The sequence below is a fragment of the Carica papaya genome, chromosome 8 (genome assembly GCF_054855325.1).
Source record: "Carica papaya isolate Zhongbai chromosome 8, ASM5485532v1, whole genome shotgun sequence".
In the NCBI taxonomy this organism is placed as follows: domain Eukaryota; kingdom Viridiplantae; phylum Streptophyta; class Magnoliopsida; order Brassicales; family Caricaceae; genus Carica; species Carica papaya.
The window spans coordinates 27,005,587-27,072,174 of NC_142316.1; the positions used below are offsets into that span (position 1 = coordinate 27,005,587).

Below are 66,588 nucleotides of genomic sequence, written 5' to 3' on the forward strand. Positions count from 1 at the left end.
TTAGACATAATTTAACTATCTTAACTTTCTTCACTAAAAAAATATACATAAATTAAATGTTTAAAAGAAATAAAATTTATTAGAGATCAAATTATAATCAAACATTATTAAATATCAAACTGCAATAAATGTCAAACATTATAAACTAATCTAATAGTTTTTTTTTTTCTAAATAATTGTCAATAATACAAAAGTTAGAATAAATTTAATATTTTTTTAAAAAAATTATTTATAAATTTATAATTAATTCAATTCAATTAGAAGATGTCGAAAGCTCGCTTAAACACATTGTCTGCATTAAATATGAACATCCGTTATGAAATAATCTTTTATTATCTTAATATAATTAATAAATGTTATAATCAAATTAAATATAAATTTATAAGTAAATTCTATAAATATTTTAAATTTGATTTTGAGCACATTTTAAATGTGCAATAAATTCTGTCTGGAATGATTCATTTTGGAGCTATTTTATATGGGATCAAAATATTTAATTGGTCTCTTTATGTGACCCCCTGAACGCTTTCTAATATAAGATTATATATTATTCATTCTTCCACCTTTAAAGAAAATATTTATAATTCTCCAATCAAATCACACATATCCATTAGTTCAAAAAGAATTCTATTCTCGTATAATGAATAACACTATAATCAAAGAAATTATTCAACTATCACCATACAAATAGAAGTTCCAACACTATTCCAATACTGTAAGAGTACTACTATGTTGCATCGTGATTGATAACATCTTGCAACTTTGAAACCCGGTGCTCCATTGCTAAGCTCCCCATTTTCGGTTCCCGCCTCAAAACATCTGAAATGAGAGTGATGAGTATGCATAACCCAATAAGATGAAATTTGAAACTAAAGCTAATGAATGACAATTAAATGACCTCTCTCCTTACTATCATTTCCCTTATTTCTATCATTTGGTTTTCCTCCCTTGATAATTATTAAATAACAACGCTACTCCCTCTTAATCTCACCTAACTCCTTACCGTTAGCTCTTCATTCTCCCAACCACATAACGGACCCGCACCCTACCCTTTTTGTTTTAACCAAAGCACCTTACCAACTCGACACCATTCCGATAGGTCCCAATACCATTCCCATACACCCTCTTAACAAACATCGGTCCACCAAGACCACACACGCACACCCTTGCTGCCTTCTGGGGCCCCGCTCCAACAGCAAACACAATCCTCATATCGACTGTTACATGGCCCCGTGCACTATCACACCACAACGTTAAATACACAGCGCTATTCCCACGGCAACTACCACTGAATGGCCCCACCGAACTCCACCAACGTTGGCCAAATGGCCTCCCACACACTTGACCGGGGAGTGCCTCATCGACCACTAAGTGGCCATAAATATAATATGCCACTACTCATCATATCAGAACATCCATGTTTGTAAGCATCAGCCAAAGGCCTTACACACAACTCACACACACGCACACACAGCGTGCCACTAATTTCCACACTAGTATACCAGAATCCACAAACACCGACCAAGAGGCCTCCCACACCTAAATACCTATACATACACACACCACTGAGTGCCCAATGTCCCCACTGTATCATGTAAACCTCACTCCACCTACAGCTTCACACATACGACCCACGAGCCACCATCCCTGCACAACAAAAGGTGTCGCCCTCGACAAATAGCCCAACACACCTACCACTAAACCTACACCCGCTAAATACTTATACCTATTCAATAATGCATCCCACTCTCACAGTTACCTCCCCCTCAGTTACATACAACTCATCATCCATGAGCTCCGTTCTCGTCCTCACAACATCTCCCGTTCACTCTTCTCCCTCATACAACTGACTGCCCACACGTACACTCCTCTCTACAGCTTCCTCCCTTTGTTTTCTCAGACTTCGGCTACTCTTGGACTTATTCATCTAATATCGAGCCTCGACTTCCATCTCTTTAACGAGGAGCACCTCCATTAATCCGCACACGCAATCCCATAGAGGTTTGCCCTAAATTAGTTTAGAAATTCTAAATTTCTCTTACCTCTTGTTTCCTTCCTTCTCTATCTCCCAAAGCTACCGTGACCTCACCTTCTTTCAAAACTTTGGAGCAGTTCTCCTTCCGCACTCGCCTCTAATTATTGCCTCTCTCGCAATTGTCTCCCTCTATCACTCTCGCACTCTCTGTTTTCCCTTTTTTTTTCTCTCTTCTCCTCCCTCCCTCTCTTTGCCCCACTCCCCCTTTTTATACCTATCTTAACTCCACATCACAAACATTGATTTCGCCCACCTCATCCTAACCATTCATCTCACCATCCCTCACAGATATAGACTATTACAATATCCCCTCCTTTTAACAGAAATTTGGTCTCTCAAATTTCGCTATATCACCTCAAAGAGTTGTGGATAGTTGTTCCTTATCTCGCCCTCTCGCTCCCAGGTTACTTCATCACTTATGTGATATCCCCACTGTGCCTTCACCATAGGTATTATTCTACTTCTCAGTTTCATTTCCTGTTATTCAAGGACACAAATCAGTTCTTCTTCATAAGTCGAATCTTTCTCTTGCGGTAACGATTCATACTGCAAAATATGCTTCAAATCATGTTAATATTTTCGTAGCATAGAGATATGAGATACATCGTGAACCATACTCTACTGCGAAGGGAGTGTTATCCTATACACAACCATACCCACCTTCTCAAGAATCTCTAAAGGCCCTATAAAATGGGGACTCAGCTTCCCCTTCTTCCTAATTTTTAACAAACTCTCTATTGGAGACACTTTTAGGAATACAGGATCCCCTACTTCAAAATTCAAATCTCTCCTGCAATTCTCTACTTTGTGTCGCCTGTATACTTTTCAGTATCATTGACACCTTTGCTGTAGCTTCTTTCATTGATCTTGGTCTGATCAACTATCCTTCCCCAACTTCATCCTCGCAAATCGGCGACTTGTATGGCCTACCATAAAGAGCCTCATAAGGGGCCATGCCAGTGCTAGCATGGTAACTATTATTATAGGCAAATTCCTCTAAGGCTAACTCCCTTATGTGTTTCATAACCCACACTTCATACTCAAACTCTCTACTCATGAATCCGTCTAAAACTAAATGTTCTCTGTGCATTTCCAATCATTAAGTTTATCTACCGCGATTTTTACAACTCGTTTTATAATTCAATCATGTCAAGGTAGCAAATGAAAAAGAACCAAGAAAAATTTCTATTTACTACAGAGATATAAAATAAATGAACATCCGATATTTTTCACCATGTATCCATCTTCCTATTGATTCGTTTCCCCTAGGTATAGTAACACTGGTTAGGGTTTTGGTTCCGTCTTCTATCTTACTACATTCATAAATGATATACAATGAGCACACTCTAGCCCAGTAAAATAAATTCTAAAACTCAAATGAGGTATGGAAATACATTGAACCTCTAGCTTGGGGTTATATCCACACCTATATCCTAATGTCTCTCTTGCCCTTTCACCTCTCTGTAACCCTACCCTACCACTCTTTGGTTTAATCTACAATTTGCTCATGCCCTTGTCAATATTACCACCTGTCCACCCGCTCCTCCATACACTGACTTCTTCATTCTTCCACACACTAAGAGAACCCTTATTACCTCATTTCACCTAAAACTCTCATACCACAAGGGACATTCCTATAATAGCATGACCAAAATAGAACCCTAATACCTTTCTTGCACACTTAACGACCTTTGCTTGGCCACTCATACACCTACTCTAGTCCTAACTCATCCCTAAAGCTACCCCCACACACATATCTCTAATAACTACACTGCCACCAACTATTAAACACTCCTCCGGCACTAGTTCGACCATACACACCCTCTCATCAGCCTTAATTCCCCCCTCACTACCATTGATTCACTCAACCATAAGAACGCACACAGACCAGCAGTATACAGCCATGCACACCAGCCTTCCCTTAGCCACACAGACACCAATAGTACACTGCCCCCCATCGACCTTCACTTAGCCACAGACATACACTGGCTATACACAGGCACATATACACCGGCCTTCACTTGGCCACACACACACCAACAATACCCCGCCATACAAACATAACAACCTTCCCTTGGCCACATACACTGATAGTACACTGCCACATACACACACCGGCCTTTCCTTAGCCAAATATACTGGCAGTACACAACCATGCACATACATCGACCTTCCCTTGGCCATACCAACACTGGCAACACACTGTCATACACACACACACAACGACCTTCCCTTGGCCACACACACACCAGCACTACACCGTCGCACCCCCACCAACCTTCACTTGGCCATACACACACAGATTATACACAGCCACGCACACACTGGCCTTCACTTGGCCACACACACACCGGTAGTACCTTGTCATACACACACCCCGGCTTTTTCTTGACCACATACACCAGCAGTACACTGCCACACAAGTACACCGGCCTTTCCTTGGCCACACACACGATAGTACACAACCACGTACACACACTGGCCTTCCTTTGGCCACCCCAACACCGATAACACACTGTCATATATACACACACAATGACCTTTCCTTGGCCACATACACCAACAGTACACAGCCACGCACACACACCGGCCTTCTCTTGGCCACACTAACACCGGCAATACACTGCCATACACACACGCACTGACCTACTCCTGGCAACACAAATGCACAATAACTATATACACACACTACGCCACTCAACCCGAACGTCACCACCAGATACGCCCTACACGCACGCCCCTTCCCCGGCATTATTTCCAAATGTGCCATGTTAAGTATTTAGTATATAATTTTTAATCTAAGTTACGAGAAGCAGATTGAACTTACCCACACTTTTCCAAATATAGAAATTTAGATGCTCCTATTTAAGGTTCGGGTTTTAGTGATCAAATTGCTCTGATACTAATTGTGACATCCCTAAACGATTTCTACTATAGGATTATACATTATTGATTCTTCCACCCTTAAACAAGATATTTATAATTCTTCAACCAAATCACACATATCCATTAGTTCAAAAAGAATTCTATTCTCGTATAACGAATAACTCTATAATCAAAGAAATTATTCAACTATCACCCTATACATAGAAGTTCCAACACTATTCTAATACTGTAAGTGTCCTACTATGTCACATCGTGATTGATAACATCTTACTACTTTGAAACCCAATGCTTCGTTACTAAGCTCCCCATTTTTGGTTCCCCCCCTCAAAGTATTTAAAATAAGAATAAGGAGTATGCATAACCCAATAAGATTAAATTTGGAACTAGAACTAATGAATGGCAATTAAATGACCTCCTTCCTTACTATCATTTCCCTTATTTCTATCATTTGGTTTTTCTCCATTGAAAACTATTAAATAACAACGCTACTCCCTCCTAATCCCATTTAACTCTTTATCGTTAGCTCTTCGCTCTCCCAACCACATAACGGACCTGCACTCTACCCCTTTTGTTTTAACCACAGCACTTTACCAACTCGACACCATTCTGATAGGTCCCAATACCATTCCCATACACCCTCTCAACAAACACCACTCCACCAAGACCACACACGCACACTCCCGCTGCCTCCTGGAGCCCTGCCTCAACAGCAAACATAATCCTCATATCGATCGTTACATGGCCCCGTGCATTACCGCACCACAATGTCAAATACACATCGTTATTCCTGCGACAACTACCACTGAATGGCCCCATCAAACTCCACCAGCGTCAGCCAAACGGTCTCCTAGACACCTGACCATGGGAGTGCCTCATCGATCATTGAGTGGCCATAAATACAACATGCCACTACTCATCATATCGGAACATCTATGTTTGCAAGCATCGGCCAAAGGCCTTACACACAACTCACACACATGCACACACAGCGTGTCGTTGATTTCCACACCAGTATACAAGAATCCACAAATACTGGCCAAGAGGCCTCCCACACCTAAATACTTATACATACACACACCACTGAGTGCCCAATGTCCCCACTATATCACATAAATCTCATTCCACCTATAGCTTCACACATACGGCCCACGAGCCACCATCCCTGCACAACAGAAGATGTCACCCTCGGCAAGTAGCCCTACATACTTATCACTGAACCTACATTTACCACCAATCACCGTATACTTATACCTATATTATAACACCCCGTTTTTTTTTTCTTTTCACATTGGGTGTAATTAATAAAGCAACCAATTCCATAGTCAATTAGTTAAGCACAAGGAAACACTATCACAATCCCTTATTCAATGATCAAGGTAAATCTACAATCATGCACAAGGCTTCACACACAATACAACCGTACTCAATGGCTATGCTATCATCAATACACATTATATTCGGTCAAAAGAAACGAAAATATTTATCCTTTTATCCTACACACTAGGTTCGGATGCTAATAACTTCGATCCGGACTCCGTCCCTACATCATCTGTAAAGAGAAAAGAGTGAGTCCATTTAACTCAGTACGGTGCAAATCAAAATACAGGTGTGAGATGCAATAATATAAACCCCAAGTTCCTACCAACAGTTCACTACCGCACCCCAGTCCCCCCCTGTATCCCATAATCCCCCTACCCAGGGTTTCCGTCCCCCAACGACACCCCAGGCATGCCAGTGATACCACCCATCACCAAGATCGGCGACCATTAACCACCTATCGATCTCTACTGGGCCATGCACGCACATTATTTTCCTTCGTCTTCGTCACCAACATCGTCGACCATCGTCGACCATCGTCTACCTACCGACCCTTATCGGGCCACACACACACACTCTAATCATTCTCTCCCATCACCAACATCGGCGACCATTCGCCACCTCTCGACCTATACCAGGCCACATACACACACCCTGATCATCCTCTCCCGTCACCAACATCGGGGACCATTAGCCACCTCTCGACCTATACCAGGCCACACACACACACTCTCTTATCATTCTCTCCCGTCACCAGTATCGGCGACCATTAACCACCTCTCGACCTATATCAGGCCACGCACGCACACTCTGATCATTCTCTCCCATCACCAGCATCGGCAACTATTAACCACCTCTCGACCTATACCAGGCCACGCACACACACTCCGATCATTCTTTCTCGTCACCAGCATCGGCGACCATTAACCACCTCTCGACCTATACCAGGCCACGCACACACACATTGATCATTCTCTCCCGTCACCAGCATCGGCGACCATTAACCACCTCTCGACCTATACCAGGCCACACACACACACTCTGATCATTATCTCCCGTCACCAGCATCGGCGACCATTAATCACCTCTCGACCTATATCAGGCCACACACACACACTCTGATCATTTTCTCTCGTCACCAGCATCGACGACCATTAACCACCTCTCGACCTATACCAAGCCACGCACACACACTCTGATCATTCTCTCCCGTCACCGACATCGGCGACCATTAGCCACCTATCGACTTATACCAGGCCACGCATGCACACCACTTCTATTCACTTTCGTCACCAACATCGGCGACCCTTGTTCACCTATCGACCCCTATCGGCCACACACACACACACTACTCATTCTCTCCCACTGCCCCTCTTTGCCCACTACCTGCGACATACTCTAAGTGTCCCTACTCACACCGACTTTCCCCCGCCGCCACGAACTCCACTCATGCTGCCTACGCTTGCTCTCTCTTTTTTTTTTCCCGGTCGCGCTCTCTCCCAAAGCTCCAGCAACCCCACTCTACTCCCTCAAGCACCTCACTCACCCCGTGGATCCTTCCCTTCCCCGGTGTTCACTCACTTCATTTCCCTATCTCTCCCTCGGACCACATCATCACCGCCACAACATCTTTCTCTCTCCTCCCCCGTTGCTCACACAACCCGTCCCCTCTCACACCGCTTACTAACCTCACACATCTTCCTCTCTCCTCCCGCGTTTCTCACACAACCCGCTCCCTCTCACACAGTTCACACACATCTTCCTCTCTCCCGGCCTCCACTCACTCCACACCCCCTATCTCTCTCTCGGTCTCCGCTCGCACTGCCCACCTCACTCACTCATCCAACCTCCACTCACTCCACACTCCGTACTTCACTCTTGGAGTCCACTCACTCTGCCAACCGCTTTCTCTTTCTCGGCCTCCACTCACTCCGCTAATCGCTTGCTCTTTCTCGGCCTCCACTCACTCTGCCAATCACTTTCTCTCTTTCGACCTCCACTCACTCTACCAATCGCTTTCCCTCTCTCGGCCTCCACTCACTCCACCTCTTGGCCTCCACTCACTCCGCCAATTGCTTCCTCTCTCCCAGCCTCCACTCACTCCACACTCTTATCTCTCTCTCGACCTTCGTCCGTACTGTCACCTTCTCTCTCTCTCCTCCCGCGATTCTCACACGGCCAACTTCCTTCCACCTGCCTTATTGCACACACTCACCCTACACGACCTCCTCCATACACCGCTACTTCCGTAAGCCGTCACCACGCACGCCACACATCCAAACATTTCAAACTCAAATCCACACATATATTTGAAAATTATTACTGTACCTCCCATTTTCATCTTCCTTCTTTCGGCCGAGCGCACTATCACTATCCGCGGCCTCCTCTTCTCTTTGCTCCGCTTCCTTTCTCTCTCCTTCTAGAACCTTCCATCTTTTCCTCTTTCTCTTTCCCGCTCCCCTTTTTCCTCCGTTCTTTTCTTTTTTTTTTCTCCTCTTTCTTTCTCCTTTCCTTCCTTCCCCTGCCCCCTATTTATATCACCCCAGTTTTTCCTCAAAACGGCGTCGTTTTCTCCCTTGCAGAACGATGTCGTTGTTCCCTTTTCAAAACGACGTCGTTTTCTCCCCTCAATAAAATGACGTCGTTTTTCCTTCTTTAAAACGACGTCGTTTCCCTCCCCTCTCTTTTTTTTTCCCCCAGTTATTACATATATAACAATGCATCCCACTCTCACAGTTACCTCCTTCTCGGTTACACACAACTCATCATCCACAAGCTCCGTTTCCATCCTCACGACACCTCCTGTTCACTCCTCTCTCTTATAGAACCAACTACCCACATGTACACTCTTCTCTACAACTTCCTCTCTTTTTTCAAACCTTGGCTACTCTTGCACTTCCTCAACTAATATCGCGCCTCGACTTCTATCTCCTTAACGAGGAACACCTCTATTAATCCACACACACAATCTCAGAGAGGTTTGCCCTAAATTAGTGTAGAAATTCCAAATTTCTCTTACCTCTTGCTTCCCTCATTCTCTATCTCCCAAAGCTACCGTGACCTCACTTTCTTCCCAAACTTTCGAGCAATTCTCCTTCCGTACTCGCCTCCGATTATCGCCTTTCTCGTAATTGTCTCCCTCTCTTACTCCCCCAATATCTGTTTTCCCTTTCTTTTCTTTCTTCTCCTCCCTCCCTCTCTCTGCTCGACTCTCCCTTTTTATACCTATCCCAACTCCACATCACAACTGTTGATTTCGCCCACCTCATCCTAATCGTTCATCTCACCATCCCTCACAGATCTAGGCTATTACACTTTATTATTTTAATATATTTAAATTGGCTTTTGTATATTTACAATTTTGTTTCTTATATTTTTAGACATTTTATGATATTGCCAATGTAGATTAATACTATTAGTAAAAGTTTCACGTGATAATAAGTTAGACACGTGTCTCTTTTTAATTGAATGAATTTTCACGTCAAATGTCACGTGAAATCTTATATGTAAAAATATTTTTATTTTTAACATAAAAAATTAAAAATTTAGAACATAAAATTAAAACAAATTCCTAAATCCACCAATGGGGGAATTGTGGTTTCTATCGTTGAATCCTCTTATTGTCACATGAGACTCTAGAGAGTTTAAAGGAGTTTCTACATAGAGTAGGGAGAAATTTATTATGTTATTATGGTAACCTAAAATAATTGAAGATGAAAAATAAGGAAGAGATGCAAACGAAAAGAAAAACCTTCCTTTTGCTATGATAAAGAAAATAAAAGCAAGAGATAATATAAAATAAAGACAAGATAAGAAGATGTAAAAAGATAGATGTAGTGGAAGGTTAAGAAAGTTGGTGGGTATTGATTGACTCGAGGTGGTAATGGTTTTTTAGAAGAAGAATAGAGAAAATCAAACCGGCTGAGTTTTGAAAAGGGCAATAAGAGGTCAACAAGGGAGAGAAATATAAAGAGAGCTAAAATATATATGATTTAGGGTTTTGGTAAAAAATTTCAATAATGAGTGGCAAGAGGATTATAAGGTCTTAATGCATATGCACAGTGGTCTTCTCAACCATGTCTTTTTATCACCACCAGTTTATTCGACAAGGTTTCCAACCTCCTCAAGTCATTCATCGACGACATGAAAGCATCAATCATAAAAGATAGAGTTTTATTTTCTTTAAAAAAAATTATGTTTCTAATTTTTATTTTTTTATTTTTTTGCTATATTAAAAATAAGTAAAGATTAAAATATTTTACATGTTACGTCACAGATCATACCTCGTTTTATAAGATAATGACTTGAGTATACTTACTTAAATCACATATACTTGAGTTAAGTAAAATAATTTAACTTTATTAATTATAGCGGAGTTGGAGAAGCGTTACATCCTTTAAATGTAAAATATAAACATACATATGAGACTCTAAATTTCATTGTTTATATTACTAAACAAAAGTATAAAACAGTAACCCTAATCTTAGAGTTTAGCTTTAAACTTTTTTTTCGTATCACTGCTCACTCTGCAGCTGTATCTTCAGTATCTGGAAGATGATAGAGGGTGAGATAAAATATTCTGATAATTAATATTATGAAATCACTGCATATTACATGCAATATATAATTTTTTTACACAAAAAAAATATATATCATATAATCTTTTCAAAATATAGGCGAATTAAAATACAAATGCACAAATTATAAAATTGATTCACAATTGCTTCGTTGTATACTTCATCACTATTATGGAGGATTAATCAGTTATCACACATTATGCATAAATATAAATACTTATCATTGGTTCCTCATGTACCTTAATATGGAACGACATACATGAGTACCTTGAAACACTACTACTCCTCGAATACGGAACAGTTAGGGCACGCAGATTAGACTATTTCTCCATACACCCGAATACAGAATAGTTATGTATAGATACACACTAATCACTTCGTCAGTACACTTGAACACAGAACGGTTATGTATGGTCACATTGAAGCCTAGTATAATGCAAGTGTTGTTGGAACAACTTCTTTTCATAATGAGGACACATATGAAAATTACATTTCGAAAACACAAAGCGAAATAATACATATATCGAAGTATAATTTTAATAAATACTTACTTAGCAAATACGAAAGAGAAATTAAACACTTACACATTTTTATACTGAAAATACGTAAAATACTTCAAAACAATGTAGACTATAAATTCATGATATTCATTTACCTTAGATTCTTAGCAGTCGTAATCTTAATTCCAGCAGAGTTTCGGCTTTATTTATGACATTTTTCTCTCAAATATCCGACAGAGTTTTGGAATGATTTTTGGTAACTTTCTTGATTCAAAAATATTTAACAGAATACTCAAAAACTAATATAAAAAATCAAAGAAAAACTGAACTTCAAAACTTAAGAAAAAACTTTTGATCATAACCTCATTTTGATTGTAAACCTTCTTCCTCTTCTCTTCATCTTCTTCTACTCTCACAAATTTAGTAGAGTTTCTTCAAAGTTTTTATCTAAAATATCAAAATACTCTAAAAAATCACACACTTCGTACTCCCTCTTTTTCTTTCACCTCTATATTTCTCACTATTTTTCTCTTATCTGAAATGTATCTTTCTCCCTTCTCCCATCCCCTTATTTATAGGAGTGGAGAGCCACGTGAGAAAGATTGTCCCCATTTTATCATGCTACTTTATCCAAAAGTTGTCACATTTAATTATATCATTTCATCTAAAAAGTTACTACTTTTCACATGTCAATTCATTTAAAAGTTGTCACTTTCTGTGTTATCACTTCATCTAAAAGTTATTACTTTTCATATGTCACTTCATCTAAAAGTTGTCATTTTTTGTTATGTTATTTTATCTAATAATTAAAAATATTTTATTATAACACTTCATTGAAAAAGTTTTCTCTTTTTTACATATATCTTCATGTTTATTCTAACTCTTTTATTTTTATCTATCATTTTTCTATTTAACTCTAAACTATGTTTTTAATCTTATTATATATTTTCAACATATATAAATACTAAATTAAATATATCAAATATTAAAAATTAACTCGAGAGTATTTTCAAACTATCACATGTTAGATGTCACATAATATTTTACAAGAAAATTTATTTAATCAAAAAGAAGTATATGTCTAATTTATTGACAAGCAATACTTCTACTAATAATATTAGCGTGCACTAATGATCAATGACTGAATTAGAAAATTTTTAAAAGTATAAATACTAAAATTACAAAAGAATAATATAAAAATTAATTCAAATATTTTAAAATAGTATAAAGATACATTTAATATTTTAAGTTTTTATATGGAGTTTTTTAGAAATTATGATGCTGGCATGCTGCACATGTTAAGGCTACTTTCTTTTTTAATTAAAAAAATTGGTTCCTTCTTTTAAAGCTTTCCACATTATATGTCATTTGCAGATTTGATTAGTTTGAAAAGCCTTAATATATATATATATATATATATGAGAATATATCCCGAGATTATTCGAAGAAATTAAAAATTAACTGATATTCTCAAAAAAAAAATTCAGAGTTTTACTTTAACATATACTACGAAACTCACATTATTCTTGGAACACAATAGTTTATGCTTGGAATTATTCTCACATTAGAAAATGTACTATTCGAATTTTATATAAAATTTCACACGAATTTAAGTTTTATTATTTTTAAATTAAGTTTATACTTCTCATTTTTAAAAAAAAAAAAACTTGAATTGTAAAGAATTTTATGAATTCTGAAAATCTATTGGAAATGTTATATTGATTTATATTTTAATTTTATAAAATAAGAATGAAAATACGATACGATAAATAAAATACAATTTTGAATGAACAAAATCTAATTTTAAATTAATTATATACTTAATCAAATTTTAATTTTTGGTATAATTTATTTTCTTAACATATGAGAATACAGATCTATTATTGTAAAGTTGAAATATTAATGAAGTTAACTCAATCATACATCAAATACATATTATGACTAACTTTTACATATTAAATAATTAATATATAGAAATTGAGTGAGAATAAATATATTTGAACAAAATACAATGTAAGTAACTTGATTCAAATTTTAATTTCATGAAATAGAAATGTAAATACAATACAGATAAGATACAAATTTGAATGAAAAATAATTTTATGTCAAATTAAATTTAAGTATTTTATAATTATGTTATTGACAAATATGTATCTAACTTTGTCATTGTAAAATTAATAATACGAGTGGAATTGGTGTAACTATATGTCAAATATATAAATTATTAGTAAATTATAAATATAATAATTAATATCTAATTTATACACCCATATATATATATATATATATATATATATATTTAACGTTCAAATAATTGTCTTATATTTCCTTAAGATTGTTGCACTCCACAGTGTATATATGTATTCCTTTGATAAGATGTGTGTGTGTGTGTGTATAAATACGTGTGCATATATATATATATATATATATATATATATGTTGTAGTTATTTCATTTAATATAATTTAATCACTTTTAAATATTATTTTTGTTTAAAATTAATTATGATAATATTATTAATATATTAATAAATTAAATTAAATATTATAAGTCAGTTGTAGCGTCCGGACCGAGGAAAAAAAAAAAAAAAGCCACGTCGGCAGCCACGTCAGCAGGCCCGGTCAGCAGTCCCGGCCAACCGGGGCCTGCCACGTGGCAAGACCACGTCGCTCCTGAACGGGCCACGTTGGCGATCCACGTGGGCGCGATCGGACGGCCCAGATCAATCGCGTGATCGGACGGCCCAGATTTAATCAAAAACGGACGGCCCAGATTAAAACAAAATGGACGGCTGAGATCAAAGGGCAAGGGGTTATAAATAGAACCCCCACACCAGACCACAAACCCTAGCCGCCTGCCGCTCGCCGGAGAAGACGAACCAGAGGCCGACCGCCGCCACCCGCCGCCGCACCGGGGAAATTTCCGACCGCCGATCGAGGTAAATTTCATACCCCCGACTCGTTTTTCCACGCTGATTCCTCCTATGGCCAAATCGAAGCCAAAATCCCGGCCAAACGGCCGGAATACGCGGCCGAAGACCAGCGGCGCCGCCGCACCCCCTCTCGATTTTTGCCTCCAACGAGGCCCTTCCCGGCCTCCGTTTGATGCAATTTTTATATCACCGTGATCACCATTCTTTTCTCTACAGGTTGAACGGAGCCGAATCACCAAAACACGAACCTCACCGGAGAGCCGTCGCACCCGAGAGCGCCGCCGCCGGTAAGCACCGTTTTTCCGTGATTTTTTGGCCCCCCGAGGGCCCTAGGGCTGTTTTCTCACAGGGGCCGATGCGAGTGTGGCCGAAAACGGTCGAAAACAGCCAACCCGAGGCGACTCGCCGCCGTGCCGGAGTTGCGATTTGGGCCGAAAGAGGCCCTGGGCCTAATTTGGGTTTTTTTTTGGAACACGTGCAGGTACCGTTAGTGTGTTTCAGTTTCCCCGGGGAAAAATTCAGGGAAAATTAGGGACGGCCTGTAGGCGCACTGTGAATCGTATTTGGATCCCGAAAACAAGTAAGGACCCCTCACCCTATTTCCTATCACGGTATTAAAGTTCAAAATGATAAAACGGTATTTCTTGAATTAACGCATGTGTGAAATTGCTTAAGGTTGCTAATGGAGCCCGAGTCTAGTGTGATTTATGATTTACTGCTATTTGGCCTGTTTTACAGCTTTAAATGCATTATGAGGTTTGATGTGTTCATTTTATAGTTTCGAGTGCATATATTACTGTTTTATTTATTTATGGGTTGAAAGACTGAAGAACTGATACTGTATGTTGTCTGTTTGGCATGAATTACGATTTGCTTTCTTAAATGTGAATTGATGATGCTTATTGAGGAAAAGAAAAATGAAAGATTATGTAAATAGAAATTGTATGATGGGGTTAGCCTGACTAGATATCCTGGGAGATGGTGGACGGACCGGGTCCGTAGGGAACCCTACCGGGATTGTGGTCTCACATGCCGGACGGGGTATGGAGATCTTATGGTTTTGGCGCCATACCGGACGGGGTATGGGGACGGCCCGTTTCACCCTCATACCGGACGGGGTATTGAGGTTTATGGTTTTGGCGCCCATACCGGACGGGGTATGGAGACGGCCCTGGAAACTGATTATGAATGTTAAAGGTTAACGGGTAGCGGGACCCCTATGGACCCCTATGGATACTAGTAGGCTGGTAAATGAGAAAATGATATGTTGTATAATGATTGAATTACAAAAGGCGTGATAAGTGCTATGTTTTACAGCTTATATTATTCCATGTTTGTGATAATGTTATTGTTTTCTTATATTGCTTCATGAATTCCACCGAGGTAAGTGGATGGTAAAGGTTTTATCATAAATAAAAAGGATTTGTTGTAAATCATGCTCCATTGGTCTTTTGTGTTTTTCTATCCACCTTTACCTCCGTGACGGTGAGATATCGTGATGTTCTTACTGGGCTAGTGTAGCTCACTCCTTATTTAACCATTTCAGATCAGGAAGACATGGTTCCCGAGCCCGTTCCGCAGGAGGACGACGAAGGGGATGCCTAGAGACTCTGTAGTCATACTCATAGTTTTATTTTCGAGTTTCTCTCTTAGTTAGTTTAATCTTTTATACTTTAAGTACGTTTTTTATTTTCGTGTAAGGGATGTTAACGGAAATTTTGATCTCGCTTCCGCATTAAATATTTATAATATAATTTCCATTTTTTTTTAATTACCGGGGCTGCTACATCAGTTATTCTCAATATATAATATATTTATAAAATAATAAATTTTATATTTTATTAATTTTTAAACTCATAAATTTTAAATCAAATATATAAATTTTTAACTAATAAAATAATATATAAAATATATATTTATAGACACACCTATACCCAATTATTTTATATTAAAATAAGACAAATAAATTTGGTATGTGATGGAGAGCTTGAGTCTCACATCAAGTGTTTCAAATAGCCTATAAAATGGGCCTTTCTTTTCTTCACACACCCAACTCATTTCAATTCTTTCAATGACTTCTCTTCTTCATCCCCTCCTCTTTCTCCCCTTTATATTTTCTCTCACTTCGTCAAAACACATTCCCATGGTACTACAAATGAACCCCAAATGTTTTTCTTTCTCTCAAAAAAATTCTATGAATTCACATACATAATTATATATATATATATATGTATGTAGTTATATGTAACCATTACTGTAATTTGGCATATTTGCAGCCTTATGTTGTTTACATGGGAAGTTTATCAAAAGAACCAAATCAATTGGTAGATGTTCAACTACTACAGTCTTCTCATCTTCAACTCTTAGCCTCCATTATTCCAAGGTTATATTCATTTGAATTTTGGAATTTTTGGTAGTACTTTTTGAGTTAAAATTTTCTCATTTTAGATGAAATTATTAATTATTGAAAATATTATATTTAATTTTTATTATTTCATACTTTTTTGTTTTTACTTATTTACATTTATAAATTCTAAATATCTTCTGAAAAATTAATAATTCTATCTAAAACTGACATGAAAAAGTAAAACCATAATTTAAGATGGTTTTTTTTTTTTTTTGTAAAAAAAGATTTAGTAAATTCTACTAGTAATTACTGTTTATAATTATTAAAAAAATTAAAGAATTGATTTAATTGTTTTGCAGGGAAGAGAGTGAGAGAATACAACTGATTCACCATTACCATCATGCCTTCAAAGGTTTCTCTGCCATGCTTACTGAGAAGGAAGCATCTTTGCTCTCTGGTAATTAATATATAATTATTGAGTTTATAGTTAATATATTTGTTAATGGGTATTTAACTATTAATTATGTTAATTAATTAAAAAAAAATTAGGGCATGAGGAAATAGTGTCTGTATTCCCTGATCCTGTTCTTGAACTCCACACAACTCGTTCTTGGGATTTCTTGAAGGAGAATTCAGGCATCTTCTCACACCTCCCGCCATCAAATGATATTATAATTGGAATCGTAGACACAGGCATGCAACTTACTTTTTGCCTTTCCCCCCTTAAATACTATATTTTTATTATATGTGTTTATATATATACACGTATGTATAGGTTATCTAATTCTTTTACTTCTATTTAATTCTACTACTCATGTGATCATCATAAACGAATATTTCCTCAGAGTATTTGATTTTATAGAAACGTAACTCAAGAATTTTACATGAGTATAATAACATAATGACTCATATGACATTCGAATAAAATGATTATATAAATAAAATTTTTATAAATTGATGCAACTCAGATACACTAAATTAATGTAAAAACATGAATTATATAAGTACACTTCCAATAAATTTTATCTATTAATTACGTTAATAAAAGTGAAATTGAACAAATTTTGTAGAGTAAGAAAGGTTAAATAATAGTTTTTTTTTTTTTTTCTAAATAAATAAAGTCATTAAATAATTAGAATATTTGATTTATTTAAATTGTTTATTATATCTATAATATTTTCATTCCCATTTTTATAAAATAGAAAATTGAAAAAAAAAAAACTTAAAATCACAGTTGAACTGGAGTTACTTTCATTTTCTTCTTACATCCTTAATGGTTAAATCTGCAATTTTCTCGTCTTTAAATTGGGAATTCAAATTCCAACCCAGAAAATAAAGATGGTTTTGAGTTTAAAAAGATATATATATGTATATGTATAATATAACTTTCCAAATTACATCTTAGTCTGGTAATGGAACGATACGAATAAGCGGATAACTCAACTATATGCACCGGAATCTACATACACGCCGGCCGTACTTGAACATATCTCCGTCGGATATTATGTGTTTAGATTAGTAAGTTAGAATCAGTTGCGACTTATTAATTAGCATCTGAGATTGTTGAAAGAAATATTTAAGATCGGGAAGGAAAATGCAAGAGACTTCAAAAGTTGTAGTAAAACTGTTTGATGAAATGTCTGAGAGAGAACAGGGAGAAACAGGAAGAGCTTGCTGTTGGGCGGGGACGATGATGGTGAGCTGAGCTTGTTACTTGGTGGAAATAGAAGCAGGGAAGTTGTACTATTGAATTACTATCTCAGTTTTAATTGAGTTTTGTGGATGTAGGTATATGGCCGGAGTCTCCAAGTTTCAGCGATGAGGCAATTGGGAAGATTCCTTCAAGATGGAAAGGAACCTGCATGGAGGGACCTGGCTTCAACAAATCAAGCTGTAATAGGTAATTATTACTAATAACCCATTTTAAGCTGATATGATTCTTCAATTGTGTATAATTAGGGCCAAGAACGAGTCTAGTATGTTTACTAACTGTTTGAAATTTAGCCTGAGTTCAAGCTCTGTTCATATTTAGAGCCCGTATGGTGCAGTTTTCTGTTGTGAATTTTGTATTTTAAAAGTATTTTTGTGACCAAATAGTAAAATATAAAATGTTTTTGATAACAACCAAAGTCAAAATCTTCTTTTGATGGTTTTTAAGACAATGTATAGCTTTTAGAAAACAGTTTTGACATTTATTAAAAATTTACACTTAAAATTTCAAAAACCAATTTCACCAAACACAAGATTTTTGTTTTTTTTTTTAAATGACAATAATTTTTAAATATATTTTTATCGAACACCAAATAATTTTTAATTAAAAGTACATTTAGCCAACAATTATTTTAATAACACTATTAAAACTCAACATGATCTCAGTGCACCAAAACACCCACCTAGTCAGACTCAAAACTAAACTTCAAAAAAGCATTAGTTTTACTAAATTTGTTGACCTCAGTTTAGATGTTTTAATTTAAAACCAATTGATTGGCTTTGTTATCAAGCTGTTGAGATTACTTATACCAATTTTTTGGTGACTACAGCAAAATAGGAAGTCAGCAAAAATAATCAAGATACATAAGTAAAAGAATAGAAGAAAAATCTAAGGTACTTTGGCTCTATAGCCTACTCTATCAATATATGTAAAAAGAAATTTCATTATGGATTTGGAAGATTATATGGACAGTCAAGAACTCTCAAAGCCAGCTCCAATTAGACTCAATCTCAGCACTAAAGTGTTTGAGAGAACAAACAAGCCACATATGAACATTTTAACGCTAAAGACTAGTCTCTCTTGCTCTCCACTAACCACGCTCTAGACATTTCACTCACACTTGGCTTACACTCATGCTTCAACTCAACAAATAAGGGGTCATTTATAGTTGAACCCAAGTCTCAAAACCTTGATGGCCATAACATGTTGAGCGTCAATAAGTTAACTCTAGGATAAAAAACAAATAATATGTTGCGTGTAACTAAAGTAAGCTCTTGAGTGGTGGTTAACCATGAATCTAAATAATCTTGAGTGTAAGTAACAATTAACTTATGATTGTGGCAAGTTTATTTGGATAGTAACATAATACTAGAGTTATTTGATTTAAAAACTAGTAAATATATTCGTTCTTTGTTAATACATTAAATATACGTTTTTTATGAAGTTACAATGCACTTAAACGCCCACTTAGTTAGACTCAAAACTAAATTTAGAAAAGTATTAGTTTGACTAAATTTATTGACCTCGATTTGGATGTTTTGATTTAAACCAACTGATTGGCTTTTGTACCAAGCTGTTGAGATTACTCATACCAATTTTTTGGTGACCATAGCAAAGTAGGAAATCAATAAAATAATCAAGATATATAAGTAAAAGATTAGAAGAAGAATTTAACATACTTTGACTTTGTAGCCAACCCTATCAACAAATGTAACAAAGATATTTCATCATGAATTTGGAAGATTATATCAACAGATTTAGACTCGAGAACTCTCAAACCCGACCCTAAGCAGACTCAATCTCACCACTAAAGTGTTTGAGAGAACAAACAAACCACATACAAACATTTGTTAACATCAAAAACTAGTCTCTCTTGCTCTCCACTAACCACACTCTCTACACTTCACTCATACTTGGCTTACACTCATGCTTCAACTCAACAAATAAGGGGTTATTTATAGTCGAGTCTCAAAACTTGATGGCCATAATATGTTGAGTGTGAATAAGTTAACTCTTGAATAAAAGAAAAATAATATGTTGAATGTAACTAAAACAAAATCTTGCGTGGTGGTTAACTATGAATTCAAATAATCTTGATTGTGAGTAACAATTAACTTATGGTTGTGGCAAGTTTATTTGGATAGCAACATAATACTAGAGTTAATTGATCTAAAAACTAGCGAATATATTCGTTTCTTTGTTAATAAATTAGATATAGTTTTTATATATTTTTTTAAAAATATAAGACACTATATTATTTAATATATACATTTCATTAATACTTTACATTGGTATTAACTTCTGTTCTTAGATAATTTGAGTTTGACCTAGAGTTCGAGCTTATGCAAGCTCGATTTTTTGTTGAAACTTTTGTGAGTTAAATACAAACTATATATTTCTTTAGACGAGACAAAGTCGAGTTTAAGATAAAGTTCAAATCAAGTTTCATCGGAAAATATTAAATGTTTGAAAATATCGAATTCAAGTACTTAATTATTTTCCCAATTTATTTTCATCCTTATATAAAATATAATGGTGGTCTCTAGAGGATTTATCTTAATTGTCTAGGAACTTTTTCATCATGCTCGCTTGTTGATTAGTTGTTATAAGAATATATATTATTATGCAGGAAGCTGATTGGAGCAAGATACTACAACATGCCGCTGAAATCAACTGGTAATAAAACCAAAGTTTTGTCTTTGGCTAAACCTGATGCATCACCAAGGGATTCAGTTGGTCATGGCACTCACACATCCTCTATAGCTGGCGGTGCTCAAGTTGCCGGTGCCAGTTACTATGGCTTAGCACCTGGGGTGGCCAGAGGTGGGTTACCCTCTTCAAGGATTGCAATGTACAAGGCATGCTCAATAGATGGTTGTGTTGGTTCGATCATCTTGAAGGCCATTGATGATGCTGTCAAAGATGGTGTTGATATCATCTCAATTTCTATTGGGATGAGTGCGCTGTTTCAATCTGAGTACTTGAATGATCCCATAGCCATTGGTGCATTTCATGCTCAACAAATGGGTGTCATGGTTGTTTGCTCTAGTGGCAACGATGGCCCTGATCCTTTCACTGTTACTAATACAGCTCCATGGATTTTTACTGTTGCTGCTTCTAGTATTGATAGGGATTTCCAATCCACTGTGCTTCTTGGAAATGGAAAAGAATTTCAAGTAATACAAATTTATTTATTTTTTCTTAACATAGAAATGGAAAGTCAACATCATTAAAGAATAATCTAACTTCGTTTTCTGTTTGTTTTAAGCAGGGTTCTGCCATTAACTTCTCAAACCTTACTCGGTTAAAGACTTTCCCTCTTCTATCCGGAAAAGATGCAGCTGCTTCTAATTTTACTCCCCTATCAGAAGCATGGTATGCTTCTTTGTTGATATTTAACGTAATTGTTATAATTAATTTTGACCGATTATTTTTGAAATTTAAATTGATAAAAAATAATACAGTTTATCATGTATACATCAATATACTTTCTCACATGTGTTAACACTCTCATGTATGCTAATCCCCTCATGTATGAGGAGCTAGGTTGAATGTGTGGATTAAGTACAAGTCAATCCTATCTTGTATTGGAATTAATAGAAAATAGAATGTCAGTCAAGAATTGAGTCTTAAATTTCAAAGTCTGGTACAGTATTAAATAATTGATTATACCCAGTTAGTTCAACTTTATTATTCAAACAATGATGGCTGTTTTGAATTTTTGCTGAAACCTTTCAAATGTTCTATTATTGGATTATCGTCGTGTTGATCTGAAGGAACTGCCGTCCGGGATCACTGGATCCAAAAAAAGTTGGTGGCAAGATTGTTCTTTGCATTGACAATGATCCAACTGTATCAAGGCGAATCAAGAAATTGGTTGTAGAGGATGCTGGCGCCAAAGGGATGATTTTGATCAATGAGGATGAGAAAGGTGTGCCTTTTGATTCAGGTGTATTTCCATTCGTGGAAGTTGGAAACAAAGCAGGGTACAAGATTCTTAAGTACATGAATTCTAACAAGTAAGCATCAATTTTTACTTTGTTTCCTGTTTTACTTAATTAGCAGTATACACTATACTATGAGTTCATGTACTGATAATTAACTAGTGCAAATGTTAAATGATAGAGGTGAAGATGTTCAGTGGAATTAACCATTAGATAGAATGCGTGGATATTAAGTATGAAGTTAAATTTTAACAAAAAACCATGTCAATCAGAATTGCAACCCTATGTCTTTAATTTTGATACTGTCAGGAATAATTATGTTGTATTTTATTGATTAATATGTCTATATATATACAAATTTTAGGGATAAGAAAAAATGAAAGTTACAATTAATTATAAAAAGTGTATTTTACTTTATACCCTTTTATCTATTTACCCATATTTATACATGAAGTACATTCTTTAGGACTTCCCTCAAGTTGGGTAATAGGTGTTATTCGTTCCAAGCTTGGGAATGATAATATTGAATATTGAATTGTTCAAGACTTTAGTCAATACATCTATAAGTTGTAACTTGGTGGGCACATATGGAGTACATATCAGGCCATAATCTAGCTTGTCCTTAATAAAATGCTCATCGATTTCAATGTATTTTGTCCTATCATACTATACAAGATTGTGAACAATGCTTATTTAGCATATGTTGTCACAGTAAAGACTTATTGGGTCATCTCACTTAACTCTTAGATCTTTTACGAGTCTCTTTGTACCATTACTCGAACCTATGACTCTATGCTTAATCTTGCAATTATATTCCATTTTAATTCTCTAAATTACCAAATTACCCTCAAAGAAAGTACAGTAACCTGTAATAGAGCTTTTGTCCACCATTGGTCTTGCATAGTTTGTATCAGTGAAAACTTCAAAGATCAGCCTATCATTCGTTTTAAAGAGTATGTCTTTCCCTAGACCTTTTTAGATTGTGTAATACTTTATAGGCTGCTTGTAAGTGTACCTCTTTAGCATTGTGCATGAAGTGGCTTACCACACTCACTGCATAAACAATATTATGTCTTGTGTATAATAGGTAAATCAGCCTCCCTTTATCTACCGCTAGTGTCACAATTTATGATTAGGGTCAATAAATATACTAACTGGTTTACATGCTAGTTTATTTCTATCTTTCAACAAATCAATTTATGTATTTCTACTATGAGATGAAGATCTCTTATTTTGAATAAGCTACTTCAACCCCAAGAAGTACTTCAGTTTTTCTAATTCCTTGATTTGAAACTCCTCGGTCAAGTAGAACTTGAATCTAAGTTTTTCTTCTTCATTGTTCCCTTTCACAATAATATTATCATCATATACTAAGAAAGTAGCAACTTCCCTTGAATATGAGAACTTGATTAATGGGGTATGAACTTTCTAACTTTGCTTATATTCCATGCCCTATATTACTTTGGCAAATCTACCAAATCACATTCTAGGTAGTTGTTTTTTAGATTATAAAGTGTCTTCTTCAGTTTATGAGATTCCATGCGCTAAGTTTTTGTCCTCGTTTCGTTAGCAATTCCTAGTAGGATTTCCATGTAGATCTCTGCTTGTAACTCTCTGTGCAAGGATGTATTTTTAACATCAAACTATTGTAACTACCAATTGAAGTGGGTAGCTAGAAATAGCAAAATTCGCATGGTATTTATTTTGCAATTGGTTTGAACGTATCTTAATAGTTTATTCCATAAGTTTGGGTATAGTTTTTGGCTATTGGCATTGCTTTGTACCTTTTAATTGTTTTACTTGTCCTATATTTGATGATGAATATCCACTTGCAACCCATGGACTTTCTTCCTTTGAACAAGTCCACTATGTCCCGTGTCGTATCTTTTATAGTGCCTACATTTCACAATCATGGCTTTTTTTGTTTTTCTCAAGATAACATCTTATATATAATATTAAGAATAGACTTAGTATTAAGACTCATAAGAAAATTCTTTTGAGATTGTAAACACTTTTTAAAGAATACAAACTACTAAAGTGGATGTTTGGTGCATTCTCTAGTTCCTCTACAGATTGCAATAGGCGCATCAATATTTTCTTAGGTAGGATTTTTGGGACTTACCACAATTCCAAAACTTGTTTTTTTATGTTTGACTCTGCCTCAGTTCAGGACCTGGATTTTTCCTCCCTGATACACATGAGCAAATCTTCGGTCATGTAAGGTTTCTTGGGCCGGTTGAGTATGAGGATTTTCTTATGATAGTGAATATTATAAACTGGCGTGGGTGGTAATTGTGGAAAGCTGAGATTCACTGAAAAATCTGTACCCTTATCTTCCAACATAGGTTTCTCATAAAGATAAGATTGGATAAAATAAAATTTTGTCTCAATAAAGGTAATATCCGCAAATGTATAAAAAATTTTGTAAACGGATAATAGCACTTGTACCCATTTTGAGAAAAGAAGTACTCCACAAGTGCACATTTTAAAACTCTAGAATCAAGTTTTCCTCTCCGGTAGGTATAGACATGAATAATGCGATATACCCAAATATTCGAAGGATTAGATGAACTATGACACTGATTTCTGAGTAAAATTTGGAAAGTGTTTTCAAAAAATTTTTAAAAGCAAGGACATTAGAAGGTAATCAATTGATGATTTTGTAGCAGTAAAGCCAACTTTCCTCCCAATACTGTTTAGGAATGGTATTAGAATTAGAAGGTACAAGTAGTAACAAGGAGGTGATTATTTTTTCGTCCTCATTTTGTTGTGGAGTGTGGACTCATAATAATTCATTAATAATCCTTTCTTAGTTAAAAAAGGAAAATAATGTATGATAAGAAAGTCTTTTGCATTGTCAGTGTAGAGATTTTTTATGTGGGTTCTAAACTAGGTTTTGATCATTTTGCAAAATTGAGGTATTGTGTGACCCAAATCAAATTTTATCATAAGTAAAAAGAGTCACATGACTCTGATGCAATTATCACTAAATGATATAGACCATCGAGCCCCAAATATATTTGGAATGCGAGTAGATCACCAAATATCATTATATATTAATGAAAACAAAAACTCACTTCCTTTATTGTTACTGCACAATGTTATACGCGTATGTTTAGTAATTCGTGAAGAAATTATGAAGCTATTTTGAGAGAAGTTTTTTCTCTATTTTCTGCTTACTTTTTCCAGCTCCAAATGAGCATATTTATACACAAAATGAATAACAACTTTTCTGCAGGAGAGCCAGATTTTGTGGGTTAAGGGAATATTCAGAATTGGTGTAGGTGACACACCACCAATTCTGTTATTCTCCTTTCTACGGTACACAAGAAAGAATAAAGGAGATGACAGTTGTTTTCCTTCTAGAATAATAACTATTTTCTACATTTTCTACAATTCGCATATATCACAATGTAAATTTTTGTCAATAGAGTCTTTAAATAGAAAATGAAACATAATCTTAAAGTTAAAAAGAAATGGTGAGTAAATCGTTTGTGGCAGAGTCAGAGCTTAATGATAGGATATGTAGTAGTGGTAGAAAGAGATGGCGCAATTGCATTCAAGTAGTATAATTGTTGCTGGCTTCGGCATGTTCAATCATCCCGAGTTTTAGTACTAAAAATCATAATGAGAAGAAAAAAAAAGTTATTTTGCAATTCAAGTCCTTAGTTAATTTAGTGACTGATATAAGATCAGTACAAAGTTTACAAATATATAGCACATTTTCAAGAACTAGATTACTGTTAATCTTGATGGTACTCGTTCATGCAATGGCGTTTAGAGATTCATCTACAGTTACAATTTTCATACTACTTGAGCATGAGAAATATATGAAAAAATATTTTAAAGGATTAGTTATATGATCAGTAACCCCTGAATTTATGATTTATGATTTCTCAAATGATCTGTCTAAGATATTTAAACCATGTGAGTGAGAGAACATGCATGAATATGCTAATAGACATTTACCTGTGGGCTTCTCCAAGTCCTCAAGTCTACTTCTTAGTCGTTCAATTTCGATCTTGAATTCACTTAGATCGGTGAGTTTCTCTTCTTTTTGGAAATTATCTTCATGAGCTAGTCTGTGAAGCTTCTATGGAGAGTTTTTGTACCCTAATTCTTTGCTTGAGGTAGTGGGTTTCCATGGAGCTTTCGACATTTTTCCTTGGTGTGTCGAGACTTCTTACTGAAGGTACACCATAGATTGTCCTTATTCTCTCCCAAGTTTTTATTGTTGCTTGGCTCTTCTCTTATTGACGTGATTTGGAGGCAAGTTGCCATTGCTAAATTGTCAGCGGCGCGGGCTTTTAGCATAACTTCTCTCCTACTTTCTTCAGTAGTAACCAAGGATATTACTTTATTCAGAGATAACATTTTTTCTTTTCCCAATATCTGAATTCTTACCTGATTTTGATCTTCATTGATTTCTGCCATTAATTGATATGTTATGTCTTTCTCCATCATCTTCTTCAGGATAGTGGCATCTTATTTGTTTTCCATAGTGAAGCAATGATATTGATTAAGTTCATGTCATCAGTTTTTTAATAGGTTGGCATACTCTGTGATCGATTTATTTCCCTGTTTTGTTGACCACGTTTTTGTAGTGAGATCATAGATTAGGACTTCACCTTTCACCTTGAAATTGGTTCTTCTGATTGAATCTCATACTTCTTTTGAATTGAGTAAAAACATAACAGTCTTCCTTATCTTTGGTATCATTGAGTTCCAGAGATAAGTCATTGTAACTGAATCTTCTTCATCACATGCACCAAAATTTGGGCCTCCCAACTTTGATCCGGTGCCCAGAATATGAGATTTTTTCTTTTCTTTTTAGAATGGTCCAAATCGATTGTGATGAATTCAAGTAGTCTTTTTCATCAAAACGATAGACAGCCTAGATCAACTGGAATTCTCCATTAATTTATACAGAATTCTCAAGTGGGAATTTCTGCTATTAGTTTGGGATGTAGTCTCCAAAATAATTTAGATTTTAGGACAGTTGAGGTCAATCAAATAAACCAAAAAATATGGGTTTTAGTGGCTGGACAGCAGTTATGGCGTGGCTAAAACAGTGGCAACTGCAATCAAACTGCAGCTGGATAGAGGTGGCTGTGTAACAGCGGCAACTGGAGGCAGGCCTGGCTAGAGGGTGCAGAAGCACCTGGGCAGCAAATGCACTGGAGGGCGTACACCTGCAGGTGGCTTTTACCGTGGCTGCTGGTGGTGACAGCTCGCTGGTCGTGCAGCTGCTGGTGGCAGCACATCTGCTGATGTGTGGCTGCTGGTGCCAATAGCCTGGCTCCTTTTCGGCTATGAAGGCCAGTGGTGGCTGGTGTAGTGGCTGGTTATGACGGCTGACACCCTTTTAAAGTTTTTTTTTAAGACAACGAAGGTCAAATAAGATTTGTAAAAGAATTTAGAATTTCAAAATTTAGTGATACTATGTCAAGAGTAATTATAGTAATTGTGTTGTATTCCCATTGAATAATACGTCGCTATATATATAAATTTTAAAAATAAGAAAAATAAAAGTTACAATTAATTACGAAATATGTGTTTGACTTTAATACCTTTTAACCTAATTTAGTTCTATTTATACATAAACTATATTTTTTAACAGATTCCATATAAAATAGTAGAACCAAATCCATTTTTTAAAGTTTTAAAGTGATAGTAAATGATCAAGTCTACAAGTACTTATACTTGTTTGGTGACCTCATCAGGAAGCCAACTGCAACGATCCTTCCAACAGTTAATGTTTCAAAATATAAACCAGCACCTGTTGTTGCATTCTTCTCATCAAGAGGTCCTGGAGGGCTCACAGAGAACATTCTCAAGGTAAGCCTGGTTTGTATATTCAACTTTTCATAAATATTACTGAATATTACATACAAATAGACGGATATAAGTATGAACACAACAAGAGTGGTACTACTCTGCTCCCAAACATCTTTATCAAACCCTCCAAAATCAAGGTAATCTTCACGTTGTTTTGCTTGTTTTTAGTTTGTTAAGAAACATTAATAGATCAGGTAACTTATCTAATCCATTCGTGAACTTGAGCACCGTAATCCTAAGATTAACAGTAAGGACATAGATTGATTCTAAGACTAAATGCTTTTCTAAGGTTTTAACATAGATTTGGTATTGGATCAGCCAGATATAATGGCTCCAGGTGTTGCCATTTTAGCTGCAATAACTCCAAAAACTGAAGCAGGAAAGGTTGTCATCAGAGAAGAGCCCTCCCAATTCGGTATAAGATCTGGAACATCAATGGCTTGTCCACATGTCACAGGGGCTGCGGCATTCATTAAATCAGTGCACCCTGGTTGGAGCCCTTCCATGATCAAGTCAGCTCTTATGACAACAGGTAATACAACAGCTCAAGAGAATATTATCAGGACAATTGGTTTGCCTTATTCTTTTTAGTATGTGAGTAAAGTTTATAAGTTCATGAAAGTATAAATTATTACAAAATAACTAAAAATATGATTAGTTAATGTAAATTTCACGTGTAATTTGGTTAAAGAGTAAGTTAAAACTACTTTACAAAATGAATAAACATGATATAAATAAAGAGTAAATTTTTTATAAAAAATGTAAAAGATAAATTTGAAGTTCTTGCATGGCTTGTAAGTTTAAAGAAAGAGGTAGACATTTATGTATTTTTTTTAACCATTTGAGTCATTAGTTTACAAGCTAAATGATCTAAGCTAAACATCATTATGACTGATTTTTATATCAAACAGTTTATAGATTGGTTTATCCAAATGCAAGCCAAACCAAACACTCTAGATTTTTTGTTTGACTAAGAATTTTAAAATCAAATTTTGCTTAAGCCCAAATGAAAAACATAAAGTATTATCATCTATTGTGTGATTGATCGTTATTTGGCTTGTGTTCCTTGACTTCGCTATTTTTCCTATACGTGCAGCAACTTTGAGAGACAACACGGGGAGGGCTTCTAGAAATAACTCAGGTTACACAGCAAATCCACATGAGATGGGAGTCGGAGAAATAAGCCTCTTTCGAGCTCTGAATCCAGGACTAGTATTGGAAACTACGGCCATTGACTATCTTCAATTCCTTTGCTATTACAATTATTCGAAGAAAACTATCCGATCTATTGCCAAAACGAACTTCAGTTGTCCAAGAAACTCTTCCCCCTCCCTCATTTCCAACATCAATTACCCCTCTATTTCTATAGGGAGCTTGGATCGGTCTAGGGCTGTCCAGATAATTCAAAGAACTCTAACGAATGTGGGATCACCGAATACCACGTACTTGGCTCATGTGCAGACTTCGAATAGATTAATTGTCAAAGTTTCTCCCAAAAAGATTGCTTTCAAAGAAGGTACAAGAAAGGTTTCTTTTAAGGCTTCATTTTATGCACATGAGGCCCCGGTAGGTTACAATTTTGGATCCATTACATGGACCGATGGCGAGGAGCACAGCGTACGAATTGTTTTTGCAGTGAATGTTGAATAAGTCGAGCTCGTAGATGTACAAAATCAACAAAAGAATGCAATTTTTATAATTTCAACATAAACTTTTGAGAAAGAAACGATTATCTAGAAACTAGAATGCAAAGCTTTGGAATTACCAAGATACAAAATAATTAATGGAATTGATGGATAAAAGATTTTTCATCTCACAGAGGTTAGCATTGAGAGAATTTTCTTTGGTTATTTTTTTATGTTGTAGAAATTTACTCAATATAAAATAATTAAGTATTAAATTTATTAACAGATAGATATATATGTATGTATATTATTTTGACTGTATATAAACTAGAACAAAAAAATAATCCAATACTTTTTTATTATCTACGTTTCTCTCATTTCAATTGTCCATTGCTTGTAGGCATGCCTTTATATATTTCCGCTATTCTCTAAAAATTATATACAATTGTAATTAATTATTATAAGGTTCCAAGTCTATTATTCGTAAACTGTATGTATATTTTAATACAATCTTTTTTAGTCCTTTCATTCAGGAAGAGTTAGATGAGAGGAAACTCTCACCTCCAATTTTGAAGTAGAGATGAAATTTGGAAACAACAATCAACTATATAACCCAAAAAGAATCAGATTATGCAAGCAACTTAAGAGGAAGAATGAAAGAAATATCTTATCGAGAGAATCGTATTTATTTCGACTGATATGCTCTGCAAGCACTTGAACCCACTTAAATCACATCTAGACAAATCGAAGTAGAGTGACTGAGCAATGACACAAAATATAAATATACTTATAAATTAATAAATATTTGTATCAAGCATATTATTCTTCAAAATGGTTGTTGCAATTCATTTAGCTAATCTATTATCTGAGGGAACAACTTAAATATACATGGGTAGCATGTAATGATTTTAAAAAAAAAAATTAATAAAATTTATTTGGATCTATTGCAGTGGTTTTGAGAGTAAATAAATATATTTAATTAATGTAAAAAAATCAACACAAATTCTCCCTTGATTAATCTATTTAATTAAAGTTGATCGAATAAAATATATGGATTCAAAACCCATATTTGTTATTTATTTAGAATATTCGAACTCCTTTTTTTGGTAAATTCATTACATATATAATTAGAGAATTGGATTTTTATATGTCCACTATATTATATATATATATATATATATATATATGTTCCAAACATGAGAAGCACTCTCTCAAGACAGTTGAACTTTCAATACATAGTCTTTGAGTAGCTAGCCATGGGAATCTTTAGTGCCTGGCACGTATTCCCCCCCGCGTTAAACTAACCTCTTAACACATACATATATGCACACAAACATATATAAACATCTCCATGTCCAAACTTCCTGTAAACCAGAACCCCTGCAATACTACAATGATGAACATGGACTCCACATACGGCAAGATCAACGAGGCCGATCAAGCAAGACTCGACTCCCGTCGAAAAACCAGAAAGAGAATCACCATCATCACTCTATCTTCCATCATCCTCGTCGTCGTGGTTGTTGCTGCCGTCGTCGGAACCACCACCACTCGTGGTGGAAGCTCCAAAAATGGCGGGTCTAATCCTCCTCTGACTTCTTCGATTAAAGCCGTTTGCGATGTTACCTTGTATAAAGACACCTGTTACAACAGTATCGCCCCTGCCGCCAACTCTTCTTACACCCACCCCGAAGACCTCTTCAAGTTGTCCATCAAAGTCGCCATTGATGAGCTCTCCAGAGCTTCTCAGTACTTTAGTGAAGTATTTTTCAAAAGGTTTATTCATGACCAGAAGACGATTGCTGCTTTGGAGAATTGCGACCAGCTTCTTAATCTGGCAATCGATCATCTCACCGAATCACTTTCCACGTCGAGCGAGGTTTCATTGGTAGAAGCCGCGGAAGATCTCCGGACATGGCTGAGCGCTGCCGGAACTTACCAGCAAACCTGCATGGACGACATTGAAGATTCCACGGAGCTGCAGGCTGATGTTTTTAACCATTTAAAGAACTGTACTGAGTTGACCAGCAACAGTCTCGCCATTATTACATGGCTTTCGAAGCTCGCGAACTCCATTAATGTCCGGAGACTGATGAGTTCATTGCCAAATGGTGCCGTTTCAGTGCCGAAGTGGGTATCTCGAAAGCTGGTTGAGGTTAGGGATTTGAAGAAGAAGGCGGATATAGTTGTGGCGAAAGATGGAAGCGGGAAGTATAAAAGCATTGGAGAGGCTCTTAAAGCTGTGGGGGAGAAGAAGAAGAAGAAGACGGTAATATATGTAAAGAAGGGTGTTTATAATGAGAATGTGAGAGTGGAAAAAAATAAGTGGAATGTTGTAATGGTCGGTGATGGCATGGAATCCACCATTGTTTCTGCAAGTCTCAACTTTGTTGATGGAACTCGGACCTTTCAGTCTGCAACTTTTGGTAATCATTAAATTCTTCTACTAACTCTAATATACTATACATATTATGGCATGTTAGAATCAATTATATCAATCTAAATACAAAATTAATTACATAAAATATAAAACACAACTAAAGATGGAGACATTATAATAAATAGTATATATTAGAAATATATGTTTATTGTTTGAAGTTGCAACTGGGTTTTTTTAATTCTTCTCATTTTTCGAAATTATAACTATCAATGAGACAAATCATATATATAAGAACATTGAAGAAAACTTAATCCTGATTTACTTTTCATATAGGGTCCTCAATTACAAAATTTATTAATATAAATATATATTTTTTTTTTTGTTAGGTTATAAGTTTACGTTTTATTTTATTTAAATAACACAATTAGTTCAATTTAATTACATATAAAATTATAGTTTACTCTATTTTTATTAAATGAAAATTTTGCTCAACAGTTCTTGAACATTTTTAATTTATCTAGCGTTCAATAATGCATTCACGATTCAAAAACAATCTTATATATTTAATATGTAACCATTTTAATTATCACATATAATCTTAATATAAATAATTTTATCTGAGTTATATCTTATTATTATATGCATGTTATATAATATTAGAAAGAATATTAACAAGATATTATCCGATATTCATGAAATATTAAGATTTATAATAGTTTATAAAATTTCAAAGAAAAGTTTTAAAATTTACATTACTACTTTTCAAACTTAATAAAAATTTCATTGGTTAGTTTTAAATTATTACTAGAAATTAATATATACATATATATGAGTAATACATGAAACCGACATGTGCTAATTTTATTTTATTATTTAATATAATAATTTAATTATCTTAATCATCAATTAATTAAGAAACTTTACGGAAAAATAATTATAAGTATCACTTTTAATTTCTTGAATATAAAAATATAATTTAATTTTTAATTAATTATAATTTATTTTGATTATACATACAATAGTTATCAATTTAAATTTTTTTAAATATAAAATAAAATTTTAGTTTTAATTAACTATAACAATATTATATGGATTGTCTTGTGCAGCGGTGTTCGGGAAGGGTTTCATGGCATGTGAAATGGGATTCCGAAACACCGCCGGCGCAATCAAGCATCAGGCCGTCGCATTAATGTCAAGCGCCGATCAAACAACCTTCTACCGCTGCAAAATCGACGGCTACCAAGACACTCTCTACGCCCACGCCAACCGCCAATTCTACCGCGACTGCAACATTTACGGCACCGTCGATTTCATCTTTGGAAACTCCGCCGTCGTCCTCCAAAACTGCAACATTCTCCCTAAACGCCCCATGCTCGGCCAGCAAAACACCATCACCGCCCAAGGCCGATTCGACCCGAATCAGAACACCGGCATTTCTATCCACAACTGTACAATTTGGCCCGCCGAAAACCTAACTTCCGTCCAGACTTATCTGGGTCGGCCGTGGAAGAACTACTCTACGACTGTGTTCATGCGGTCCATGATGGGGAGCTTGATTGATAGTAGAGGATGGTTGCCGTGGGTTGGAAACTCGGCTCCGAACACGATTTTTTATGCTGAGTTTCAGAATTTCGGGTCGGGTTCTTCCACGAGGAATCGAGTTAAGTGGAAGGGATTGAAGACTAATATCACGACGAAGGTGGCTAATAAGTTTACAGTCAAGTCTTTTATCAATGGCGAGAAATGGATTTCGGATGCGGGAATTCCCTTCCTGTCTGGTCTTAAGTGAAGTGATTCTCTTGTGAAGATCTTATTGATTTGTTTTTCTTTTTCTTTTAAATTTTTCTTATATTTATTATACATATATACATATACATATACATATATATATATATATTCTTTTCAGTTCTGTTTTGTTTTCCTGTTTTGCCGAACTTAAAGGTGTCGGTTGATTGAAATGAGAAATTCGGAATGAATATTAATAATTTGTTTGTAATCACAAATAATTAGCACTTACTTTCCTTATATTTGGTTAATTTTTATTTTAGAATTTCCATTTAATACAATTATTACTTTAATATAAATATTACCTAAATTATATATAATTAAAATTAACTTTATAACTCATATCAATAAATTCATAATTATCAATTTTTGTTCCTTCTTCTTAATAAAACAAGCACAAAATGAACGTTAAAAATGGATTAAAATTATTGTATTATATTTTCATTTAAATTTTTGTTTATATTGTATAAATTTGAGATATAAATTAGCAAAAATATTTTAATATGAATTTTTTTCTTTATAAAATAATTGTTTTCAAAATTTAAAATAAAATATATTTTAATATATTTATATAGTCTCCAAGTGCAATTAATTTACGGTGGTCCCAAATTTGGTCAAAAGTTAAACCGCGATTGCATGTGCATGTGCATGGCTCATGACTTTTCCAAGTCAACGGTCAACGCCATGTCCCCGTGTTAAAGAGAAAATCCAGGTAATACGAGCGCACTAAAAAAGGCGCATAAATAAAAAATGACTCTTCAAGTTAAATTCTTTATAATTTCAATAAGGTGGAAATAAACGTAAATGTAATTAGGATATTTTAAATTTTATTTGTATGATTTTTTAATAAAAATTTTCAATAAATTAATTATATTTATGTAGAAGATATTTACTTTTAGAATTATTATTTTTATATTAGTTTGAATTCGAATTTTTATAATTTTATTAGAAAATTAGATTATTGAAGGTAATTAATGAAATGTGTGAAATTATCATTTTTGAATTTAAATTTAATCATATTTATGTTTGCATTTTTCTCCTTAATTTTTTTTATATAGAAAAAAAATAATAAAAGAGCTAACGAAAATAATTAAATATAATTATTACATGATTTGAGTCAGAAAATATCAAGTATATCCTCATAGAGAATACTCAAGAAGGAGTTATAATAAGAAATGACCTCCCATGAGTCCATCATAAGTCAAGTTAGCCAAATAATCAGCGTTTTTATTACCCTCTCAGTATGTATGTTGTACCTCAATAATCCAATCTTTCATAAGTCAATTTTTGATTGCGAGTAGTAGGCTGGAGTTTCTATTTGTATCAATCGTTTCATTATTGATCATCTTATTCAAAAGTTAGGCAGCGATGGTATTATTCATCTCCAAGATAGCATGACACAATTCGAGATTTCAAATAAGCTCAAACCCCTCCAAGGCGCCCCAAAGCTCTGCCTGAATAACCGAACAAGACCCAATTTTCCAGATCCGATCGCCGAGCCAATGCCCCCCATAATCCCAACCCAAAGCCCCAGCACAAGCAACGTCACTGGTCTCGCAGAGGGCCCAACCTATGTTGATCTTGATCTAGTCCAAGGGTAGCGAATGCCAACTAATTAACATTGCATTTTTTTGGCGAGGGCGTTCTAATAACTTGGAGCTAAAGTTGCAGGCCTGAAAAGTATACTCTATCATCATGAAAATATCACATCTCAGTTCATTCACACTGAGCAGCTGGCCATTGAAAACAAAGACATTCCGTTGCTTCCAAAGTAACCAGCAAGTGATGTCAAAGATCATCCTCCAATCCTAGAAGGAAGAGCACCAACTGTACTGGTTCTATAAATTGGTGCAGAGACACTCCTCAAAAGTCATGCTGAAGAAGGTGTGGGCGGTCGTGCACGAAATAATCTTCTATATGGTTGACGTCCTTAATGTCACGATCACACCTTAAAATAATATATTATTTTTAAATACGTATTTTTTTAATAATTTTAAATAATTTGGTAATTATCAAATCAAGTAATTAATTTGGAGAGACAAACATATTTTATAAGCTCGAGATCTCACTAAGTAAAATAGTTTTTTAATTAAAATATATAATTTTATTATTTAAATAATGCATATATATTTATTATAACATAATTTTTTATATTATTTAATTTTTGAAAAATAATTATTATTTATATATAGATTTAAAAATGTTTTAGTTCAACCATAAAATGTCTTTTAAAAAGTAATAGAACATAATTTTTTTCTTTTAAAAAAAGATATGTAGTTGGTATATGTATATATATATATATCTATATATATTTAACCATACTGTAATAATTCCACAGCAAAAATCATCCACCGGTACGTACTCGTATCATGTGCCTTCCCTTCCCTTCCACGTTCTGCTTCTTCTCTGCCATTTATTTCCATCCTCTCTAACGTCCCCATCCCCTTACCATTTTTATATTATTTTCTTCACGCGCTTTCTGTTTCTCCCATCACCTCTCTCTCTCTCTCTATATATATGTATACATATTTATCCATGCAAGCTTCAATCTGAAATAAAACTGATCAGAATGACTTCTCATTCCCCTTCCCTCATCCTTCTCTGTTGCCTCCTCTTCTCATGGGCTCTGCTATCCGCCCCCCAGCAGTCACCTTCACCATCGCCGTCACAGCTATCGCCACAGCCACCTTCCGTCCCCTGCAAATCCACTCCCTACCCTAAACTCTGTCGAACCATCCTCTCCGCCTTCAAATCCTCCCCTTCCGATCCGTACACCTACGGCAAATTCTCAGTCAAGCAATGCGTCAAACAAGCCAAGCGTCTCGCTAAAGTCATCCACAGCTACCTCGCCCATGAGCGGCCGTGGATGACCCACTTGGAGCTGGGGGCACTCTCGGATTGCGCTCAGCTGGCGGAGCTCAGTGTCGACTACCTGGAGACAGTGTCGGCGGAGCTCAAGGCGGCTGAGTCGATGAGCGGGGAGCTGGTGGACCGAGTCACGAGTCTGCTGAGTGGAGTCGTCACTAACCAGCAGACGTGCTTCGATGGGTTGGTTCAGGCTAAGAGTGGGTTCTTGGGTGCGCTCGCTGCGCCTATGGCTAACGTGACTCGGCTATACAGTGTGTCACTTGGGTTGGTTTCGCATTCGATGCGCCGGAAGAAATCAAAATACCATTCCCTCAATAAACCCCATGGAGTTCGGGAACACCTGCAAAATCTGATCAAGGTAATGACAACTAATTATTACTTCTATATATATATATATAATATTAAGTTGAAATTATAATGCATATGGTTTAGATATTAATTTATTGTGTTGGCTTTAACTGGTAAAAGTTAAACACGTATTAAAACTACACTAATTTATCACGTCGACAATAAGTTAAACACGTGTGCATATATGTATACATGCAAATTAATTAAGAAGGTCAAAGTTTATAAAATCTAGATGTACACCTAGTGGAGTACTAGTCTTGGTTAATTAATTAGCTTCTTGTATAAATTAGAGAACGTTGCTTTCTATGTTGTATTTTTAAAGTTAAGCTTAATTTTTAATTAATTTATTATATTTTTAAAAGATAAATATTTTGTAATAATTAAATTTTTTTAATTAAAATAATTACAAAAAAAAAAGTTATTAGTAACAAAGAAAAAATGACATTTTATCTTTCTTTAATATTTTACTTTTTATTGAAAAACAAAAGATATATACATATATATATATATATAATGAATTAAACTAGGAGACAGTTTGACTTTTTTTTTTTTTTTTTGTTTACTTTAGGTTTGCTTTCAGTCCTAATGAATTATTTTAGGGTTTGAGATTTTAATTAGTGTTTGAAATATAGATTTTTGATTAATTTATAAATGTTGATAAAGTTAAAACATTAAAATGAATAAATCAACCGCCCACATTGCTTTTTAACAAGAGGTTCGTGCATTCTATTACTTAAAACAATAATTATATGCTAATAATAATGCAAACAATAACAACATAGTTTCTTAATAAAATATATTCAGAATTTATAATTTGAATCTAACATAAATTTATTAACATTTTAATAATTTTGTAGATTATAATTTAAACACCTTTTATCATTAATTTAAATAGCCATTAAACGATTATTTTTTTATTTTTTATTTTTTATAATACGCAACATGTTTTTTTTTTTTTTAAAATATATATAATACACAATTTTAAATGGTAGAAATATGTTGTGATTTTTTGGTAAATAAAAATTTGTTGCAAATATTAGAATTTGTTTGCCTTTCCAAGTTCCAAGAAGATAAGGATCACGGGTAGAAGAGCCAAAAGAATTGCAACCGTTAATTTACCATTTTAGAACGATGATGTATATAATGTATAAATTTTAGAATATCTAAATTTACTTGCATCTAAGTTTATAAAAGACTTAAAATAAATTTTATTATTATTTTTTTTTATCTTTTAAAGTTATATAAATCTATCAAAGTCATAAATTTAAACAGAATATTAAATAATATTTTACCACTCATCAATTTGTGTATATAATTTAGATACGCACCAACTCAACTCGACCAGGCAGTTCCAGAGGTCTCCTTCTTAAGATTTCTGTGTTCAAGTTCTATTTAATTTAATCAGGAAAGTTATTACTCATAATTTACCACAGAATTTCTAATTTAATATTTACAAAATAAAAAAATTTTGTACCTCCTCTACTTGGTATATTATAAATAATTAAAGTCTGTGAGTCAACGGGAATGGCAGAGCTGGAACCACGTGATGAGAGCTAACACCAGTTCTAGACAGCTGTCACATTCCTCTTCCAAACTCTATTTTATTCTTAGTATAAATAAAACATATCATTGAAATTTTTAATTTTCAAAAAAAATTTAAACTTTTAAAACACCGTCTCATGTGTAAATCATAAATGATGCATTAGGCTCTACGAAATTCATGCCACGGATCAAAAGGCTGCCACAAGAGAATCCCCTCGGAGCGAAAACTGGAGCAAGTCGACGGCGGTGGACTTCTCGTCTACAATACAGTAATTGTCAGCCCTTACGCCGACGGCGACTTCACCACCATAAACGACGCCGTTGCATCGGCTCCCAACAACACAAAGCCCGAAGACGGCTACTACGTCATCTACGCTAAACAAGGTTATTATGAAGAATACGTCGTCGTTCCCAAATTCAAGAAGAATATTATGCTTATTGGAGATGGAATCAACAAGACCATCATCACCGGCAACCATAGCGTCGTCGATGGCTGGACAACCTTCAACTCTTCCACCTTCGGTAAATTTGCCTTTTCAAATCTAATCGATTTTAAGTTTCAATTTTTTAAATTTTCTTAATCAATTTCTAAATTAGTAGTTTGAATGTTCGCTGCAGCTGTTTCTGGAGAGAGATTTGTGGGTGTAGATTTAACGATCAGAAACGCAGCAGGTCCTGAAAAGCATCAAGCAGTAGCATTGAGGAACAATGCAGATCTCTCTTCCTTCTACCGTTGCAGCTTTGAAGGCTACCAAGATACTCTCTATGTCCACTCTCTCCGCCAATTCTACCGAGAATGCCACATATACGGGACTGTAGATTTCATCTTCGGCAACGCCGCCGTCGTTCTCCAGAGCTGCAATATTTACCCGCGTAAACCAATGTTGAACCAGAAGAACGCCATAACAGCTCAAGGCCGAACTGACCCCAACCAGAACACCGGCATATCGATTCAGAACTGCACAATCGAAGCCACGCCAGATCTGGCCAATGACACGAGCAACTACACAACCTTGACTTATTTAGGACGGCCGTGGAAGGAGTATTCGAGGACGGTGTTCATGGAATCGTATATTGGCGGCGTGGTTACACCTGCTGGTTGGCTGGAATGGAATGGGACGGCGAATCTAGATACGCTTTTCTACGGTGAGTTTAACAATTACGGGCCTGGCGCGAACACGAGCATGAGAGTGCAATGGCCGGGTTATAATTTGATGAATGTTTCACAGGCTGCGAATTATACTGTGTATAATTTCACGTCAGGGCATACTTGGTTGCCTGACGCTGACATACCTTTCTCCGGTGGATTACAAGATTAGGGTTTTGCATAAGCTCTATACACATGTAACTATGTCGCTTGCAGATTATTGTAATCTGTAATCAATTTCTTTCTCTAGATACTCCTAATGATTATAGCTGAGAAAGGACTGAAATACAAATACCTTCTTCCTCTGACCTCGGACCAAAATCCTAGGTCTATCTCTCTCTTTTTCAAATCTGCTATCTCTCTGAGATTTTCTTTCAGCTCGACCGCCGTCCTCAATTTGCTCTCAGGTCTCCTTCTTTGACAGATCCTCTCCACCCCGTACTTTCCCCTGATCCCAGTCTCCAACTTTTCAATATTTGTCTTCAGCTTCTTTTACACCCTCGTCCAAAGCTGAATTCGTAATGAGATTCCCGCCGCTCTGAAATCTTCGCCAACCACATCAGTTCCTTTCTTCCTGCTCTGCCTCTGGATTGGGATTTAAAGATGTGTAGAATAGATTCATCAAGTTGTTGGGCTTTTTAATTTGAATTCATCAAGTTCAATCTTGAATTTTAATCCAAACAATTTGGTCTTTTTTGCTATTGTTATATAATAAAAATAAAATATAATAATTCTTTTATATTTTTTGTTAAAAATATCTATTACAAAAACTGTTGTAGTCTCTATATAAATTACAGGAACCCATCATATGATTCATTTATATATTTTTCTTTTATTCTTAAAATTTGATAAAACACATTTTAAAGACTAATATATTTGTAAAATAACTCTCTGTAATGAGTAAAAATAAAAATAAAAAGTAAAATTACTTTTCACATCACTCAACTGCAGATTAAATTAAGGGTCTGTACAGATTGCCAAAACTTATAACACTCAAATTAATCCCTGCACATCCTCATACTTTTTTTTTCACCTCCCCAACTTGGAAGGCCACTCATCTCATGTCTCTCTCCTGTTTTACCCTTCACTAATTTTTGTAGGCGGAATTTGGGATATGAATATAAAAGATTAGATTTTTACCATCATCTGAGGAAAAATTTAGCCTCCATGCGCTAAAATTTACCCAGACATATTCTACTGTCAAAAAAAATTTCTTTTTTTTTTTTTTTCAAAACAAAAATATTGTGCTACTCCAAACTGAAATTTTCATTTATGTTAAGGCCAATGTTCTTTTACTTGTAAAAGGTAACAGCTCTTCGATCCCAACTTTCATACAGACGCTGGGTAATCTTCTACTATAACCATCTTCTGCAACGTCAACGTCCACCATAAACGTGGCGCAAACAGGCCGGTGATCTGAAAATCGGAGCTCTCTGCGCACGTAAGAAAGCTGCTTAATCCCCTCTCCGTGCCATAGAATTCTGTCGCACCTGTATCTACTCTGTTCAGTAATCTATATGTATATATATATATATTAGTGACAGAATTGGGTTATGCAAGTACCAAGCCGGAGTTCTCCTTTTGTCTTTAGCTTTCATTGTCTCTCCAGAGTAAGTGTCTGAATCGTACGAGTATTTGTAGGTAGGAGCAAAGTAGATCTTCCCCTCTCTCCATCCCCTGAATACTCGCCCCGCTTCCTTTTCAATCTTCAGCTGTGTATATATATATATATATGCACACAAAAACAAGGGCAATGCTCAATTCAGTCAATGATAAGCAATTACTCAATGAATCCAATCATCTGTATTAGCGATTCTGTTTGGATAAACTAGCTTTAAAAAAAAAAAAAGCCAACATTGTTCTCCAGTTACTAATTTTTGAAGGTATTAACCAAATTCCACACCTGCACTATCTTCTTTCCTTGAGGAATTTAGGTTAAACGTGGATGGATTGTGTAAGAAATAACAGCAGTTGGATGTTGAAGATAAATACCTGATCTTTGTCCAGTAGTGCATCCCAGTCATTCTTCTCCAAGAGCTTTCGCGTGTCAGAATAGCTCAGAGCTATTCTGTAGTTCAAATCTCCGAGCCATATGATTCGGCTGAAAGATGTCCAAGGAATTTCAACGTTCATCAGCATATATATATATATATATTCATGTCGAAACAGATGGATAAATTTTGATAAGGATGCTTACTCATGCTCCAAAATTTTGTCAGGCACCCTACTGGAAGCTGTTCTGCATATCTTTGAAAATTGTGTGTTCCTGAGGATCTCTATCACATCCGAATTTCTCCTAAGTTCGTCTCCCTCTTTCTCTCCCGATGCCAAATGGCTGCAGATGAAGCAAAAGCTAGTCCGGTAGAAAGACATGCTCACAGAAATGCACCCCTGAAATCCAAAGCCAGCTTTGATCTAAGTATTCACTCAAGAACTATTAGTTAGAACTCTTTTCATGGTTGTAGTACACATTTCTTTTTAGTATCAAGTTTTCACTGTACATAGCTGGTACAGTTTACAAAACAATTTTGATCACTGTTAAATCAGTTCAACAATTGAGATCTAATTTCTGAACACAGAGAAATATCAAAGTATATATTAGAATTTTCAGACCTTGTTTCTGAGACAGCCCATTATTCCGCGACCAATGGAGGAGATTCTCAAGTGGCTGACATGTTGGACAAGCTCCTTCTTCATCCAAACAGTGACAAAAATCCCTACCATTTGCTTACTTGCTACAAGACTGTACTTCATCTGGTTGCTAGTCATAGAAGTGGACATGCCTGTGAGTATGTTAGTGCTATGTCCATCTTCATCCTCGTCCGAAGAAAGCTCATCTCGATTGACAAATGATTGTTGGCATCGAAAACATAATTCTTTACTAAACTTCCTCTCTAGTAGCTCTTGCGGAGAAGAACAGTTGCACGTCTTGAGCCTCCTTTTGCTCTCTGTCCTGAAAGACTTGCTGACCTTCTTCAGAGAAGGCTTCTGGAAGAAGAGTGAGCCGCCCGGGGAAAAGGTAGCAGGCTTTGTTAATCCTCGTGAATTCAGACTACACGATTGGTTCAGTGATTGGTTAATCAAGGATAGCCATCTCGCTGCAGGCTCATTATCCTCGATGACAAGCACATTTCCGGCATTTAGTGGGACAATTTCTTGAAAACTGCAGATTCAAGATCAAGAATTAGTTTTGACATATTGTTACACGAGCTATATATATATATATTACTTCACCTTTATGATTTAATCAAAAGAAAAGTTCCACAAGAAAATCAGGCCATTCAAAGCATTATTATCACTTCTCTTTTACGGCGCAAAAGGCATTGACAGTTATAAAGTAGTATCTGACTTATCTTGAATTCCCTCTAAATTTTTTGGCAGTTTGAAAAAAAAATCAAAACTTTCAAAGGAAAAATATAACACTACATACAAACATATATATCAGATTCAACGACAGAGAAGGAGAAAGTACCCTAAAACATATATATCAGATTGATCATGGACCTGAAGGAAATCATCCAGATTAAAGTTGCTGTGAGGCGATTTCCCTCCCACATTCCAGGTTGCTACAAAAACTCTACAACAAAAAATTTTGAAAAACAAATTAACTTTTTTAATAAAAAAAGAAAATATTTAACAAGAATTATTATGTTTGTGACTGACCGGAAGGACTTGACATGCTGCCGAGGCATTGAAAGACACAACCCTCTGTTAAACACAGACTCGAACGTGGAATCCGAATGTGTTTCTGCAAGAAGAAATTACAAAAATGATTAGGTTCTAATCAAGGAAGCAAAAAAGATAAAGATAAACAAGTATACATACATATATATATGTATATTTTATGGATAGAACTAATATGGTCTATGGGAAAGAAAGAAATTACTTGCCCTGAAGGCTCCCTAATTGAGGTGCCTTACAATCTCTTGCATTCTGTTTTTGAGTCTCAGATAAGATCAAACATGCTAATAATTTATAAGGATTAAAGTTTCTCCTTATTTTTGTTATTTAGAAATAAATATGTATATTATATCAAACAATGGGACCAAAAGAATACGAGAGAAGATGTAAGATTATTCTTGCATTGTCTCTTACACCAGATAAATTGTTGAAAAATGAATATATTCTCTCAACTTTAGAAGAAAATTGCATTATGCTTTTCCTTGTGTTTTGCTTGTATATCCATAACTTTATTCACTTTTGCACTAATGGGGTAAATATTTGAAGATCAGCCACTTATCTTATAATACATACATATATATATATATATATATATGTATATGTGTGTAAAGAAAAATGGAAAATGGAAAACGACAAGTGAAAATTACTGGGGCTCACCTTCAGAACCAGGTCCAGTCTCTTTGATGTTTTCCCTCCCGTTTCGATCTGGCGTGCTAAAAATTCTTTGGATAAATGACTGAAACGGAAAATCGAGAGAATAGCAAGTTAAGAGGACAGAGAGAATAATAATGACATTTTATTCGCTTTTCCAAAAAGATTAGCAACTTTTTGAAAATGGAAAAAATTTTAAAAATTAGAAAAGAAAAACAACTATATCTGAGGGGAACCTGCTTCTTCATGTCTTGATTCGTCTCCAAGGGGACCAACGCGAAGAACTTCTCCATTCGAATGAATATAATCACAGAACTTTTCGGATAAAAAGAAAACAACATAAGTCAATTAACAGGAAACTCAAAAACAAAAATAGTAATTGAGATCGAAATCAATGTTCGGAAGAAAAAAAAAAAAAAAAAGAGATGAAGAATAACAGAGATTACGGATAACCTCGATCATGACCGGATATGAGAAGAAACGAAGAAATTATCCAAGGAAAAGCATGCGAGTTAAGCCAATCAATGAATGTGAAATTAAATGACGAACACATTCATTTTTACTGATTCAAATGAAATTAAAAGAAATCGAAATATCATCGCATATTTATCGCATCAAAACAGAATATATGAAATCATACGAGGGGAAAAAAAAAAAAAGTCAAAGCCTGTTATGGCATAAAAAATATTCTGTAATTGGAATTTGAATGATTAAAAATGAAGAGAACTGATTATAAATGTTGGGAGAGGGAGAGAGAAGTAGAAAATTACGGAGGAGAAGGAAAAAGAACCTGCATATTCCACCTCCACGAGAAGAGACGCCATTGCCAATTAACTCGAGTGCGCTTCGTTGGAGTTTACCAAAACGACACCTTGGAATTAACTGTTAAAGTATATATACACAAAGTACCAATAATTATTTACTATTAAATTGGTTTTTAAGATTAATTTTTTTTATTTACAAATCATATTCACAATATCTTGTAATTTAATGATTTTTTTAAATAAATAAATTAGGATTTAATTTAAGAGTCAAAACTGAAAAGTGGGGATCGAATCTGAAATGTCCATTCAAAACACTTTAGTAGTACGTGCCTCCAAGTGGTCGTGGTTGGCTGGGGTTTGTTTTGGATGTATAAAAAAAAAAAAATTGTTGATTAATTAATTATTAATTGGTTTGAATTGGAAGGACCCACGTGTGGTTTGCTGACCAAATCATTTGAACGGTTTCCCAGGGGGACCGGCTATAAACAATTTTCTTTAATAGTAAAAATATGTGTGTACAAATTTTGCGTCAAATGTTGAAATTTTATCAAAGTAAATTGCGATGATTCACGATAATTAAGTCAAATTAACGAACGAGGAATTTGTAAGGGAAAAGAAAGATGTGCGGTCGGTCAAATTCAGGGCTTAAGACAAAAACCCTATTAAGCGGGAAAGCATATATATACATGAGAGAATTAATCCAAGTTATAAGTGATTTTTCCCATTTGTTGTAGAAAGCAGCCGATTCATTTTCATTCCGGTCCCCAACCATTATATTATGTATTTATTTTTAAAAAATAAAAATAAAAATACTATATTATATTTTAATCCATTTCTAACTATTTAAACTTGTATTATTTATTATTTATTAATATGGAAACAAGTATTCTTGTCTTTTGATGTATACGCGCACACATATACATACAATGCCATTTGTCGGAACCTGCCTTTCTTGAACTATAAAGAATCCCCAAAATAGAGGAAGACTGGATGCTTTCACCAGACACCACTTTTGGGAACTGGGAGTTTCTAATTTCTATTATTTATTTATTTATGAAAGGAGAGTTTCTAATTTCTGTTACTGGTTTTAGAACCTTCAGATATATGAACACACTGAGAGTAATTTATGAACACACTATCTTATATATATATTCTATATTTTAATACCCCCTTAAAGTGGTATTCTATGTATGAACCGTCGCTATATTTACTTACTGAAGATATTTATTTTCTAGTTTAATTAATTTATTTAGTTATTGAGAGTTTATTTATTTTCTGTCCAGTTTATTCTCAAAACTTTTTGGCGCTTCTTTTTTTTTTTATGATTTCATTGATTTTTCTAACTCCGTTTGTATCTTATCTATGTCGAATTTATCAGTCAAGTAAAAATATATTAAACCAACATATTATTTTACTCATTTTTAAAGATTTTATTGTCTCAATGAATGTAAAAGTCTTTCTTAAAACTTATGAATATGAATACCATAAATAAATCTCTAATACCCACATACGTGTTTCATTCTTCTTAGCCCTACTTTTCCAAACATATACTTACAAAGTTGTCTTGCTGTGTATACCAGCATAAATGAAATTTTATGTAGAATAATCTACATAGACCTCATTTGCAAAATAACATTCTAAACATAATTTATAAATAAATTCCCCAACTCAATTAGAATTCATTAGTTCCAACCATGAGGCCATTCCAATAAAAAGGTGAGCCTATGACCTCCAAGACTTTTAGTGATTCCTGCTCAATCCTCTCACTGTCAATTAGACAAGGAGAACCTTCCTCAAACAACAACATACATGCACATCCGATTTCGTAATATAGTAACATGAGCTAATAAAAATCTAAATCAGAAGTCAGTATCTACATAATCCCAAACTAGGACCTAAACACAGAATACAAGAGTCACACAACAAAATTACAAGGGGGAGAGCCTCCATCAGGATTGCTTTGCCACCACTGAGACAGAATCAGGTTCGCGACCATGAACTCGCAACCGGTAAATACAAGTGTGGGATGGGCTTCCATGGTTGGATGTAAAATCTAGCCACACATTATCAATGATGCCGGTTCCTAATGAGTCTAGCACATTGAACGTCTGAGCATTGCTCTTCTCCAAGTCATAAGTAAACTCTGCCAAAAGAAACATCTTCTCTGCATCAATCGGTGAGTCACTATCCTGACCTTGCAGCCAACCAGACACACGGCAATTCTTCGGAGCACTTGATCTGTCGTAAGCTACTCTCTGCTCATTGTACAATACAAGAACTTTTAGTACATTGTTTTCCAAGAAAAAGCAGCACATCTTATAACAAGTTATTTGAAAAATGACTATAGATCAATGACTGCAGTTTCTAGGACATTCATTCAACAACTTGATTTATATACAATACAAACCCCTCCAATGATTAATAAATTATGAAGTCACACATCATTTAATTTAATCACGTAAACATGAAAGTCACACATCTAGAGCATAACAAATATAACAGTGACAGCATGCTTTTGATTCAGAACCACAACGAGGTACTCATCTTGGGCACTTGTTATGTAAACCAGTTTTCGATTGCACCAAATCTTCTAAGTTGAGCATAAACTTCCTGAAATATTTTGGCAGTCTCAAGAAAAAGCATTAGAATGCTCATCAAGGATTTAGAGATTGACATGGAGGATCATGACCTGCAGACTTGGTGGGGGAAGCCTAGGATATTGACCTGGTTGAAAACAATTTCTAAGTCTCCTTTGAGTTCACTTTCTATTGCATTGCTAGTTCGTTCTAGTCTTAATTTTCAAGCTATTCAACATGAAACTTTATATTTGAACTTTCGAATCAGGCCACTCATTTGAAATCTACAATTTTTCATTGATCTTGTCTTGTTTGAATCAAGATGATGAATCAAGAAAAATTCAAATTCATCACCCCTAGCCAACTGGTACTTCTTATAAAAACAAAGCTTCAACTGCTGAAAAAGGCAAGTGGATTTTTGTCCAAATGCCCAAATCTAATGGGTGCGCAAGCTCAGTCCACACTGACAAGACCTTCATTACAAGTTCTTTTAAAAGGAAAAAAAATTAAATATACTAAAGTGCATAAGGGGGTGCCACCCTAGTACAAAAGAAAGAGAGTTCACAAGTTAATAAAACGTTCATAGTCCCCTCGATCTGCATCAGAAGTGAGAGGGCTACCTTAGAGAAACATATATGGTCTGGAACCATAAGTATCTCATTCTATCAAATGAAGAAGATACATCTTTGAAAGCCCTTTTCTCCCTTTCTTTTCAAACAATCTATAGGTAACATGTCTCTTTTTTCTACCATAGAGGGGCAATCTCCTTCAAGGAACCAAGCAATATTGTCCAATAAACAGGGTTATCTAGATCCAACCAAGGCTTTTCAATGCTAGATGAAAAGAGTCACATTATCCCTTCAGGATATTCACCAAGGGCAGCCCTAGTCTTAGTGACCAATTAATCCACCTTAGTGAATAAGATTATGATAACCTTGAAAGTAATACCAGTAAAACTATAATCCTGATTCTTCGCACATTAACAATGAATTAGGATTACAACTTATTCAATAATCATAACTACAAAGTAATTCTGATTTAACTAATTAAAGAGTGTAATGAATCTACTACACCTAATAGATACTACATTTTTGGCATTCATGTCTACAAAGTAATAGATACACATTAACAATGAATTAGGATTACAACTTATTCAATAATCATAACTGCAAAGTAATTCTGATTTAACTAATTAAAGAGTGTAATGAATCTACTACACCTAATACATACTATATTTTTGGCATTCATGTCTTATACAGTGAACCAAATGTATGTAAGTGCTTGAGGTGGAGACTCTCACCAATGATTGGGGCTTCTTATGTTATGTAATGAGCACTACTAAGCTTGTTAACAGGCAAGAGGTGATTGTTGATTTATTCATTCTGAAAATTAAAACTTCATGTTAGTGCTAGATGTTCTCTAGGGTTTATGGTGGAGAGGAGCGTCTGTTTTTCAATGTCCTAGATTCTAATAGATGGTAGTATTTCTTTGAGGGGCTAGAGTGATTTAACCAGTATTTTTAGACATGAGAGATTGATGGATGGCTTTCCACACATTTGTTTGAAGGAGTTCAAGGACTCATTAAAGGTCCAAGTTGCTTAGAGTCAACTATTAAGGATGGGAAATAAACCCACGATTTAATAAATTCAAACCATTATGCCCCATTCCCCTTTTTTTGACAAAATTATCAGTTCCAATTCTGGTTGGATAAGGTAAGACACATAAACAATGTTGGGTTTGGATTTGGAAGCTCAAAACCCGCCCGACCTGACCCGCCTTTATTATTATATATTTGTTTATTAGAAAATATAAATTTAAGTTTGCATCAAAGAGGATGAAAATTGTTGTAGTCGATGGTTATAAAATGAAAAAAAGAAAAAGAGAGACCGATGTGGTGATAAATGAGAATAAAATGAAATGAGAGACGTTGAGCAAGCCAAATTGGGTTTTTTAAAGAACCCCAGAAGTCCAAAAAAATTTGATAATTTGTAATCACCCCGGATATGGGATGGAATCAAGTTTTAATATTCAAATTGCAGGCCATTTTCGGGTTTATTGAAAACACATAATTAGGTAGCCTATTTCAAGAGAGGAGATTAGCTGATGGAGAAAAGGCTTTCTTATTTGCAAGAGAGGGAGCATCATGCACAAAAAGAGTATTTTGTCTAATCTATAATTACTATCTAACCTTGTTTTTCGTCCCCCAATAAAGCTAAGAAATTTGAATCTCTCCAACACCAACCTATATGAGGAGATTCAAATGGCCAAAGAAGATATAATAATTTGGTGCTTAGGACTCATTAACAACCATTTAGTTAGGAGCCCTTGGTCTAAGATCACTTGTCTTTTCAACATAATGCTTTTTTCGTAAAAGGCTTCAGAGATCTATATCATATCAAGGCCATATTTGGTGAAGGATAAGCACTAAGTTTGGAGTTTCTGAGAAGAGATAAACGGCCAAGCAGGATCCTTACATGACTGGATTATGGAAGGAGTATCAAGTGGATGATGAGTTCACCCATTTAGGATAAGTCGATTGCCTAGTATTATGCTGACAGCCACAAGTAAGAACAAGCTCATTGATCTAACCATTTTCTGGTCTACCTAGAGAGAGAGCAATAGGATGAGTCTTTGAGGGAGTCGTTTCTACTTTTGCTAGTCTTAGAGACCAATGTTTCCAAACCTGACGTAGATTGTTTAGAGGGCATCCTCTTCTCTCTTTTATAGAGATGGTAACCCCTTTGATATCCCTCTAGACAATATACCTCGTTCTCTCTAAAAATGTACAAGGCAGTCAAGAGATTTGATGCAGGTTTTGAAGTTCTCTTGGTGCATTCAGATTAAGTTGCTTTTAGGCAGAAGATAAGCTTCTAGAAAGCTTAGTAATGTGGCCAAGGCCTTTTGAGTCATATGGGTCTCAAAAGAAGGAGTCTAAGGCAGGGAGTACCTTTCTGTTAGTCCCAAACAAGTGGGATATGGGTCTTAAATGAAATCTGAACAACTGGGAGGAAGATGAATATGTTAGCCTCTTACAACACATCGCTTTTCCACTATGAAACTATTGGATGAGGATTAACCATTCTGGAAGTCGTGTGCCAATGAAACCTTTACTGTTAAATCCTTCTACTTTCTGCTTGCACAAACAATGATGTTTTCCTTCAGAAGCAAATGTATTATCTAGAAGAAGACCTTCTTAGCTTTCTTCAATAAATACAATTTGGAGAGAAAATTCTAGAGAGAGAGAATCTCTATCATAGCTTTCACTACTGCAACCAGACCATTATTTGGTCCCTGTCGAAGGGCCACCATGCTGGCTACCAGGGCCTTCCTGGTTGTGGAACGTAAAACTTTTGACTTGGAGCTGATGGATAAAGAAGTGGAGGGGCTTAAGCTAGGTGAGAATGGAAGGGAGTTTAGATCATCAATCATTTTCTGGAAGGAGATTAGCTGGTAGTAGATGTTTATTTGACTTTTATTGGAAGAGGGGAGACAAGTTGTGGGTTAAAAGAAAGGAAGGGAAGTAATGTCACAAAAAACAAGAAGAAAGGAAGGGAAGAATCACCAATCTGTTATCGGAGCTTCGGGAAAATGGATGGGGAAAATATCTGGTCGTCACAGAATGGAACGGGAAAAAAGAAAGAGGATAGTGATCCTGAAAGGATTCCATGCTGATGGTTGATGAAAACTATTAGGGAAGGTGAGTTGCCTACTCGAAAAGCCTAGGACACCAATGACAACAAAAATGGTGCCTGAACCAATGAACCAGATCCCCCATCACTGGATATGATGTAGATTCAGTTACCAAAAGGTGGATATTAATGTAAAAATGGAGGTGTTGGTTTGGAAGCCATATGCAAACGCAGTGAAGAGGGACGAAGAGGAGCAGTGACAGGTGGAGAAGCCAAGATGCGACCCGATTTTGAAGCAGGTAAATTTTGAAATCCATAATTCGGATGGTGTGATTGGCCCAGATATATGCTGAGGAAGCCAAGCCTAAAGAGGAGATAGGTCCCAGAAGATGCTCAACCAGGAAGAAAGGAAAATGAATTCAGGTTTTTAAGCCCAAGCACAAGTGGAGAAGGAAGGTTAGGGTTGAAGATGAGACACAGAGGAGGATCGTGATTGAAGAGGGAGGCGTCACAGAGAAGGTGAAAGATTCAGCCTCCAATCGGGCATTGAGGCTTGCACGGCTGTAGGAGACTTACAGTTGGTACTAGTCCCAACAGAAGAGTTGGGCGGCACCAAGGAGTTGCAGAGGACAGAGAATGACAGTGATGGGAAGGCTATGATCAATGTGGATGGAGTGGAGGGGGAGGGAGGTGATGAAAGCAAATGGATTCTTGACCATCTACAGAAAATTAGTAAGATTTTAGGAGTGAGCTTTGATGCCATGAAGAAAAAGTCTTGGAACTATTCAATTCCATTGTAAGACGTGATGAAAAAAACTCCACAAACAAATCTGTAAAACCTAGTCTTAAAAAGAAGAATGGGATGAGCATGAAGAGAGAACTAAAACAACTTCAGTCATCTATTAACTATGACACGGGAGAGAAGCACAAGAAGGAGAAGTCAAATGTATTATTGATGTTTAGTAGAATTATCTCTTGAAATGGTTGCTATCCTCGCAATGAAGTGGCCAGATGCCTGATCATTTTCTTTTATGGTGTCCCTTCTCCTGCTACATTGATGCATCATGTTTGACTTCCTAAGTCTAGTCTGGGCCCTCCTATAGACCTTTGACCACAGCAAACTATTTGTTAACCTGGGTGTAGAAGAAAAATTCCCCTTACTTATCCCATGGCTACTATGGGTTATTTAGTAAGGAAATGAATAGAATGTCTTCTGAGGGTGTTGTTTTCTCTTTTGGTAGTTTGTTTCCTAAGGATCATTATCCTTCTTCTGTAGAGGACTTGACAAATCTCCCTTTTCCTAAATAGAAAAATAAAATAATTTTCTAGAAGAAAAGAAAGTTACAACTGCACAGACAGCTTTTCACTCCCCAAATGTAAAAATAAAAAATAAAAAAAGGATAAAGGTCTAAACAACAAAACAACTCAATGAAGTCCAGCGAACCAATACCTATGCAAGTAGATAAAGAAACATTCTTATAGAAGTCAACAATGAGCATTAGCCCAAAAACAACGCCAAAAAGTCAATCTATCCTAAAGCAGCAAAAAGTGAGAGAGAAATGATCCTTAAATATCCTTGCAGTTCTTTTTTTTTTTTTTTAAATAAACAATATCCTTGCATTTCTCTCCAACCACAACCAACAAATAAAGCCCATCTCCACAACAAAGGATACTCTTCCTTTTCCGCAAATGCCACGAAGGGAAGAAATAATAGTCCCTTATGTTCAGAGAGGGAGCCCAAGAAAACCCAAAAGTAACACAAATGATCCCAAAAACCTCCCAAACACATCTCAGTGCAAGAAAAATTGAACTCGACATCTTAAAAACGCATCTCAAAAGCTCCGAGGACCAGAAGCAACTAAGCCTATGAACTTGTAGCAAATCATTGGTATTGAGTTTGTTAAGAACCTCGGTCTAAATAAAAAATTAACTTAAAAGGGAGCAGAACCTTCCAAAAACATTAGCAAAAGGCATCATCCTAAATAAAGGATCATGGAGAGTCTCGCTGCTACTTTAACTTCTAATTTCTTCACTCCTTTGGATGTGGGTGGCATTGCTTTGCTGTCTTGTTAATCAAACTTTTTTTCTCTAAAAATTACAAAAAAAGTTGCAGCTTATGCACCTTACATCTCCAAAATTATTCGAGGAACTTCAACAATTCATGATCTATTTTTCTGAAGAAGCAAAAGGTATAAAGAGCCAAAGTTATGCAACCCAAATTAGAAAACCAGTCAATATATTTATTAGATTCCCAAAGCTCTCACCAGAAGAGAAATGATGACCGTTAAACAAAAGAACTAGGCTCTGAAGTTCTTTCTGCAATCGTCTCCCAAGATGCCTTGCCCCACCCAGATCTCTTTCGCCATAGATAAACCAATCATGATTTCAACCAGCGAATTTGATGGGGCTGCTACAACAGTCTCAAGTGCTCTTAAGTGGTGTATTGTTAGTTAGATCCATTAGAGTGCAACAAATTTCTTGTACATGAGTTTGGCACCCCCTTGGAGCCATTATTAATATTATATTATACACTTGATATTTCAAAAACAAAAAAGAAAGATCCATTAGAATGCATCTCAGAAGAGTGCTCATAAGTGGTATATGTTCACTGATGCAGAATGGGGTTAACTTTAGATTACCTAAATGAAAAGAAGAATATTATTTTGATGAGAAATAAAATATATATATATATATATATATTATTTTGATGAGAGAAGAAAATAACAAAAAACGAATTAAAACAAGAAAAAAACAAAGAAAAAGGAAAATCAGTAAAAAAATAGCCTCCAAGTCCCTTTGTGAAACAGCTAAACCCAACTACCCCGAAGAAATCCATGAGTTCTTAGCCCAAATAGATGCCGAACAAAACTATAATAACAGTAACAATTTGGTCCACATTTTCTTTCAAAAAAATTTATTTGGTCCACAACAATGAAGAGGAACAGGAATCAGCCTCCACCTTTGAAAACTCCAGCATTTCTTTCTAACGACAACCAAAAGAAATACCTCATATCTCCATGACATTTTCTAATTCTTGTCCCTCCAAAAACCACACAATACAAATATATAAAGACTTCAAGAGATAGGAGAGACCCAACTTGGCCCGAATATCTCATTAGCTAGCCCATAGTCCCTAATACACATTCATAATGGAGAATGAGACGACAATGGGACTTCGACATAAGATAATGCATAATGCAAACATCTAGAGATAGAGCACATTTCGATTTACAAACATTAGGTAAATTGTTAGTGTTCATACAATTTATGCCTGCATTCCAAATGAAAACCATGACTGACTTATAAGTGTAGAGAGGAATCCAAATGAAAACATCAATTTTCATGTCATTAAGGTTTCTTAACTTCTTTTAATAGATAAAAGGGATTCTTGAGAAGAAGTGTGTCAAAGGAATTAGTTAGCCACTTAAAGTCAGCAGATTCACAATTAAAGTTAGCAGTATCTCAAAAAAAAAAACAATTAAAGTTAGCAGATTTTACACTTAGCCAGCAGATTTCACAATTAGAGCAGCAGATTTCACAATTAAAATCATGAGATTTCACACTTAAAGTCAGTATATTTTATACTAAAACTAGCAGATTTTATGCTCTGTACAACTTTAACAAGTATCTCATATCTTTGTAAATTTTTTCTTTCCTTAATTAGGATATACTAGCTGTAGATCAAATCTGTATATTATATTTTAGCTAATTTTAGGACAGAAAATCAAAGTGTACTTCCATAAATATGTATTGGGAATTCTCCACCAAGAGAATATACTTTCCTGCCTAAAATTCTCAAAATTTACAAAGTGAACACTACAAAAGACCCAGCAGATAAGATATCTAGCCAAGAAAAGTTGGAGCAATAACAAATTCCACAGTCATGACCATCTAAATGGGACAATAAACCATAGATTGGACATTGAGATGTTTGGACGGTTTATAATGGGAAGGGAAAGGACTAGACCAAAAAGACTGCCTTAACACACTCTCCCTAAAACAAGATGCAAGAGCCACCAAAAATTCAAATGGAGAAGAGGGCAATCATTAGTTACTGTGTCCTAGTTTTAGTATCATATCCATTCTGCATAGTTCATTTTGCTCTTAATCACCTCAAGGAATAAACAAGAGAATTCAAGATGAAAATGCCAAAGTTAACTAGCCAATAAAAGATAAGTTCTTAGATACTTGTTCTTGAAGCCCCGGGGCCCCATCCTTTGATGGACAACAGATATTCCACAAAAAAAAAATGGTTATTTGATATCTCTCTCACAACCATTCCCAACCGACAAGAAATCCCTCATCACACTGTAACTTCATTAGCATAGGCACAAGGATTTCAAAGAGATAGATAATGCAAAAGAATACTAAGCAAACAAGCCTAAATTTAAGGGAAGAGAAAGGGAGTCATAAGGATTGCCATCAAGTGGGACATCATAAGTGATAGGCCAACTCAAGCTCTTACTTGAAACCATGTAATCTACAATGCTAGCCTTATTACCATAGAAGAGAGCAAGGAGATATTACACATCTCTACACCTCTTCGAAACTAAGTCCACAAGCTAAAACATGTATATTGAAGGTTGGTAAACATAATAAAATCATCTAGGTAGCCATTTGGAAGAGAATACAATCACATGCATGCCCACCGGACTGTGATATGAAGAAATCACATGCTCACATTAGCTTGTACTGAAATTCAATTTTAGTAGAAACTGAACAACCTGAAGTTGAACTTTTGACATCTAGTTCTAACAGTCTAAAACGTGACACTTGCCTAAAAGCTTAATCTAATGAAAAAAACCAATCTTCTGTGTACAGTATAACTTAAATTCATCATTTATTCGTTAAGGACTTTTGATAAACTATATAAAAGGCCATTACAAGTTTTCTCTAGCAAGTAAAAGCACAATGCTGTTCACACACTCTGCACCTAAGAGGCAAGGAACTTCGATTCAACATAGCTCAAAGCTTCTCTATAGGAAGCAATAGGAATTTCTTTTCAAGAATGAAATTAAACAAAAAACCCTATGTTTATTTATTTATTAGAAAAACATAACATCTGAAAGCTGATTTGATCAACAATTTAAGTCAATAATCATAATGCAATGCCTTGAAATCAATATAAAGCAAATAAAGCCCTACAGCCAAATACTAACAAATATATCCGCGCTTGGCTCTTTCAAAAAAAATTCACTCTTGGTTGAATCTATTATCAACTAACCATACAAGACATAAATATAGTAAACAAAACCTAGCAATATCACTGTGGAACACCACACTAATTTTCTTTCCCAAAAATTTTTACTCTTCCTAAATCCATCAATCATTCTAAAAATTTGTCAGCTAAATCACCAATAAATTTCTGAGAGGAATTATTTTGATATTCATCATTTTATTCAACTCTCACCTACGGAAAAGAATAAATGCTCGGGCAAGAACCCACCAGGCAACCAAGCTTGAAAACATGAATACTTTATATGCCTGTATCCCGTCAACATAAAGAAAATGATATTTGATAGATAAAATGTCAACCACTGAAACTAGAACCTACAAACGTAAACTTTAGATCCTCAGGACTCCAGATACCAATAATTTGAAGAGAAAACCAAGATCCTACAAGCTACATATATTTGTGTGATCTAATACATACCACTAACGCTATGTGTAGGAAACTATTTAATGCAAGTTTTTGTAAAAAGAAATAGTTAATAAAAGTTAAACTTCAAAGGCATCTAAACAGTTTCATTTACAATACCTGCGAAGTCGAGAATACAAAAACTTAAATGAATAACTTAAAAATGCAAATACCTAGATATGAAATCAGAACATCACCTTGGCAACATGCTCCAAAGTAACAGCCTCTGGTACAATTGCCGTCCTCAGCTTAATCTGGACAAACCCGCTACTTCCTTTCAACGGAAAGCACTGCCCTGGCTCCCCAAAACTAGGTTTCAACATCTTAGAAGCATCATTGTGAACCCTATTTCGACTGTTTATAGACAACCAGTTACTCCCCTTCCCAGCCAGATAGGGCTCAGAGTGCCTAACAACCACTGCCCCACCTGACGCCAGCGCATAGTCCACCCTTCCAAGCCCATCCGCCGCATGCTTCTCAATCTCCTTCTCAACAATGTCCCTCGCATACGCTCTCAAGTCATTCAAACGCACATCATATTCATCAGACTGACCACTCTTCCCATTCTTTAACTCCTCGTAGATCCTCCGGAATTCCTCTTTGGAAAGCCAATCTGCCGCCCCCAACTCGCTCAGGGACTTTTCCATCCCCTCGCTCCTGGCCTCTATTTTCTGCAGTTCACCCTTCAGAACTGCAGTTTCGTCGTCTATCTTCTTGTTCATCTGCCCCCGCAGCCTCCCAATTTCTCTATCGATCTTCTTGTCGACGACCTCCACTTGGACCTGGATCATTTTGGAAGTAGTTTTCACCAACCCCTCAACTTCCGCAATCCGTCCCTCCAATTCCGAAAATCCCGCGGATGATCCCTCGATAGATGGATCGCGAGTTTTCAAGGCTAACCTCCATACCATCTGAACCAACCCCCCCAACACTAGAAGAAGCAAGAAGTTCTTGGTGAAGATGCTAACCACTGTTAGCCACCGAGGCTTCTCCGGCTTCGCTGGGACCTTCCGGGAGCGGCGAGGAGATATAGTTGATACTGCTACGGTCTTCTTTGCCTGCGCCAAGTCGCGAGAGGACCTCTCGAGGACGCTGGCGGCTCTATCTTTCTCGGAACCGCCATTTGCTTGTGGTTCGGTAGGCAACAACTCCACATTAGATTTCTTTTCTCCGACTACCACCGGCCTCCGGCGAGTCGACGCCGGATTCGCTGTTATGGAGACAGTTGATGCCGACATGGTCACAGGCACCAACGAAGGAAAACGATATCAGATCCTAATCGAATCCGAAAATGACAATTTTGTAAGGACATAAAACCCTAGCGTAAGAGTTTCTCAGGGCACTGTAAATTTGAAAATGGAGAAATCTGATTATTGGAGACGGAAGAATGAAAAGGCAATCGGTAACCGACAACGTTTGAGCGCTTCAGCGATTTAAATTATTTTACTCTTGAATCTTGAAATAACATAATTTCCGTTTATCCCTATTTTCTTTTTTTTTTTTTTTTTCTAACGGCTTTTGTTTTCCTTTTTGATAGTGTTTTTTTTTTTTTTAATTTTGAGTAAATTATAAAGGGATATTTACTTTCTTATCAAATGTATTATATTCATACGAGTAAAATCATATAATTGTCGACTATATACATTTTTTATTATATATTTTTCAGTCACATCTCATTCATTCTATATATCTTTCAAAAAAATAAAGATTTAATAATGAAAAATAAAAATATGAAATATAATGTCAAGATCCCAGAAAAATACTTGAAGCATGGATACACGAATGAAATAATGAAATCAATCCCAGGTGATCAAAAAAAAAATCGGGTTCGGCTAAACTAAACCGTTTTGAACCGTTTCTTCTTCCTCATTTGAACCGGGACACTTTTCATCTTCTTTTCTCAGTCGATGCGAACGGCGGGAAAGTGCTCCTCCAAATGGCGCCTTCCGATTCATGGCGATGATTGATTCATGTATTGATTTTAAACAAGATGTATCATGTAATTTTTTGGAAATGAATCTTAAATAAATTTATCTTCTCTCTATCTCACACTCCCTCTCCTCTCTTGACTGTTCTCTCTCTCTCTCTGTATTTCTTTTCATCTCTCTCCCTAATCGGTTGCGCTCTCTCTCTCTACAGTGTCTCTCTCTCTCTCTCTCTCTCTCACGAACTCTCTTCTTCTCTCTCTTCCAAAACCTTCTTTTCTTATTTCTAAATTGCTTCTATGCCCTTACTATTTCTTTAAATTTAAATTATGCCCCATCTATTTCTTTATTTTCAGAATATTCCCCTTTACTTTCTCTAAATTTTATTTCTTCCCCTCATATTGTTTTATTTCTAAATTCTTCTCCTATAATTTTATTTTTCTCATATTTATCCTTATTTCTTGATTTTTACCATGCATACCATAAAAGAAACTTATATTATTTTTTACTAGAATTGAAGTTCTAGTGAATTAAATGTCAAAACCAGGTCCTAATGTATAATATCTTTAATTCACTTTCAATATAAAAATATTAAAATAAGTTTATTATATTTAAGTGTAACAGTTCTTTAATTATAATTGAGTTTATTAATTTAAAACTTCAAATTTAATTATTATATTTGAAATAAATATTTCAACTCAATTAAATAAAATACATGCATATAAAATTCAAAATAGTTTAATATTTCTTGCACAATATAATAGAAACTTTTATAAAAAAAAAACTTGTATATATGTTAAAGAAATTAAAAAATGACTTAAAATAAATAATTTAGCCAGTTAAAATTAAATGATAATTTTATATTTATATGGGATTTCTAAGTGTCTTCTTTGAAAAAAAAAAAATTGGTTATTACTTTCACAATAATTTTAATAAATAATTTAATTATTGAAAAGTATATAATTTTTCTCGTTAAGCAATAAACAGTTCAAATAAAATTGTCTTATTACATAATACGGGGCATGGAAATAAACTATATCTCCATAATAATTTTGCTATTCTTATTCATTGTTTTCTTCATATTATTTTTTAGAATCTAAAACCAATTTGGTGTGGACATGATTTCTAAAAAATATAATGGTTGTATGTCTTATTTTAGTTTTCATAGCATTTATGAAAGAGTAAGATTTATAGACCATAAAATTTATAAATTATTGAAAATAAGCTAAATTTGTATTGATTTTCTACCTATAAGTGGGCTAGACGACGTATGTGTATTGCTTCTATATTATGAGAGATTAATATATTTAAATTTTTTATATCCATAATGAGGGTAATACTTATATTTACATCTTAAGTATATTACATTTTATTAAAACTCAATGTTCTAACTTAAATCCCTAATTAATTCAGTAAGTATATATTTTGGATTGTTGTGATACATCTCATATAATGTCTCAATTTTTTACCGCTACCATACGTATAATTTGCTAATTTATGTAGTAATATGTTAAAATTTTAAAAAATAATCACTTCTTATATATAACTAGAATTCATAGGAGTCGCAAGAACTTTGAAATTACATCACTATAATATATTTAGATATAATTTACAAAACAAAACATCCAAAATCATTAAAAGATTTTTCATAGTATTTCTTTTACCTTGAACGTGCTCATGATATGAACTAATCTACACTTGGCGAATTTGTGAATTTGAGTGAGTTTTACGAAGTCAGTAAAAAAAGAATAATATTCATAACAAAGATATGCACACAATTAATTACAAAATATTTATGAAATAGATGCATATTTTATTTAAAGCAAAATCTCAATTATAGAAAATAATATAATATCGATAATTTCATAAGAGTTTGTAAGAAATTTTTATACAGAAGTCATCTTTTTATTGAATTCAACACATCTTAAAAAAGAAAGACAGCAGAAAGTTAGAACTACATATCATTCTGAGATAATGCAGCTATAGCGTGATTGAGAGACTCATTAGAGATGACCTTAATTCTATTACTCGCTTCTTCTTTCTATCTTACTATTATACACAAAATTTTGTAATTTTAGTTGATGAAAAACACATTGAAAGGAGAATTTGTGCGCCCTTTATATACGAAATAAGAGGTCAAAGCATATTTAAGGTAATTGTATGTGTTGATAACCGTTTCTATTATTGTAGATTAATATTCATAAAATACAACAATTCTATAATTTATTTTAAGGTTACCCGCTTCATCAATGTATCTTTTCTTTTATAACAGTTATCTATTATTTTGGGTGTTCTTTAAGTTGGTTTCAACCATTACAAGTGGATAAAAAAAAAATACTAAGTTAGTGGGTCATCCACTTAACTGTTAAAATTAACATTCTCCCACTTAACCCATAAAATCGATTATGAATACTATAATATATATACATTTTATACTAAATTATATTTATTAATAAAATAAATTTGATACATGATTGCAATAAAATCAGCCAATAAGTCCAAAATTACTATATTATAATACTGAAATAATTTAGATTATAATGTAAATCATAGCGGTCACATAACTTCAATGTCACATTTTCTTCTATGCACCACACACCAATAACCTTTACTAATTCAGTCCATAATGCCAAAATAACCTCTATAATTTGTATTGTCAAGATATTTTCTGTTGATTAATACTAAATTGTGCACCCATAATTAAAAATAAAAAATAATAAAAACAAACTTTAATGCGCAAAATGTCAATTATTCAACCACTGAAATATTCATTGTCATATTATAAGTTACTCAAAATACCTAATCTTATAACATGTTCTGCATACGTCTTTGGAGGTAGCCCTTTAATCAATGGATCAGCAATTATAAGTGTGACACTAATACTTTCAATCGACACTTATTATTTTTTGGACTCTTTATCTAACAACTAAATACTTTAAGTTCATGTGTTTGGATCCACTAGAATATTTGTCATTCTTATGGAAAAAAACAGTTGTAGTATTATTACAAAGTATTCTCAGGCAATAGAGTCAACAACACCAAATCCTGAAATAAAATTTCACAACCACAAAGCATGACTTGAGGCTTCAAAACATGCTATAAACTCAGCCTCCATTGTGGATGAGGTAGTAATATACTGTTTTACACTTTTTCACGAAATTATTCCATTTGCTAGTATAAAGACAAAACCTGAAGTAGACTTTAAGTTATTACGGCAACCATTATAATATGAGTCCGAGTATCCAATCACTTCTAATTATTCTGATCTTTTATATGTAAGCATATAATATTTTGTTCCTCGAAGATACCTCATAAACTTCTTTGTAGCTTTCCAGTATTCAATTCCTTGATCACTTTGATATCTTCCCAACATACCAATAACATAGTTGATATCTGGTCTAGTACAGGTTTGAGCGTACATCAAACTTCTCATAGTAGACGCATAAGAAATATTCTTCATCTGTTCCCTTTATAAGTCATTTCTTAAGCACTGACTGTTAATTAATTTGTCACTCTTAAGAATGGGTGCAACATTGGCCGAATATAACTGCACATTGAATCTCTTCAAAACTCAGTCAATATATCCTTTTTTAGACAAACCTAACAATCTTCAAGAACGATCTCTGAAGATTTCTATTTCAATAACATAAGTTGCTTCACTCATATCAACCATCTGAAAGTTTTTAGAGAGATATTTCTTAGTTTCGTATAACAAACCAAAATCACTACTAGCTAGCAAAATATCATCTATATATAGTATCAGAAATATAAACTTGCTCCTATTAATTTTCATATATATAAATTGATCAACAACATTTTTCTTAATTCAAAAGATGTAACGGTATCATTAAACTTTATATACCATTTTCTAAAAGCTTGTTTAAGACCATAAATGGATTTCTTTAATTTACAAACTAATTGTTCTTTTCTTTTCTTTATGAACCCTTCTGGTTGATCCATATAGATATCTTTATCTAAATTCTCATTCAAGAAAGCAGTTTTCACATCCATTTGATGTAACTCTAAATTAAAATATGTTAAAAGTGTCATAATGATTCTAAGTGGATCTTTTTTAGAGACTGGAGAGAATATATCTCTATAATCTATACCTTCCTTTTGAGTGAAACCTTTGGCCACTAGTCTGGCTTTAAATCGTTCGATACTACTTTTAGCATCGCGTTTGGTCTTGAAGACCCATTTATAACCGACAATTTTATCGGGTAACTCGACAAGATCCCATACATCATTATAGTCCACATACTTCAACTCTTCTTTTATAACTTCTATCTATTTATTAGAATCATCACTTTTTATGCCTTGTGAAAATATAACCGAATCTGTTATTAACCCAATATCAAAATTAAATTCTTGTAGATATACCACATAATCATTTGATATAGCATATTTTTTTTTCCTTTGAGATCTTCTCAAAGGCATTAATTGAGGTTGTTCTATAACATTTTCAATGACGACATCTTTTTGTGGCAATGAATCATTTCTATTATGTAGCTCATTTTCTGTAACTTATTAAGAATGATGAGCAAAAGTTGTCTCTTTAGGAAAAAAAATAGTGGTGGAATATCCACTCTTATTTCTTTAAGATCTATTTTTCTTAGTTTACTCCCACTAATTTTGTCATTTTCTAAGAATCTGGTATTACTGCTTTTAATTATTCTCGTACTATGGTTAGTACAGTAAAATCTATACTCTTTGGACTTATCTGGATAACCAATAAAATATCAAGATATTATTCTTGAATCTAACTTTTTCCTATGAGGATTGAAGATTCTTGCCTCCGCTGGACAATCCCATATATGTAATGTCTTAAACTTGATTATCTAGCAGTCTGTAACTCAAAAGGAGTTGCAGATATTGCCTTATTAGAAACTCTGTTCAAGATATACATTGTGGTCTTTAAGATTTCACCCCATAAAAAAATAGGTACAGAAAAGTAATTCATCATACTCCTAACCATTTCCACTAAAGTACAATTACACCTTTTAGCAACATCATTTCATTGTGGCGTACCTGACATTGTGTATTGAACACGAATGCCATATTTTTTAAATAATTTGACAAATGGACCAGGATTTTATCCTGACTCATCATATCTACCATAAAATTTACCACATCGATCAGATCTCACAACCTTAATCTTTTTATCTAATTATCTCTCAACTTCTGTAATATACACTTTAAAGATGTCAATGGCTTGAGACTTATCATGCATTAGATATATAACCATACCAAGATAGATAATCTATAAAGGTGATAAAATATCTTTCTCCAATGTAATAAGGAATGGAGAGTGGTTCGCAAATGTCTGTATGAATTACCTCAAGAAGCTCATTACTTCTTGTGACACATTTCTTTGTATGTTTAGTTTGCTTTTCTTTTACGTAATCTATACATACTTGGAAATAAGTGAAGTCAAGATTTTGTTAAATTCCATCGTTCACTAATCTCTTAATTCTTTTCCTAAAGATATGCCCTAGCCTTTTATGCCACAATAATGAAGAATTTTCATTAATTAAGTCACGTTTTTTATCCAATATTTGAATGTAAGGTAACTAAAGCTTGTGCAAATTCATTATTCAAGTAAATTTTATATAAACTATCATATAAAATACTAGAACCCTTGCATTAAACACTAAACTTACTTTTTCACAACTAAAATAAACTAAATATCCAACAATATCTAATTTGGATAATGAAATTAAATTTCTAAAAATTGAAGGAATATAAAAAGTGTTCAAAAGATCCATATGATGACCAGACTCTAATAGCAAGCGGAAGGTAGCTATAGCTACCACTTCTATTTTGAGATGGTTTCCCATATAGAGGAACTTTTCACTTTTTTTCAGTTTTCAGGTTGTAAAGAATCCCTGCATTAAATTAGTAACATGAGTTGTGGCTTTAAAATCAATCCACCAAGTATTAGAAGGAACTTCAACAAGATTTAATTCATAACATATAAAAGAAATATTCATATCTCTCTTTTTGAATTAACCCTTACACTTATTACACTCATTTTTCACATGACCTTTCTTGCCACAAAAATAGCAACTCAAAGTAAATTTTCCATCATGACTCTGTTTCTTTGGTGAAATATTCTTTACTTTTCGGAATTTGTCTTTATTCTTCATAGCTTCTTGAGTAACTACAAGGAAAAAGTTATGTCTATCTTGCTTTAATCTCATTTCCTCTTGAATACACTTGCTAGTAAGCTCATTCATATTTCACTATTCATTATTAGTGTTATAGTAAATTCTGAATGGAGCAAACTGTGAAAGAAGTGAGTTAATGACGAATTGAACTAAGAATAATTCATCCATGTTCATGCCCAATGTCTTAAGTTTTGCAGCTTTTCAGCCATGTTCAAAATATGTTGCTGAATTCTTTTTTGACCATCATATTTCATGGTGTCAATTCAGCCATCAATGTGCCTACAAGAGACTTATCGGCGCTTTTAAAATGTTCCTCCACATATTTCAAAAATTTTAAGGCTATCTCAGTTTGAGGGAGGGAAGTTTTGATGTTAGTGGCAATAGTCATTCTCATAAATATAAGACTGAGTTTGTTTGACATTATTTAGGCATTGAATTATTCCTTATGCTCCAAAGTACTATCATCAGGAGGTTCAAGAGGTTTTTCAATTATCAAAGCCATATCAATATCTAATAATTCCAGTGAGAATTGGCCCCTTTCATACGACTCCGCAAAATTTAACCCATCAAAAGTTATCATTTTAGATGTAAGAGAATATAGTGAAGTGGAAACTATAAAAATTAAACAATGCTCAAAATAAGGTTTCAAGTATATTTATAATATTAAATGTATAAACGATGAACTATTGATATCACTATATTTTTTTCTTTAGATAAAACGTTAACATATTTAGTCTTCACTCAAAGGGGCTTAAAATACTTAATATTTTGTGTTATTTATATGTTACTTTTGGATATCCATCTAAATAACATAAAATAAACTATCACTTCGTAATTAGTAGAAAGTGACTCTCATTTGGGTTTGGCTCAATCTTATAATTATAAATATATATATATATATATTATTCATTTATAAGTCTCCCTTAATTCTTTAATGTAATTTAACTAAGACTCATAACACGGGTTACTTTGGTAACTCGTCATGCTAATAAATCTTAAGTTATAAAACTACGAAACCGTAATTTGTATAAAACATACATATCTATTTATATTTATGAAATTAATTGTAATTTAACATATATATATAAACTATTAATGTAATATATACATATATATAAACTATTAATGCAATAATATATATAAATTATTAATATAATAATATATATATAAACTGTTAGAACAATAATATATATAAACTATTAGTGTAAAATTATACATATAAACTGTTAGTGTAATAATATATATATATTAACTATTAGTATAATAATATATATATAAAATATTAGTGTAATTATATATATATAAATATATAAACTATTAATATAATATATATAAAATGTTAGTATAATAATATATATATATATATATATAAATTGTTACTATAATATATATAATGTTAATAAAATAATATATATACATAAACGGTTAGTAATAATATATATAAATGTAAACTGCTAGTATAATATATATATATATATAATGTTAGTAATGATATATATAAATATAAATTGTTAGTATCATATATATATATATATAAATATAAACTATTAGTAGAATTCTAAGATGTGTGAATTTAATTTTTCTCATATATCAAATGTAAGAAATTTTTATGTGAAAATTATCCTTTTATTAAATTCAATACATCTTAAGAAAAGAAAGACAGCAAAAAGTTAGAGGTACATATCGTTCTGAGATGATGTATCAATAGCGTGATTGAGAAACCTCTTGGAGATGACCTTAATTTTCTGACTCACTTCTTCTTTTTATCTAACTATT

General features: G+C 34.4%; 5 protein-coding genes across 10 annotated transcripts; 3 read left to right on the plus strand and 2 right to left on the minus strand.

Annotated features, from left to right (window-relative positions):
* The first annotated feature begins 16,305 nt into the window (after positions 1 to 16,305).
* Positions 16,306 to 29,986, plus strand: LOC110824915 (CO(2)-response secreted protease-like). Its single transcript, XM_088209550.1, has 11 exons — positions 16,306 to 16,392; positions 16,523 to 16,629; positions 16,953 to 17,050; positions 17,143 to 17,286; positions 18,382 to 18,493; positions 20,934 to 21,480; positions 21,576 to 21,679; positions 22,081 to 22,323; positions 27,972 to 28,086; positions 28,405 to 28,618; positions 29,183 to 29,986. The coding sequence occupies exons 1-11, from the start codon at positions 16,318 to 16,320 to the stop codon at positions 29,734 to 29,736; spliced, it is 2,313 nt and encodes a 770-aa protein (XP_088065676.1). The 5' UTR covers positions 16,306 to 16,317; the 3' UTR covers positions 29,737 to 29,986.
* Positions 29,987 to 31,083: 1,097 nt separating this feature from the next.
* LOC110817077 (putative pectinesterase/pectinesterase inhibitor 46) lies at positions 31,084 to 34,040 on the plus strand. Its single transcript, XM_022045473.2, has 2 exons — positions 31,084 to 32,137; positions 33,198 to 34,040. Exons 1-2 carry the CDS (start codon positions 31,105 to 31,107, stop codon positions 33,878 to 33,880), a joined length of 1,716 nt encoding a protein of 571 aa, XP_021901165.2. The 5' UTR covers positions 31,084 to 31,104; the 3' UTR covers positions 33,881 to 34,040.
* A 2,286-nt stretch (positions 34,041 to 36,326) lies between these two features.
* On the plus strand, positions 36,327 to 40,520 carry LOC110817054 (putative pectinesterase/pectinesterase inhibitor 47). Its single transcript, XM_022045450.2, has 3 exons — positions 36,327 to 37,102; positions 38,799 to 39,156; positions 39,253 to 40,520. The coding sequence occupies exons 1-3, from the start codon at positions 36,446 to 36,448 to the stop codon at positions 39,951 to 39,953; spliced, it is 1,716 nt and encodes a 571-aa protein (XP_021901142.1). The 5' UTR covers positions 36,327 to 36,445; the 3' UTR covers positions 39,954 to 40,520.
* A 503-nt stretch (positions 40,521 to 41,023) lies between these two features.
* Positions 41,024 to 44,993, minus strand: LOC110817160 (DNAse I-like superfamily protein). Of its 6 annotated transcripts, none has more exons than XM_088209120.1 (10): positions 44,904 to 44,993; positions 44,350 to 44,428; positions 44,120 to 44,198; positions 43,445 to 43,529; positions 43,254 to 43,358; positions 42,395 to 42,944; positions 41,979 to 42,172; positions 41,774 to 41,882; positions 41,345 to 41,493; positions 41,024 to 41,271 (listed from the first exon to the last, which is right to left on the minus strand). In XM_088209120.1, the coding sequence occupies exons 2-10, from the start codon at positions 44,404 to 44,406 to the stop codon at positions 41,052 to 41,054; spliced, it is 1,548 nt and encodes a 515-aa protein (XP_088065246.1). In that variant the 5' UTR covers positions 44,407 to 44,428; positions 44,904 to 44,993; the 3' UTR covers positions 41,024 to 41,051. The 6 variants fall into 6 exon arrangements, with proteins under 6 accessions (XP_088065246.1, XP_088065245.1, XP_088065247.1 ...); XM_088209119.1 differs by having other exon boundaries at positions 44,884 to 44,961; XM_088209121.1 differs by lacking the exon at positions 44,904 to 44,993 and adding an exon at positions 44,567 to 44,837.
* Positions 44,994 to 46,498: 1,505 nt separating this feature from the next.
* LOC110817187 (SUN domain-containing protein 1-like) lies at positions 46,499 to 58,196 on the minus strand. Its single transcript, XM_022045620.2, has 2 exons — positions 56,918 to 58,196; positions 46,499 to 47,132 (listed from the first exon to the last, which is right to left on the minus strand). The coding sequence occupies exons 1-2, from the start codon at positions 57,956 to 57,958 to the stop codon at positions 46,827 to 46,829; spliced, it is 1,347 nt and encodes a 448-aa protein (XP_021901312.1). The 5' UTR covers positions 57,959 to 58,196; the 3' UTR covers positions 46,499 to 46,826.
* Between the last annotated feature and the right edge of the window lie 8,392 nt (positions 58,197 to 66,588).

Bases quoted from the DNA above. Each gene is read 5' to 3' on its own strand.
- LOC110824915 (XM_088209550.1), top strand. From the start codon at position 16,318: ATGACTTCTCTTCTTCATCCCCTCCTCTTTCTCCCCTTTATATTTTCT. The intron at 17,051-17,142 runs GTAATTAATATA...AAAAAAAATTAG, and splicing joins GGAAGCATCTTTGCTCTCTG to GGCATGAGGAAATAGTGTCT. The intron at 21,680-22,080 runs GTATGCTTCTTT...GTTGATCTGAAG, and splicing joins ACTCCCCTATCAGAAGCATG to GAACTGCCGTCCGGGATCAC.
- LOC110817187 (XM_022045620.2), bottom strand. From the start codon at position 57,958: ATGTCGGCATCAACTGTCTCCATAACAGCGAATCCGGCGTCGACTCGC. The intron at 47,133-56,917 runs GTGATGTTCTGA...TACAATGAGCAG, and splicing joins CTTTGGAGCATGTTGCCAAG to AGAGTAGCTTACGACAGATC.
- LOC110817054 (XM_022045450.2), top strand. From the start codon at position 36,446: ATGACTTCTCATTCCCCTTCCCTCATCCTTCTCTGTTGCCTCCTCTTC. The intron at 37,103-38,798 runs GTAATGACAACT...ATGATGCATTAG, and splicing joins ACCTGCAAAATCTGATCAAG to GCTCTACGAAATTCATGCCA. The intron at 39,157-39,252 runs GTAAATTTGCCT...TGTTCGCTGCAG, and splicing joins CTTCAACTCTTCCACCTTCG to CTGTTTCTGGAGAGAGATTT.
- LOC110817160 (XM_088209119.1), bottom strand. From the start codon at position 44,909: ATGCAGGTTCTTTTTCCTTCTCCTCC. The intron at 42,945-43,253 runs GTACTTTCTCCT...TTGAATCTGCAG, and splicing joins TCTGATATATATGTTTTAGG to TTTTCAAGAAATTGTCCCAC. The intron at 41,494-41,773 runs GTATTTATCTTC...ATATATACACAG, and splicing joins CACTACTGGACAAAGATCAG to CTGAAGATTGAAAAGGAAGC.
- LOC110817077 (XM_022045473.2), top strand. From the start codon at position 31,105: ATGATGAACATGGACTCCACATACGGCAAGATCAACGAGGCCGATCAA. The intron at 32,138-33,197 runs GTAATCATTAAA...TGTCTTGTGCAG, and splicing joins CTTTCAGTCTGCAACTTTTG to CGGTGTTCGGGAAGGGTTTC.